Source organism: Setaria italica, chromosome III, assembly GCF_000263155.2.
Source record: "Setaria italica strain Yugu1 chromosome III, Setaria_italica_v2.0, whole genome shotgun sequence".
Classification (NCBI taxonomy): domain Eukaryota; kingdom Viridiplantae; phylum Streptophyta; class Magnoliopsida; order Poales; family Poaceae; genus Setaria; species Setaria italica.
In genome coordinates this window covers 18,825,549-18,894,825 of record NC_028452.1, presented here as the reverse complement: position 1 = coordinate 18,894,825, position 69,277 = coordinate 18,825,549, and the positions used below count along the sequence as shown (strand labels likewise).

The following is a 69,277-nucleotide window of genomic DNA, read 5'->3' as shown; positions in this document are numbered from 1 at the left end:
TGGGCCGTGCCACCCGTCAGACCTAGGCGACGGCCCACGCCCGGCACGAGGCATCGGGGCGGGCCAGCCCGAGCCCGAAGAGGTACGGGCTGGGCCGAGCTTGGGACGGATAAAAAAACCAGGCTTCATGCCGGGCTGTCAGGCTGCGGGCTGCATGTACATCTATTTCTAGGCCACCAAACAAGATTGCCTATATAAGAATGGAGCCTTCGTATAAAAAAAAAACTGCTGTATCCAGTACTAATACTGTCCCTCTCGTCTAAACAAATTACAGTAATTGTACCTTTCGGCGTCCCTCGTCCTAAATTCATGGCTCTGGTTCTTCTATCCTTAATGTACGTCACTCACATGTAACCTTTTTTCTCTATAATTTTACAAACTTTTATAAGAAAATAAATTAGGGGAGAGCTGATTCAATGCAACAGGTTTGCACATGTGTCCTGAAGATCCTACGTTCAATCAACCTCTTTACAAATTGCAATGAAATGCCATCCAAGGGCTGGTCTGGCAGCTCAGGCTAATTAGCCCCCGAAATAAATTACACCTGCGGGGTCTTCCTGGATTTTGGAATCCCCTCCACCACAGGGCAGAGCTACCCCCTCTCGCCGGTTGCTGTTTGGAAGGCTCCTGCCTGACGCAGGGGAGCCCAGCGGGAGGTAGCATGGCACATCATAATAAAAATAGCTCCTTACTTAGCAAACTAGGAACACATATAATCAAAATAGATCATCAGCCTTCGGACCAAAAAGATGATATGCACCAGATAATCAACTGTAGCAGCAACTGTACTTGCTTCGAATCAAATACCAGCTGGACATTGCAAGCTTCAGACGATACAGAACAATGCAGATGTTAATCTGGCACCTCAAAAAAAAATAAGTCATAGATAATAAGCCATGAGTGCAACATCACAAGTCACAAAGCAAGTACAATCTGTAACTTGTATCAACCACCAAATTACCATGAGTGCAACATCACAACTCACAAAGCAAGTACAATATGTAACTTAGTGTAAGAGATTTAGCTAGTAAAATATGCCAATAAACTGCTATTCAACATCCTATCTTTTCATGCTCCTCAACCCTCATTGATTCTGACAAAAAAGAACAGTAGCTAATATTGAAAAGTCCAATTGAAACAGAAGTTGTGTTCATCATGTGAAGTGGGCACAAGCTGCACTTGAGGCAGACAACTGCAGCAAAAAACATGTAACATTAGTGACATTAGACATGTAATAGACAGGAATGGATGCAAACACAGCCAAGTTACTATTCAGCCAATGTTGTTGTCATCTAAAGCTTGCTGTTTCCCTGAATGAATGCATGCTGACTTGGATAAATGTGTGTTGGTAGATGAGGCTTTATACTAAGAAAGGAAACGTACCATTACAATCTTTTTCTTCAACCAAATCAGTCGGACACTTGGATTTTTTGTACCCACCAATATTTTTCTGTTCGTTTCACTTTGGAAAACTTCATTTGCATCTACCTTTTGTTCATCCGATAGCTCTTCCATGGTATCCACAATATCAATACATTTCTCTATTGAGTAGTCTTCTTCACGTCTCTTCTTCTCTTCTAACTTTTCTAGAGTTTTTTCAATCTGATCCTTTCTAAAGTCAATGTAATCCCTAAGTTTTGCAGCCATCTGACTTTGTTTGCATTTCTTTCCACCGGTAACATTTTGATCCTCTAAATTACGACTAGCTGGAGCAGATTGAACTTCTATGCTTTCTACACCACCAAGATCAAAACTGAGTGGAATTATACCAATAGAAGCCATGCTATGATTACTTTGCTCTGAGATACTTGTTTGGGGATTGGGTTCAGCTGGCAACTCACTACTTTTGGGAGCGGGTTCAGGTCGCAACTCAGTTCTTCGTGGTGGTGGCTGAATTGATGTAAAATTTTAATCCCCCATGACCACACTTCCTATGAAATAAAAAATTAAGGTAACAATATCAACATCTTAGCATCTACAATAGCGAGAGTTCAAACTAGAAACATGATCTACAATGAAGTGACTCTCTAAAGCACCATCCACACCACAGCACTAGAACAAGAATAAGAATAGAGGTAATGAACAGCAAGATGAAAGCATTACCTTCATACAATAATTCCAAGTTGTTATATAAAGGAAATGGCTTCTTGCAGAACTTGACATTTGTGGTTATCCTATTGAAGTACAACAAAAACATATGATTAGATGGTTTGTATAAAGGTTAGCTGTTATATAAAGGGATGTTATATAAAGTTGATTCTCCATTTGGGAGACCTAATCTTAATCAACTTTTCCCAACCTTTTGGTTCTGCAATGATCATATCCAAAGTGTTGTTCCAGCCAACACCACTTTTTCTCGCTTCTTTTATTATCTTATAGTTTCCTTTTAGCTCTTTCTCCATTTCTTGCACTTGCTTCTTTGTGAAATGTATCGTTGGAAACATATCATTGAATATGTTTGTGATATTCCTCCAACCTTCAGTTGTCCACCCATTTTGTCCCTTAAACGTTGGGATGTTTGCAAGCTCTTTCAGAATATCCACAAGTCCCTTTTCATACATGTAGTTCCATGTAGCCCTTTCCGTTAACATGGCTGCAAGAAATAAATAAGATTAGAAAAAGGTTGTCATGAAAACAATATAGAAATAAGTAATGAAGGAAAAAAACAATACAGGCTGTCATAAAAACATTTATGCTTCACCTAATTATTACGGGCAGCCCACATCTGAAGAGCAATTTGGTCTCGTAGGGTGCTTCCTTCATTTGATTGCAGGGCAACTCAACATAACCAGATAGGTTGATATTATTTGGTCGGTGATCCAGCCACCTATCATCCCCATTTAGCCCTCTAATGAGATTATGAAATATGTAGCTACCGCTGGAATTTTAATTTGGTTCTCTATTGGATGAAATGTCCCAACTTTGAGGATTGGAAACCGCTTTTTTAGCACGCAGAAGGACCTTTCAATATGATTGCATAGCTGCGCATGCCGATGGTTGAACAATTCTTTATAATTTGCATATTGATTTCCATGTCTCCTAGACTCACTAAGGTGATACCTAACTCCTCGGTATGGAGCAATGATTGAGGAAGTATTTGCGTATCCACCATCTACAAGGTAGAACTTTCCCACAGGCACATGAAAACCCTTCGCACGTGCAGACCGTAGGACCCCTGCATCGGATGCAGATCCTTCCCAACCACATGAGATGAAAGTGAAATTTAAATCAAAGTCACATGCACACATGACGTTCTGTGACAAGGTTCCTTTTCTATTTCTGTAGGGAGCAGCTCTTTCTTGTGCAATGGTGATAGGAACATGAGTGCCATCAATAGCCCCAACGCAGTTCTGGAAGAAAGGCATAAAGTGAGGGTCTGATGCAATCTTCACATGTGTATGGTTCACATTTGGGAGCTTCAAGAATCTATGAGTCAATGCTGGAATTATATCGAAAAACTCTGTTATTTTCCTATGAATTGTCTCACCACTATGTTGGAATTCCTTTTTTAGCCTATCGATGCTTGCATTATGAGAGAGCATGAACATAAACATTCCCAGCTGCTCCTCAACTCTAACACCACGGGTGTCACATAATAAGTTCTCCACTCTAAGATAATTTGCTATAACTCTAAATATCTCAGGCTCCATCCTGAACTCCACTTTGCACCAATTCTCGTGGCCTTCCAAGATTTGTATGACCTTTTTAACACCAGGCAGAGTTGAGCTGTGCTCCGGCCTTTTCTCCTCATATAAACACTGCTGAAGAGCAGGGACCATAACTAGGAATAGCTCGTCATCCTCTTCTTCCTCCTCTAGCATGAATCTCCTAACTTCATTCTCCCAAGATTCCATTATCTATATGTATGTATATGGTAAGGCAAGTAAACTATGTTACTCAAATGCATATGGTCTAGAAAAAAAAAGAAAAAGCTCACATGTTCTTACAAATTTAGATGAAAAAGAAAAAGAAAAAGCTTCCAAACCCTGACTCATGAAGCACAAGAGATACATTAAGCATGCACTGTCGTGAAGTAATGTTCTTACATATTTAGATGAAAAAACATCATCTATATGCATTTGGAGAAGCAGCAGTATAATTTGATGATTGAAGCAGCAGTATAATTTGAAATATATATTATCAGTACTAATATTATGAATTTGTAATCTTGAGCAGCAATCAAAGCTTGATCTAGGTGCCTGCATCACCCATCATCCAACAATTTTCCTACAATACCAATTGTTACAAAACTAACCTACAAACAAACAATAAAGCATGAAGCTGTAAATAAATGTACCATCGAGACCGCTCAAAGTACTCAATTTCAAAGGGAAGAGGGGACATGAAGTCGTCATAGATAAAGGTGTTATAACTCATAATGCAAGGATAAACAGAAAAAAAAGAGAGAGACTCGTTCCAGTATTTTGCTAATGACTATAGATGCATGGTGGTTCCTAGTTGCATGACTTCTACATCATGACTCCTTTCGAAGTGACCAATGTGAAAACTGTCAAATCTTTGATTGCAACAGGAGTGTAGGCTGAAGCTTAGTAGGCAACAAATTCCAAGCAGGCAATCATAGCAAGCCATGGCCTTATTGGTCTATCCACAAGTAAAGATTGCTTACATAGCACCACAATAAGGCAGGCAACCAGCAGCATACAGGCAAAGCAATCTATGCCCGGAACCGCAACTGGATCTAGGGAGGAAAAGGAGGAGAAAGGAAGGGCTCACCTTTGGGACGAGGCAAGGCAGGGAAGTCACAGAGTAGTGGATGGAGAGGCGGCGGGGAAGTCACCGGATCATGGAGATCGAGCCAGCCGGGGATGGAGAGGCGGCAGCGGCGAGCCGCAGGGAGGCGAAGTGGCGCGCAAGGAGGAGGAGCGACGCGCAGGGAGGTGGAGGGAGGCGAAGGTGGCGCATCGTGAGAGAGAGGACGGGGAGGACACGCCCGACGTCCGCTGGTGGGAGAGCTCCGCCCCGTGAAAAACGGGTGGGTCGGGTGGGGGAGCCCGTTCGAGAGGGTTTCCAAAGACCGGATCAATTTGGTCCGTGGCTGATTCTCCATGGGGGCTTTCAGCCCAGGGAAATGCTGGGATCCCGAAGGGGATTTGCGCTCCCAGAGGGGCCCCAAAAGTTCCATACGAGACCCCACAGCATGTGAGTTTTCAGCATCTCGCCCTTTAATCCACAAAGGCCCGATGTGGAGAGAGTAGTGTATCTTCTCTAGAACTTGATTCGACAGAATGGCAAAGGTAATGTGCAGTGAACGTGAAGTAATCATGCTGTAGTATGAACAGCGCCCTAGATCGAGAGTCCCCTCCAATATTAGGCCCGTCACATTGCAGGCCATTTGACCTTAGACTTAGCCGTGTGTGTGCGAGTCTTCCTGGCATGCAAATCCAAGAAACAAAGCACTTTCAGGGATGGATGCACGCTCACTCAAGCATGGACTACCGTTGTCAAAAAAGGAATGTAAATGGAACATCCCCTCCACCCCCCCCCCTTTTTTTTTTAACTTGTCGGTGCTGAAAACCTGCCAGTTTGGACGAGTTTGAACTGCTGCATGCCACAAAGCTAAGCAATCCAATAAACAACGGCCAGAGACATCTGCCTGTCCCCCTCCTCACATCATCATGCCCTGTGATAAAAAGATTCTGACTTTGCCATTTGTTTGGCCACACCTTTAATTTGCCTTGTTTATGGAAGACATGCTTTGAATATGTCAACATTTTTTATGGTAAAATGTTCTGCTTAAACGTTACAGGCAAACATCGACGACCTGAAAAAACGAATTCATACGTATGAAACCAACTCCTAGCAACAACGGCTTCATCAGCTCCAAGGTCGTGTGTATTTCGTTCTAATCATGCTCCGAGATGAAATGTCTGTGGGCGTGGCCAAACCCTGCATGGCCTTTGTGGAGACAAATCCTTCGTTTTCTCCTGTCCTCAGGTTTTTCAAGTAGCTCCGTACAAAATCGGTGGATTTTGGGCAGATCGCGGATTTCAAACCGTTTGACGAAATGCGGCTACCCGAGCTACTTTTGCAGCGCATGCAGAGCCTCCTCGAGCTAAGAAACTTGACCTCCCCAAACTCGCCAATCCCCATGCACTTTGCATAGCCTTCTAGACGAGCTTCAGGTTAGGTACGTGGCGTTTGTGATGCTTTGGTAGCTACATTAGCATCTTTAGAAAAAGTTCTGAGTTGGGGCCAAAATGTTGCCGCCGGTTTTGTCCTAATTAAATCATTTTTTTCTAATTTCAATCAAGTTTATAGAAAAATATAAATAACATCAATAATGCCAAATAAATGTACCGCCGAGAGATATTTTATAGCGGACTAAATGAAACCAATTTGATACTGTATATGCCGATGTCTTTTTCATAATTTCATCAAAATAGATGAATTTGATTTAGAACAAATTTAAAGTGCACTATAATTTAAATTGCAACATTGTTTCAGTAGAAATTATAATATTCTTTAGTATTTCCAAACAGAACCACACAACATCTAAGTTCTGTTCGTAACGTGTGCTTGATATATGTTTTCTTTTCTCTGACGCAGTGTACGGCATGTCCGTTGTTGGGTTAGCCTGAACGTTAGAGCACGCACGAGCCCACGCAACTTTTGGTTTAGCACTATTGTTGTGAACTAGTTCATCAACCCGTGCTTCCGCACGTGCTAATATTTTTAGAAGCTATTGTATTTAAAAATTATTTAGAAATTAAACTTCTAGCTAATAATCAAAATTGTTTACCTACTACTCTCTTATTTTTCAATACTCAGTTGTGATTGGTTTTTAATTAATAATCACTCTATGCACTTTTTCATCCATATTCATACTTTTTCCATTTTGTATCACACCTCCAATCCTCCATACATTATGTTTAGCATACAAATCAATATTTTTCATCAATGCACGAAATAGCGGGCTATAGCGAGACTATAGCGGCACTATAGTGGTTGATGCTAAATGCTGCTACAATAGTGTTATACTAATTAGCGGGCTATAGCGGTGCTATAGCGGTTGAGCACAGCTCTACACTAAATCCCATAGCCTGCTATTTTGTACATTTTTTTTCATCGATTCCTCACATACATGTATAAATGGTCTAAATGGTAGCACTCATCATGTGTATATACTTTAACTTAGTATTTTTATATTAACAATGATATAAATAGGTAATATATTAACAATGATATAAATAGGTAATTTAGAATCATATATTAGTTTACTTTTTGACATTTCTGTATGATGCACATGAAGATAATTAGATTAAGATTTAGGTGTTTACTTTAGGTTATTTTTAATAACAACATACATGGGTAACATAGATAAAATTTTAGAATGACATTTTAAGTTATGCTTTATAATGATGTGTATTAGTAAATTGGATGAAGATTATAGGTTACTTTAGATTATTTTTTTTATAATAGCTAAGCTCGGTAATTTAAATATAGGTTTAGAGCTTATTTTTGAATATTTTCACAATAACAGTGGTGGGTAACTTTTTAGAAAATATAATAGATCAATGGCTGTGATTATTAGAGTTTACAGGATTGATGTTTGATGTTTTTACTTTTTATGAGAATTTGTCTCTTTTTTCTAGCTTGTCTCGTGGGAACTAATGCGGAGTCTCCAATGGAAAAAGAGAGACTACATTGCTATAAAACTATTACCATAAGCGACCTCTCGTTTGTTAAATATTAGAACACAATACTTATGTAGATATATACTTAATATCTTCATCCAATTATGATAGATTTTAGTTAGTAATTACTCTATAATATTTTCATCCACATTTATAATCTTTAACTTTTCACTTTGCATAGCAAGTATGCGCTTAAATTTGTTTAATGAACTCTAAGTTTGAGATAAAATTTTATCATAGAAATCTATATTCTCATCACTTTACATCCTTATAAATGGTGACACACATCATGTGTATAGACATTAATTATTATATCATATACCAATAGTGCAAGATATAGATGATTTAGAATCATATATTGTTGTATATTTTTAATTAAAGGTTATTTGATTCAAACGTAGGGTTACCTTATGTTATTTTTAATAATGGCATGTGTGGATAATATAGGCGCAAATTTAAGGGTTACTTTAAGTTTTTTAAGTAATAGTGGTAGGCAATTCAGTTGCAAATTAGGAGATTATTTTAAATATCGTTTATAATGGCATAAGTGGGTAATTTTGATGAAGATTAGCGAGTTACTTTAGTTTATTTTATATAATGGCAGAGGTGGGTAATTTATGTATAGATTTAGGGGGTTACTTTAGGCTATCTTCATAATAGCATAGGTGGATAATTTTTTAGAAAACATGATAGATCCAATGGCTACGATGATTTGAATCTATCAATTGATGGTCGGATGTTTTGCTCTTTTTTGAGAATTTCTAAGATCTCCTTAGTGTCCACTTATGAATCCTATGTGGCTTCACCTGGAGCGTTAAGGAGCCTCTAAATTGCTCTAAATTGTGATCTCATTTGGGCGTAGAGTAGCGCCACCTGTTGACTACTGTAGTACGGTCAACACCGACCTCTACTCTCGGACAACGGGATAAGCCACACTGTACAAGCAGAAAGCATAGTGATAGAGTGTTTTAGAAAAAAGCTAGCTACGGCCCGTCCTAGGATGCACAAGACTTGGTCAGAGTTCAGTGTAACGACAACCCGTGTCAACCTTGCCATCTGACACGGTTCCTTTATTGGAAAAACTAAATGTTTAGCACGCCACTACACTGGAAAGCTTTGGTCCCTCACGAAAAATGACTCATTTAACACGTCATTGTTGAGAAAAAGAAGAAGAATTCCGATCGTTTACCGCTACAGCAAAGTGCCACACCAGTTGAGCAATTCAGCAAAGCAATATGCGCGCATTTAAGTACATGTCCTCAAAAAAAAATTGTACACTTAAGTATATGTGAACTATCTTTTATTAGAATATGCTAGTAAAAGCTACTACAGAAATACGGTATGGTTTTATTTATTTTTTTTGCTGGATCTGACAGTACTCTCCTTCCACCACTTCGATCGGCCAGGTGCCTTCGCCCATGGCGCTAGTCAAAAGTTTGACTCCACGTCGTCGAGAGCGACAGTTGTATACGGCGAGAGAGTACAATTATGTTAACACAGTATGAGAGTACTATACCTATGCAGTCTATTTCTAAAAACTGGCATTAAAAAGGTAGTAGCGCTTTCGGTGCTTACTAGCACTCCCTTTTTTTTTTTATAAGAAGACGGGCTTTGGATGCTCAATCAATCAAACATCGTACGTGACGAATGCATGCTCGCCATCATATTCATGGCGACCTCCCGACCGGAACATTCCGCAGGGCGGTGCGCGCGCGTCCCTGATCGGCCTGGAAGAACGCCGTGTCCGCGCGCGGACGAGGTGGACGAATGGCGAGGAGACAAGTGCTCCGTGTGGACGAGACCCGGCCGGGCTCGCACGCCGCGGAGGGCGTCGTGTGGGCGGCGGGCGACGAGTGCCTGCTGCTGCGCACGTACCGAACGAATGTATAAGTTGGCTTGGCCGGCCGGCGGGCGCCCCCCGCGCGTGCAAACTATATGCTACCGGGCCGCGGCGGCGCATGTACGAAGCACACACCTCGGCCATTTCTGTCGCGGCCGTCTTATTAGCACATTGACAAGGGGCTTGCTCTTGATCCTTTCTAACTTTTAGAAATAGATCATATGTTACAAGCACCTATATATCAGTACGTGGTCATCATCCGTTTCATGCCTTTGACCGACCGCTAGCTAGTATAATGGTGTATACAATTCAATGTTTTCATGACAAATATTTTGTAACATATTCAATTCAACCATCCTAATTCCTAAATTAGAGTACTATGTGTGTACAGACAATCCCAATAAGACTTTATTTTCATTCAAACAAGAGTGGGTTAACAAAGAAAAAAAAAGACAAATCATCTAGACCCCTAGGTTTAGTAGTAAAGGCCTGAGCACGCCCTGCATTAGACGTCATCTCCGTAGGTTCGGATAGCGAAATTTGACCCCGGGTTGTCCCATATATGTCGGCAACACGCGCATCCCACAAACGTTGTTAGCAACCGGCCGCCATCACGCTTTGACTCTCCATAATAAACACAAGATAGTTAGGGGGTAAACAGCCAGGTTACACGATTTATTATAATTCTCTCACGCGACTACGGTACACAATTCGATAATCAATGCAGTTTCTTGGTAGTACGCATGCAGTCTAGATGGATTCAAGTATTCAACACATCGCCCTGACACACAGTTTTCTCGGCGCGCAAGCGGCTGTGCAGCGGTCAGAGCGGAGACCAGGTCCAAATCTGAACCGCGCCTTTTCCCCGGCGGCGAGAGAAAAGTTGAAATGACTGATTTGTTGTGAGAGAAAAATACTGTTTAGTGGCTGATAAACCGGCTGAATAAGCTGAAGCAAACAGGTCCGAAACGTATACCCATCCAACACACGCATCGATCTGTGTCATTACGTACGATTCATCGACACATCCATCCGGCCGGCCGTCTATATATAGTAGCCGGCAGCCCGGCACGTTAGTCCGCCTCGTGTTGAGAAATAAAAGGATCGACGTCGGCTTTGAATTAACCAACTGCCATTCGCCCGATCTTTCATCCATCTACTAGTTGAATTGCGTCCCCGGCCTCGAGTCTGTTCAAAGTCTCCGCGCGTCGTACTACTAGGCTGCTAGCCAGCCAGATCTTTTATTTGCATGCGAGCGGCGGCGGCATTGCAGCCACGCGTGGTGGGAGATACGATGGCCGACGACGGGCGCCGCCGATCACGGCTAGCAGGCTGGACGGCGGCGGAGGAGGACGGGGATGCGGCGGCGAGCGCGGTGCTGTCCGGGGAGTTCCAGGCGCTGGAGATGTCCACGATGGTGTCGGCGCTGGCCCACGTCGTTGCCGGCGGCGACGACGAAGGGTTGTACCCGCCGGCAGCAATGGCCGCGGGCGGGTCGTACGTGCAGCCGGCGCAGCAGTGGGGAGGAAGCTACTCGTCGGCTGCCGCACGCACGCCGGATCACTTCTTCCCAGCAGGTGAGCCTTCACTTTATTCTATACTAGTATATGGTAGTACATTTCATTCGAGCACATTATTATAGCAGAGCAGGTATCGGAAGGAGAGTCCTATAGCAATAACAAACCTAAAGAACAGCTTCGCGTGACGTGCGTTCCTTTCATAACAAACCGGTGCCCATTGGAACCTTTTTAGTTGTGGCCTTCCTTTCATAACGGTTATTGTTTAATTAGCGTTGCATGTGTTAGTCGTGCATAAGGAAGCTAAGCATGTTTCGATTATTGTTGCTATGGATATACTTTGCTTGCGCCAAGAGGAAATCCCACGTCGCGTCTAAGCATGGATTACACGTGGCAGACCGGCTCGGTTGCCAGGCGTGCACGAGCACGAGCATGCATGCAAAATGAGAGCCCTGCATGTGGATCTCGCCAAGAAAGATTAGGCAAGTTGCATATTGATCCCAACCTCGCCCAACTCCCACCAAACAATCCACTAGCTAGCGTACGTATACATCTCTAAGAGACATATATCTCAGGACACACGCATGCATTGTGCACAGCTGCTAGGATCTCGATCTCAGTCGTGTCACATCACTACGAGATATCGCTACAGTTAGATCGAAAAAAAGATGACAAGATTGTACATGTGCCGGAAGCTACGTAGTATGTACGTGCTCGCAACTGGCCGATACGGATAGATGCGTATTAAATACACTGCTACAAAAATACGACCCGTGTTTGGGTCAGAAGACTCAGAACGACGCCGGAGCAGTCAAATGCGACGCACTATATATCCGTGGCATCGCCGCCTACCCTACGCTATACGCATGCCCCGGCTGCGCTAGTGTGTGCGCGCGCTCGCCTCACCTCACCTATCGTGTCCGCGCGCGCGCAGGAGAAGAGCAGCAGGGCCACCACCACCACGACGTGCGGCAGGGCGCCATGGAGGAGCACTCGCCCACGGCCGCCGGCGAGGCCGGGGGCGGCGGCCGCCGGTACCGCGGCGTGCGGCAGCGGCCGTGGGGCAAGTGGGCTGCGGAGATCCGCGACCCGCACAAGGCGGCCCGCGTGTGGCTCGGCACGTTCGAGACCGCCGAGGCCGCGGCGCGCGCCTAGACGAGGCCGCGCTCCGCTTCCGCGGCAGCCGCGCCAAGCTCAACTTCCCCGAGGACGCGCGCCTCACCACCCCGTCCACCGCGGTCGCCGCCGCTCCGGCTGCCGCGGCGGCGGCGTCCGCGACGGCGGCGATGGCCGCCTCGAGTGCTGGCGCGTACCCGGCCAGCGCCGCCTCGGAGTACCTGCAGTACCAGATGCTCCTGCAGGGAGCCGCCGCCGGCCATGGCGGCGGCTTTCCTCAGTACTACGGCGGTGGCGCCATGAGCAGTTCTTCGGGCTCCTACTCCTTCCCCGCCTCCTCTGTCACCGTGGCTTCTGTGCCGCCGTCCTCTGCTCCGGGCTACGGCGAGGCGGCGCAGTGGGGCAGCACGAGCTGGCCGGAGAGTGCGTGGAGCTATCCGGCGACTACTGGTTCTTGGTCTGATTCCAGCCACTACCCACCGTCAACTCGTCCTCCTCAATAGTCCATGCAGTATCGTCTCCCCTTCTTTTTTTCCTCTCCGAAGTCCGAAAGAAGAAAGCTTGTTTGATCGAGAAGATAGCGAGAATTCGTTCAAGATGCATGCATCCGTGCAAAGATCCAGAAGAAGGTTGCAGTATTCTGTTTCTTCTTTGCTTGTTTGAGTTGATCCTGTATTAATCATGTGGCGATTATTCTCTTGCAACTGAATGGAAAAGCACGTGATAAATAACATTTTATTAAGAAAAATCTTTATCTGTCCATGAGACATGTGATGCGAGGTCCTACCATCTGATCTAACAAGTTCGCAGCCGCTGGCATGGGGTTGTTTGGTATGAAGCACGTGGGTGTCAAATTCTCTCTTACAAAAATTGTGACTTCAACCGAATTTTGGTCATATGTCATTCTGTTTGAAGTGGGCGAACTCTTGCACGGACAACAGAATAAAAGACTAATCCACATGAGTTTTTTTGTGAACTTTGTCCTTAACAGATTTCTAGATTTTCTGATGGCTTTCGAGATTCGAGTATGGATAAGATTTTTTTTTCTCCAGCATTGTGAGTTGCTCTCATGAGTTAGGGTTAGAATTAGAACTAGGGGTTTGGTTTGGGCAAAAATTCATAAAAGCGCATGGCAACAAGCCGGGTGGGGGCGTTGATATACGACGCCATTAATGTTTTTCATTCATTTGACATCTTATCCACAAATATTTATATAAATAAATAAATAAATTCAAAGTTCAATCTAAAATATTTTCTAAAATATTTTTATGATATAATTAATTAATTGAATTAATATGACTGGTCAAAGTTTGAGTAAAAAATCACCAGTGTCATATATTCTGTAGTACTATGCATGTAGGTGGAGGGTGGTGATGATGGACCATGAATGGGAAGCACCAAATGTGAGAAAAAGGTGAGAGATGAACGAGCAATGAGATGGTATGGTGTCACATATCGCTTTGACATATGATTGGTATTGATGAGAGGTTGGAGGTGCCATCAACAATGTGTAAGAGATGAGATGAAAAGAAGGCAATGTGAGCAGTTTGAGGTGAGCAATGGAAGTACTCAAGTAGTGGCGTTGACGGCACTAGAGGTGAAAGAGGGGAAGTGTTAGGATGATGGGGTCCGTCAGTTGTACTAAATGGACATCTGCAAAATGTGATAAGTTAAATGCAAGAAAGAAAATGGCAGATGGAAAATGCAAAGATAGTTTTTGTTTAGCATTGTATTGCTCTAATGACAATGCACTCAAGAACACGGTCTTGTCATTTCTCCAAGCCAATTCCCGGTGAGACGTAGCTCCAAGATCACAAAAAACAGAGCCCAGCCAATGGCGGCCGTTCTATTGATGTGCCGCTAGCCCGCTACGGTCAGTCGCCAAGAGCCCAAGACGAACACGGACGTCCTCCTACTCGAACCCGCCACTCACCGCTCGACGGACGAACCGAGCACGACTGCGACCGTGCGCCGGCTTCGAAACCGAGCCGCTCGCGGTCCGCAACCACCGCCGCCCGCCACGGCCTCTCTTCCGCGCAGGCACGTCAACGCCTCGGCCCCACGTGCCCCCGTCCCCATATCCCAGTGACGCGCGGGGCCGGCGCCGTCCCGGATCGAACGGGCCCCACGCGAGGGCAGTCCGGTCACTTCAGCCGGCGTGTCCCTTTCGAACTCAACTCCGCCACCAACTGCTCCCGCAGGTACTCTCTGTCTCTGGTTTAGCTGCTGCTGTCGCTGGTGGTGGTAGCCAGCGGAGCCCAACCACCTTGCCCTCCCGACCTCGAGGCCCTCGGCTCCTCCTCCTCCCCGCCCCGCGAGGAAGCTCCGGCGAGCGGTATCCGGCCCTCGATCGCAATGCCGGAGGACAAGGAGTACGCGCCCGTGCCGCTCGGCCAGGCGGCGGCGGAGGCGGCGGCGGCGCCTGACCCCGAGGACCCCGTCAAGTCGCCGCCCCGGCCCAGCTCGCCAGCCACGTCCACACGCAAGGTCCGGATCCGTCTCGCCCCAGACCCTACCCCCCTGCAGGCTTTTTACCGTATACCCTAGGCGCTCGGATCTGGTCGCGTCCGTGCGGCCGCGCTGTTCCGCTTCAACTTCCGTTTCGCCCTTTGATCTTCCGCCCCCCTGTTTCGGGTGGGCATTGGGCAGTAGGAGTTGTCCATGTGCGCGGACCTGACCCCTGACCGCGCGTTCTGCGGTCAAATTAACGCATTGATTTTTTTTCTTTTTTACCCCTTCTTATCGGTCCTCTTGTGGTGCTAATTTGTCTCTGCGCTGCTATTTTGTGCATGCGCTTGTTCATCCAATTCGACGTTTATTGTGAAAGGCTGAAAGCCATTGGTCGTGGCAATGTGGGGGCATTAGAGTGTAGATCATGTTGGAAATGAAGGTTTAAGGGGTATAACGTGATTTCTGCTGGCACCAAATGCAGGTTACATTGTGCTTGAAATAGGAACTGGAATTTTTTTTGGGCGTTCTCCTTAGGAAGATTTGTGCTGAACGCTGCATATGATTCTACTACACATTAATTTTGATTTCAAACAAGTCTTGTCATAACATGGATGCCAAGTTGACCTACAATATCTAGCACGATGTTGAAAGAATTTTTGAACTTGAGCATGCAGAGTTGTACAGAGGGAATGCATGAACTAGTTCTACAATTTTGTTAGAGAGAAAATATTGGACTCAACAGTAGAAGTATGATAAATTAACTACTTTTGGGTGTTAGTCTTTGATCTATCCAGGTGGGCAAATGTCAGTTCACATGTTTAGGCACTCTAACCATTTTTTCCATTTTATGAACCAGCTATTTTTGCATCATTTAGATTCAACAAGTCAACAGTAATGAATTTATTCCTGCAAATTAGAAAAAACGAGTACCCAATCTTGCCATTTTACTTTTTGTTTTCTCTGGTGTATCCAAGTTAATATATTTCTCTATAGAAGTCTACATGCATGTGACGGAATATTGACAGTTTTTCGTACCTAATAACCTTTTTTTATGTACCTAATAACCTTGTTCATTTCAATAGGCATGCTTTGCTGTTCTTCAAAGCTGGGTGTCAAGAAAATTTATGACCGGCTGGTATGTTTCACAAGGTCTAATTCAGATACTTTGCAAGAGCTATAATATGCCCATTCTAATATCCTGTTTTTGTCTGCCTACTTTTTCTTTGCAGTGTAGTTCTTTTCCCAATTGCCGTCACATTCTTCATCACTTGGTGGTTCATTCAATTTGTTGATGGTTTTTTCAGCCCACTCTATGCAAAGCTTGGGTTTGACATATTTGGTAACTGTTTATACTCAATTGGCGCTATACTTTCTTGTCATTATATATTGCTAAAATTGTAGAATTGTTTATGTGCTACCTATAACTAGATTCTTTAAAGTTCTTGAGTACATGATAAACTGTTATGATTTGTCGAGTGCATATACTATCTCTTTCTTGAATTCATTTTTTTTTGTGACAAGTGCTTTTGACAATATTTCAGGCCTTGGGTTCTTGACCTCCCTGGTGTTTATACTTCTTGTTGGAATATTTGTGTCTTCTTGGGTGGGTTCTACTGTCTTCTGGGTTGGAGAATGGTTTATAAAGAAAATGCCATTTGTAAGGCACATATACTCTGCATCAAAGCAAGTTAGCACTGCTGTTTCGCCAGGTAATGTACACGCACAGCTGCTATTCCACGTGCACCAGAATGATGACCATCTATATTATTTGTCTGTCTCAGAGAAAATTTATGTAGCTTTTCTGTAGAAGGGTAATTTATGCTTCCATTGCCAGCACATGACCACACTATATCTAAAAACTGATAACTCTTAAATCAGGTAAACATTATGCTCTGTAAAGAACATAGAACAGTTTGATGGTCATTTTTTTTTTCTTGCATAAATTTTTTATTACCATTCAACAACGCCAATTTCTATGCACTACATGTTGTGCGCAAGTAGCTATCAATAGTTAACATTTATTTCCAACTTTCTTATAGTTCCTTTCTTCAGCCAGAAATGTTCTTATAATATTTTTTTTCCTTTTGACAGATCAAAATACAACAGCATTTAAAGAAGTAGCTATTATTAGCCATCCCCGTGTTGGTGAATATGCATTTGGATTCATAACATCAACCATGGTTCTTCAGGTACTTGTTCGTGCATATATGCATGCTGTAGATGGCTTTGACCAGCAGATGTTGATCTTTTGACACTTCATTATGGATGTTTTCCTAGTTAATATGCCATCAAACACTTTTCATACATATTTTTTGGTGATTCAGAAGCATGCATGTGAAGATTCATTCCATTATATTTTGTGTTTCGTTTTCTTGTGTTTAAGACTTTAAGGTTAGCCACAATAATGGAAAATTAAGTCTTACATAGCATATAGCATAGTAAGGCAGACTTTTACAAAAGTGTCATTTTCTTTTTACACAACTAATTGTACAAGGCCTTAAAACTTTAGCCCTACAAGACAGCCTGGAGTTGACACCCACTTTCTTGGGGTATAGCAATGATCCATACTAATTTGGACATTTATTGTTCCATTCGGACTAATATTGCACTTAAGCACACTGTTTACTTCTGTACTTCTCCACCGCCAAAACACAATGACTTATGCAACTCACACCTGCTTCCGGTGACAGCTACCACTCTCATATGAATGGGAGGGTAGAGTACCAAGACATAGGGAGTAGCCAGCGAAGGCGGTTTATTTACTAATCAATATACTTATTTTGAATTCTTTTAAGTCAGGACAGTTCAAAGGCACGAGAGATAAGGAAAACAGAAAAGCTTCTCAAACCAGAGTAGGAATTCGATCAATCGCTATCAATGCCAGGAGGCAGATCAAGATTCATGGGAACGAGAACCTTTTTACCTAAGTAGGAAGAATCCATTAGTGCTGCGAACTCTTCCAATATGTGCGAGCAATGTGCATGATCGAGTTGGAAAAACCAGGGCATCATCTACCTATCTATCTATCAAACTTTTAATACGTCTCTTCGAGAAGCAAAGAAACTAGTATATACTAGACTCGGTGCCAAGGGAGAAAAGCTTAGAGATAGAATGCTCATCCGTCCATTTCTTATTTCCTGAGGTTCACCTATGTTCTTTTCTTGTGCTTTGTCAAATCAAATAGTTGCGTATGAAACACAAATCTAGAGGCGGATATCTATTGACGATATAGCATATGAAAGAGATTTTTATGCAATTCCATCGGTGCTAGCTCTGTTTTCAGCATTTGCCTGAACAGGCGCATTTGCTGCTTCAGTTAATTCCTTTTAAAGGTTATGATGTTTCTTGGAATCTTGGTGAACTCTGAGGTGACCATCTATTGTTTCGTTGCAGACAGACAAAGGTGATGAAGAACTCTGTAGTGTTTATGTGCCAACCAATCATTTATACATTGGTGACATCTTTTTGGTAAACTCTGCCGAAATTATAAGGCCCAATTTGTCCATTCGGGAAGGCATAGGTTGGTTCCTTGCTCTCTTTTTATGCTTCCCTCTACTTCTGGCCAGAGAAAAGAATGTATAACGTCTAATATAGTAGTTCCTCTGAATGGTTTTATTTGAGAAGTTGTTCCTGCTAGAAACTATTCTGATGTTCTGTTATATTTCAGGTGCTAGATCTAGTGCCTTTTTTTTTTGGTGTTTGTTTCCCAAGCTGATACAAACCATCAACTTATAATAAAACTTTTCCTACATTAGCTGGTTTTCTAACCTTATGATTTTGCTGTTGTGCTTTCTACAGAAATAATTGTTTCTGGAGGAATGACTATGCCACAGGTGATCACGTCACTTGAACCAACACCTCGCAAGAGCCAGAACATCCGTTTAGACAGAGTGATGACTGTATGAGGCATGAAACTAGGTAATATACATATAAGGCATAGTCTGCTACAAGCAGGGTTTGAGGGCTGCCTTTTCAAGAGCCCTTCATTACTAGCGTCTTTTGTTCCGTTCGCATCTGAAAATGCCAGCCAAAAATCCATTTATTGTAGAGAAGGGAATGTCCAATCGCCATTTGATGATGAAATACTGATCCATAACCCTAAATGTCTAGGTTCTTCAAATCCAATATACACTGATACATGATTGTTGGCAATACGTTGTATTGCAGGTTGAATTTGGAGGGGTGAGTGCCAACACATGATCGTTATGGATTAGAAGCTGGGGCACGGAGCATTCAGAACTCAAAAGCGTGGCGCTGGCAGATACATGGCAAACTTAAATCTGATCGTCCTGCACCGTCTTGTGTTGTGCAGTTGTTTGTCCGGTGACACGAAAATTGCAGCTTCGGTTGCAAAGCACCAGATGCTCGTTAAGTGATGCTCCAGCAGCGTGGCCTTTGCCTGTAATGATGAACACCACTCTGATTCAAGTTGTATCAACAAGTGTTCACTTTTGTATATACAAGTTTGCTACATTAAAAGCTGCTAAAATAAAAAAGTACACCAACTCTTGCACCCGGACTTCCAAAGATTTATGAGGTGATTCTTGGTTTCGCAAGGTGTCCCTCGAGGCATCGAAGTGGCGTGGCAGGAGGGTGGTGCGTGTTCGATTTTGGATTACTTATGTCAAAACGAATCAACCAACGTTCAACTATAAGGGCAAGCAGCAGCTAAGGTATAGATCATTCCTTATGCAGAATCCTGTCGTTCAGCTAAGGTATAGATCATTCCTTATGCAGAATCCTGTCGTTTTGGCTTTTCGAGGTGTATAATTTTGACTATACATCTAGGCTTTTCGAGGTGTATAATTTTAACTATGGTGTATAATTTTGACTATGCATCTAGACTTTTCGAGGTGTATAATTTTAACTATGCACCTAGATGTATACTTATACTAGCTTTTCGAGGTGTATAATTTTAACTGTGCACCTAGATATATATACTTATGTTTAGATAAGTAGTAAATACTATGAATGAAAAGATAAAACAACCTATAATTGAAACGGAGGGAGTATTTCCTATGTTCAGTCAGCAACACAGAACATTCACGTTTCAAGGTTATGTAAAAAAAAACATCACAGGCACATGCTTCCTAGACCCAACACAGATCGAAAACCAACACAGAACATCTATTTCGTGGGGCCTCAAGGCGATAAGAGATGATCCGCACACAATAAACAGGCCTTTCAACTCAGAATAGCACGACATGAAGGGGGTAAAATCCTTTGATAACCTAAACGACAGAACAGGAAAGAAACAGAAGAGAAACCCCTTGGTGCAAAGGCCAGTGTCACTAGAAATGTTGGTACAACTCAGACAGCATCAGTCTGGGAGAACAGCACATAGGATTCACATTTAGTTTCAAATGCTTCCTAAATAAAAGCTCGCAAGGGCCAAGAGAGCGGCTTAAGACCTTTCCCTGGAAGAGCGGCTTATATACTCTGCATCTGGGAGAACGAGATCCGGATCGTGTTCCCCTCCAGTGTGCTGGCGTGTTTCGACACGAGGGCCTCGGTCGCCTCCTCTTCCGTCTCAAACATGACAAGAGCCTGCCTCTTGCCGTTCACCTCGAACAGCTTTGTGTTGATGACAGAACCATGCTCAGACACGTGGTTCAGGATTGCTTCCTCAGTGATCTCTTGTGGGAGGGCAGAAATGTGGATCATCTTTGTTGGAGCACAGCAATGTCGGTAGTTCTTTACCACATTGCTGTTGAACCGGTTAAGGCTTGAATTTAAGTAGTCATGAGCGTCAGGGGCAGGAGTGATGTTGGGGTACTTTGAGTAGTTAACTTCGAGTTTCTTCCCAAAAAGAATTGCACCCTGCAAAACATAGGCATCCCAAATGGGTGTCACAGATGTGAACAGAATAGGAATGCAACTGAGAAGAGAAATGCCGGTGAGATTGAACCTTCAGATAGTGCACAGCTAGCTCAGCCTGCAAACCATCAGCCATCTCAACTAGGGCATGATCTGGTTTATTACGCAATATTTTGATTCGTACTATGTTTCCATACAAAGAAAACAGATTGAAAAGCTTATCCTCATCAATTTTCTGCACAGAGTAGGGAATGATTAAAGATAGTAGTTTGAAGGTCTAAACTTCGCGGTAGTACTTAAAACTTCTGCCTATTTCATAAAATAAGCTTTAAAGTACATGAACTCACCGACCACCAATATAAGCTATTTGAAAGAGTACTTAAACTAACACAAAGTAACAAAAAGGACTTGCACTAGCTTATATTTGATGATAGCAGATAGGAGAAAACTCGAAAAAAATCAAAACAGCTCAAGACTTACATCAGTGTTCAAATTACTAACTATGAGCGTGCACCGTTCATTGGTACCAGTCACTCCATGAGGTAAAGTTCCACCAAATGCAGCTGCAATCATTGCAGCCCTTCCCATCTGGTATGCACCAAATGCAAACGCGTTGTATGAGTATTCATGGGCATTAGACAAGACATAACATAAATCAGAACAAATGCATATTCAGTTAAATCAATTCTCTGCTAAATATACGGCATGGAAGAATCCATTCAGACGCCAACCTGTGCGTATGAAGCTGCAAACCCAAAAAAAAAAAAAGGTAAGATATTTTCGCAAACATCAGGCATGTACAGTTAATTCAAAAGTAAACAAACTTTTCAGTGCGCTACCTCCAGGTTGTTGGAAGGCATAGAGACCAGCTGGATCAGGATAACCTTGCTGCTCCAAAAACACACACACACACACACACTTTAGCTTTACAGCATCAAATGGTCCAGGTAAAAAGAGAACACAAGGAAGTATCGCCACCAACCTGAGAGGTCCTAGGACGTTGTTCTGTAGGCAATGATGGATTTGTAAAATCCCTGAAGAAAAAAAGGAATTAGAAGCAGGCAGTTTTTATGTCTTGAAGAAAATTAATTTCATCATAGAAGAAAGACTCAGAGCTGCCATCTGAAGTTACATTTTAACTTTGTAAGATCTATGATGGCACAATTATCTGAAGGTAACTGGAATTAACACACATTGCAACGTCGCTTGCAGGGATAAAAAGTCAACATTACCTAGACCGGTCATTGTTGTAGTGGACTTGCAGTTCGCTGAGGCTGGATATTCGAGAATGGAAAACAAGAAGAAATTAAGCTATAGAAAGTGAGGAAGACAAATTTCAAATATGATAGGATGCTCATACTTTGAATATTGAATGTCTAGCTGGCAGCAACCATCATATATGTTTCTTCCCTGGGATATTGTGTTTGTTAAGAACAGAGTAATATCAAATATAGATGCACAATTCAAGGACATTAGTATCATATAACATTACATGCAAAGAACCAAATGCTTCGACAGCTTCTTGGCGCGAGTGATACTGGATAAGAGCTTGAAAACCTGCATCAAGTAAGAAAAGTATGAAGAACCTTAAAGATGACAAATTTGCTTATATCTGGCAGGAAATGAATGTGTGACACAATGAGGAAAATATTAGAACTTAAATACTTAATCAACCCCAGGGGCAGACGGGTTAAGTCTGTGAAAATCATGTCTTTAGCAAGCAGGACAACAGGTTTAGATGTACCAAGCTGCACCAGTCATTTGCAGGCACATCTAGAACTTGTAATCAATTGCTATGACCACACATAATGTTGTTAGTTCTTAAAGCTGTTGTTTACACTTTACTTGATGCAACTCAGAGGACTCACATTAATACATATAAAGCTCATATGAATTGGTAAAGCAATCTTACCATTCACATGCAATCTATAAGTGAATCAGAAAATGTATATCAGGTGAACGTGTGCGTGGTGAAAGAGAGAGAGAGCAGGAAAATCTGACCAGCTGACTTTTGAAATGTGACTATCTTCTCCACAAATCCATAAGCTTTGAATACTTGATGTAGAACCTCCACCGTTATAGGATAGATCATGTGGTGGATAGTAACTAAGAGGATTCGGTTGGGTTCAGACTCCTGAGGCCAAGCAGCAACAAGCACCGAGACGGAAAAGAGGAGATAGAAAGAAAAGAATAAATAGGGAGGAATGTGTATAGAGTTGGAAAATAAGAGACCAGACATGACATGCCAATCTAACTCAACTATCTAAAAGAGGAGGTAGAAAGGTATAAAATACAGCTAAACATATACAATTTTGTAACATTTAGTTGCATATATGCCAATGATTTTTATAAAGAACTAGTTTTACCACTCTTGCAATTGAATGTCCAACTTTTAAGAACCTTTTACCATCTTACACAACTTGTAAAGATTGCTAAAACTAGGAAAAATTACAAAGCCTATTCCTATCGACATGCAGGCAACTAAACCAACATGGAGTCTACAGAAGTACAAATTGGTGTTTTAAAGAAACATACTAGCAAAAGGGCAACTGTTACATAACTTGAAAGTATGCTCTCATACAAATAGCTGTCCTACAACTGGGCATAATAAATCCAACTCTTTTCCTGTTAAGTCACTACATGTCTATGGAAGTATAAATTGATGTTGCAAAAGGGGCAACTGTTATATAACTTAAAAGTATGCCCTCACACAAATAGCTGTCCTACAACGTAGGCATAATAAATCTGTCTCTTTTTCCTGTTAAGTCACTACACGAAGTCTATGGAAGTACAAATTGATGTTTTACAGAAACATACTAGCAAAAGGGGCAACCAACACATAATTTGAAAGTATGTGAATCATGATCTTAATAAATCTTATTCTTCTCCTGTTAAGTCAATGGCCTATTGCTTCCAAGCTTACATGTTGGATGCAATAACTGAATATCATACAACTAAGTGCCAAAAAAGATCAATAAGAAAATAAAACAACATGTGACTCACTAACAGGCATTAGTTACATTCAGAGTCTATAGCATTATAATTTTGGGATATCTAATAAATTAATTCTTCAGTACAGAATTGTGTGGCGTACCTGATCAGAATTCCTTCCATGAGAACTCTGGTCTGTGGTAAGTTCTTGGTGGGATGAGAATTGCATGTATACATTCCTTCCCCTAAAACCGCAAACATGATGCACAAAAATGATATATCACATACCTAATGGAACGTGAAACTCAATTGAAAAAAAAAAGGTTGCTCTTAAGCTAAACAAGAATGTAATCACAATAGGAAGCCAAAAATATATATACCCAGAATTCATAAATTTGCACACATTATCTATCCAGTATAGTCATTTACTAAGCAGATTACATTGCAAAACATGTATGAAATATCTCTTTCTGGAGCCTTTAGCATCCATAAACCATTAGAGCAAATAGGCAAAAGCTATATTACCTTACACTAGGTTGAACAGAACTGTAATATTGCAGAGCTGTCACGGAGGCATGTATGTCTTCCATCTGCAGAAGAGCCTTCGCCATGAAACAACCAGAAGTCAGCAATAACAAGTCAACCTACTCTATATCTCAAGAGCATGAAAGAAGAAAGAGCTCACTTGGTTCTTGGCACGCAGCATGACGATCTTGGATACCAGCCCAAACGGCTGCAGCAGCTGGAGTAAATCAGACTGCAAACACAACAGCACGGTCAGTAGATAGAAAATAAAAATCAAATCTTTAGCCACAAAAGACGAACCCGACCTAAACCCTAAACCCAGAAAAACACAAAAATCGGAAAAGATTCAAAAGATTCCCCTTTTCTGCTCCCATTCTCACCTCGGCAATCTCGTGCCCGACGTTGCGGATGTGGATTACCTTGGACGGCTCAGCCATCCTCCCGCACTGTAACACATGCAGCAGTTACTAATCAACACCAGGGGGGCGACCCAGTATAGAACATGGGTGTACACATGCAGACCCGATAATTTTTGCCAAAAAAATCGAAGTTAGAAGGTATAATACATGTATATAATCGTAACAGCGTCAGATCCAAATACACATAGCTTACATTAGGGTTTGGGGTGCTCCGCTGCGCACAGCAAGAAGGGAAGGGGGGAGGGGGGGGCGACATACCTGGTGGGTGATCGTCGCCGGCGAAGGGCCCGGTACAGTCGAGGGAAGGGCGCCGCCGCTCGCCCAGTCGTCGCCGCCAGGAAAGGAAGGCCACGAGGGAGGGGGGAGAGGGAGAGGGGCACAAAGCGGTCGACGGGAGAAAGAAATAGATGAGGGGTGCACGTCCAGGGCCTCCAGGGTCCAGGCAGCAGGCAGCGATGCGCTCAAGCCGTCTCGATGGCAGCGTATTGCTTAGGTTTTCTTCACCGGCCAGGCCTGCTAATTGGGTTGTAATCCAACTCTAACCGTACCAATCAATTCAATGACTCGTTCCATACTCTAAACTGAAAACTAGTTGATAGAACCCATAAGACCCTAGACTTGTATAAAAACTGTGCAGATATTTGAAATAAAAGTTACCCTACTTCAAGAGGCGGACCCTAGAATTAAAATGTCGGGTTCACATCTTAAAATTTTAGCGAAATTGATCAAAATTTATTGGAGATGACTCAGTTTGACTACCTACTACAGTGCAAAATAGTACAGCCAAACATACATGTGGGTCCCGCGTCAAGAGCCGAACTCTAAAACTAAAACATCGCATTCACACCTTAAAATTTTAGCGAAATTTATTGAAGATGACTCAGTTTGGCTACCCGCTAATTTGTGTAAAATAGTATGGCTGGACATACATGTAGGCCCCAACCAGACTAGAATTAAAATATCGCGTTCGCACCTTCAAATTTTAGCAAAATTGATCGAAATTTGTTGAGAATGGCTCAGTTTGACAGTTTGCCACTTTGTGCAAAATAGTGTGGTTGCAGGGGCGGGCCCACATAGATTCAATGGTATTCAATTGAATACCCATTATTTTTGCAAAAAAATTTCATATATATAGTGTATTTTAGGTATATGTATGAAAAAAATAAAAATACACAAACCATCCGGATCCGCCCTGCGCATGCCCACTTATCCCTCGACTGGCCCAACTGGCCCATCCGGCCATCCGGCCCATCCGGCCTGCACATGCTCATTGCTCACTCGACTGCCCCCAGTCCCCCACCGGCCCACCCCACGGCCCACACGTGAGCACATCCACACGCACGGAGCCACGGATGCACCACGGTCCAGCCGTCCAGGTCTGCGCGCGGCGCGAACCCTAGGGCGCAGGTCCGGCGGCAGCAGCGTCCCGCGGCGGCGGCGGACCGGCGGGAGGCCGCGGCTGGCGGGCTAGGAGGCGGCGGGCGGGGGGCGGCCTGCACGCGCCGCGCGGCCGCGCGCACGGTTGGCGCCTGGCCGCCTGCGCCTGGAGCCGAGCGGCGGCGGCGGCGTCCGGCAGCGGCGCCGGACCGGCACTCGCAGTGGCGGCGCTCGGCGGACGGGCGGCGGAAGTCTGCGGCCAGGCTGGGCTACTGGGCTAGGAAGGCTGAGCCGCCGAGCGCGAGCGGCCGAGGGCGGCCGGCGGCCTGCGCAGTGCGCACACGGCCTGGAGCCGTCGAGCCGAGCGCCCGAGAGGCGGCCGACGGGCACGGGCCGGCGGCCGGCCGGCGGCGGGCGCGCAGGTGCAGCGCACTACAGTGGGCGGCCCGCGGCTGGGGATTTGAGGATTTTGTCCAATCGGTCGAGTCGAGCTCCTACTGTCTACTGATTTGAGGATTTTGTGAACTGCTATTCCTGATTGTTTGTGAAATTGAGGTGAGCATTTTCAATTGTTTGTCAAATTAGGATAGCACATCAACTTGCAAAATGTGGATGCTCATGAATTTAGTTCAATGTGAAATTGTGTAACTTTTAGGTTTGAACCATGAAGAGGAAGGGTAGTGCCGCTACTGATTTGAGGATTTTCATGGCAAGGGCTGCTGCAAAGAAGAGACAACCCGAACCGGAGAATGTTAATCAATCTTGCAATGAAAGCCAAATGCAACTAGTGTTATTCCAAGGGCAGAGTGGTAGTGAAACAAGCACGGTACCACATGAACCAATGAGATCCAACCAGCCTCCAGAGAACGGTACAACAGAAGATGGTGAATCCATACCTGTGGAAGAAAATGATTCTAGTGATGAAGACAAGAATGATTATGGCATTGAGCATGATCCTGGATTGATGGCTCCAATCTCAAGCTATGATGTCAATGACCAAGATTCAGTTAGAAGGGCATACATTGCATTAGGGCCATGTCAACCAAAGATGAAGAGGGATGCTTTTCCGCAACATGATTGTGGAGGTATGCGTCGCTTCCAACATAAGTGGTTTGCTGAATTTAAGTGGATTGAGTACAGTGTGGATAAAGATGCTGCATTTTGCTTTGTTTGCTATTTGTTCAAAGATAACTGCAAATTTCCTGGTGGAGATGCTTTTGTTGTTGAAGGGTTTAGAAATTGGAATATGAAAAAGAGAATTCATAGGCATGTTGGTGCTATTGATAGTGCTCATAGTGAAGCTGAAGAGAAATATAGATTGTTCACAAGACCTAAGGCATCAATCCTTGAATCTGTTGCATCAAACACTGCACAGTTCAAGGCTAAGTATCTAGCTCGCTTGACATGGTCACTTAAGTGCATAAGATTTCTGTTGCGTCAAGGGTTGGCTTTTAGAGGTCATGATGAAACAAAGAATTCACTCAACAAGGGGAATTTTCGGGAACTTTTAGCATGGCTAGCAGGAAACTTTGAAGAGGTTAATCTAGTGGTACTAGAGAATGCACCACAAAATTGTCAGATGATAGATCACAAGATCCAGAAACAACTCATTGATGCTTGTGCTCATGAAACAACTAAATTTATCATTGATGAACTTGGTGATGAGTGTTTTGCAATTCTTGCTGATGAGTCAAGTGATGCATACCTACTGGAACAATTGGCTCTTTGTTTGCGTTTTGTCAATAAAAAAGGAGAACCAGTTGAGCGGTTTCTAGGTCTTGTCCAAGTTGAAGATACTACATCATTGACCCTTAAAGAAGCAATTCAATCCTTACTTATCAAATATCAATTGCCCCTATCCAAGGTACGTGGTCAAGGGTATGATGGAGCTAGTAATATGAAGGGTCATGTTAATGGTTTGAAGAAACTAATTATGGATGAGTCCCCTTCTGCTTATTATGTTCATTGCTTCGCCCATCAACTTCAACTAACACTTGTAGCAGTTGCTAAGGAGAATACTGATTGTGATTGGTTCTTTGGGCAACTTGCTTATTTGTTGAATGTTCTAGGGATGTCTTGTAAAAAGATCCGCATGCTTCGCATTGCTCAAGCTGAATACATGATTGAAGCATTGAAATTGGATGAAATTGAAACCGGGCAAGGATTGAATCAAGAGATGGGCTTAGCAAGGCCAGGTGATACACGATGGGGATCTCACTACAGAACTGTAATGCATGTTATGTTCTTGTATCCTTCAATCAAGAAAGTTCTTTTTAGGATTGGGAATGAAAGTAAAGGGGATGAGGCTAATGGAGCTCAAACTATGCTCATAGTATTTAAGTCCTTTGAGTTTGTTTTTCTGCTACACTTGATGAATGAAATATTTGGATACACAAATGACTTGTGCAATGCTTTGCAAAAGAGGGAGCAAGATATCGTAAATGCAATGGATCTTCTGGAGTTCACAAAGGTAGAACTGGATGTTTTGAGACAAGATTCTGGATAGCAAGAATTCCTTACCAAGGTCACTTCTTTTTGTGAGAAGCACAATGTTAAAGTTGTTGACATGAATGGAAAGTATATTCCTATGCAAAGATCAAGGCAGTTCTACAGAGGTGCTATTAATTATCACCGGTTTCATACTGATATGTTTTTGGGTGTCATTGATAGACAAGTTCAAGAGCTCAATAATAGGTTTGATGAGGTAAACACAGAGCTACTTAGATGCATGGCATCATTCAGTCCAGCCAATTCCTTTTCTGCTTTTAATGTTGAGAACTTGGTTAAGCTTGCTGGGTTCTATCCACATGACTTTGAATTTCAAGAAATACACCAGCTTCATTTTCAGTTGCACCACTATATCAATGATGTCAAAAATGATGAAAACTTCAAAAATTTGAGAAGTCTAGCAGAGTTGTCTATGATGCTAGTTAAACAAGGAAAGGTTTCTCGGTATGAAATTGTTTATAAACTTCTCAAATTGGTGCTAGTTCTCCCTGTTGCAACGGCTGGTGTTGAGAGGGTCTTTTCTATAATGAATTTGATAAAGAACAAGAGAAGAAGTAAGATGGGGCAGAAATATTTGAATGGTTGCTTGGTCACATTGATTGAAAGGGAATTCTTCATGCAAGCTAAGGATAAGGACATCATCGCTCATTTTCAAAGCATGGCAGAACGGAAAGTTGTCCTATAGCTTGTAAGTTGTATGTTACCATTTTATTGTTTTAGCCTCTATTTATTTCACATGTTGCCACTTTGATATGTTGATCATTAGTAGCTGGATAATTTTAATTTGTGATCAATTTTATTAATCAATGATGCTACCACTTAATTCTGTGTTATGAAACTATAATTTATTCTATCAAATTTTTTTTTTGCCATCTCCAATTTTGAATACCCATAGTCCAGATCCTGCGCCCGCCTCTGTGTGGTTGGGCTTATATGTGGGTCACACGTCAAGAGCCGGACCCTGAAACTGAAAAATTTAGCAAAATTGATTGGAATTTGTTGGAGATAATTCAGTTTGACACTCTGCTACTTGTGCAAAAAAAAATATTGCTGGATTTACATGTGAACCCCGTAGTGAGTCGGACCTTTGGATTGTTTTTGATAATCGAACTAATCCAACCCGCTCCAAACCTTCCTCTTGGGAGGAATCCAAACTAAACCAAACTATTTGATGGATTAGTCTATTAGTAACCAATCTAAATAACTTTTAGTAAAAATTCATCCATTAAATCATTAAACTCAATCCTTCCTCTTCCTACCAATGCTGGTATTTTTTCCTTCTAAATAATTGGATAATGAAATTCCTTATTCACCTTTTGAATTTAAAAAAAACTAAACATTCTGATCTTTTCTCTTGTCTTATTTTCATTTTTTTATTTTGCTCTTAATTACTTTATAAACAGATAGCAACAGAGGGTTAATCTTTTTCTCTTTTCTACTCCCTCCTTCCATTTATCTGAGTCATCTGAGAAAAAAAAAGTTTTCCAAGAGTCGACCTCGTTTAAGCTCGGACCTCGTCCCTAGGCGCTCGCGGCTCCTCGTACAAAACGCAACAATTGATGTAGCGCCGTCCTCCTGTTGCTTCAAATACCGCCTCCATTCCCTCCCATTAGCCTTCATGAAAGTGTCCAGCACACCACGCCTCCGCGCCGCCGAGTCCACGCCGCTGCGACGCCGAGTGGCTCCACGCTACCACGCTGCTGCATGCCTGCATGCGATGGATCACCAGGACGATGATGACTGAGATCCATTACGTGTGAGGTGCAGTTCGTGATGGATACTTTTGCAGGTGAGACTGAGGTGCCGGACTCCCAGATGGACATTGCCGAAGTCGACGAACCTGACGCCGTGTATGCCCTAGTGAAGCTGGCTTCAATAGATGTTAACAAGTTTCAATCCAACAAGGTCAATCATGAAGCCTCTAGTTTGATGTCCCCTAAGTTTGATATTCCCTGTGTTATTGCCTCTCTTGTATGGACGTCATGAGGAGGACGTCAATGATGCTGCAGCAACTCTACTTTGGATTGGTCGTGGGTACTATAATGTTTCTAATGGATTGCCAAAAATTTCATATAAAGGTCTGGACACTGAGAAGCTTGAAGAAACTAAGATGTCCATGTTCAAGATTATTTTTCCTTCCTTGTACTAGTCCTAGTATTAGTTGGAGCAATTTTAGTGTTGAGTTTAGCAGTACTATAAGTTCTGTTAGCTAATGGATGAAAAATTTCATATTCAAGATGAATTGCATTTGAAAAACAAAGGATAATATTGCTTGCAGTTTCCATTACTTGAACCGAAGTGACAAAAAAAGCATCATACATAACTTCTAATTCTAACTAGCGACGAACTGCATGGCTTGATTGTGAAGTTGCAAAGGGCAACTCAGAGTAGTTGGAAGAAATCCTTGCAACTCTAGAGTTTTCTTCTTCATGTGAGGGATGTTGTAGTGCTAGCCTTCATTGTGCTTCATGATCTCCATCATGCAACCCTGCTGGGTTAGAAAAATACGGTTGGCCCTTTGCACAGGATAGTTCCGATACACCTTATCAACCTTTGACACAATGTCGTTAATGTTGTTTGGTGTTCCCTTTTCAAACAGCGCCTGAATTGTTGCAAAAAAACCGTCCAATACATTAAGGTCCGGAGAATTAGGAGGTTGGCATGTGAGCCTAATGTCCCAACCATCTGCTTGGGTGGCCTGAACAAATGTAAGGTCATTCACATCAATGTGAGTCTTAGCATTGTCTTGATGTATGTATTTGGGCAATCCTTTCTCTTCTGCGGGCCACTTTGCTTTGATTGCGGGTAGAACCTTGTTCACAAGGAAATCTCTGCTAACTTCTTTTGTTATCGACATCATGGCTTTTGTTACAAGGGTACCTACAGATGTAAACATTGTTAATAAGACTCATGATTCATGCAGGATATGCCAAAAAAAATTGCAATTTTTAGTATCCGCGTCCTGGTTTGGGCTCCATCTCTTTGTTGGCTCTACTTTCACAAAGGGAAAAATACCTAGTTTACCATAAAAAATGTATTGACCATTGTCATCAAATCTAGGCCTTATAACCATGGCTAGGAACATCACCTTCTCAATAAAAATTTTGCTTTTAACTGCTCATTGTGGTCTTTCTCCATCATTTGCAAGGTAATATTTTTGGTTCCTACAAGTCCTATAGAACCACTTTTCATTGATGTGCACGACATTGTACATTGGTTAAAAAGACAAAGATAGATAATTCAGCATGGATAAGCAATACTTGACGTGGGCCTTCTTGTTTTCATCGATCAAGCAAAACTTGAGGTCATTAGTGTGCCGACAAAAATAGCATTCCTTGAAACGGTTATGAAGTGTGCTCTTCTTGACACCCAATGCATTAGCAAGATCCTAAAACGTGGTGCGCTAACTAAGAGGAACGTCTTTTATGGATTCCAAGTCTATTTCTATTCTTTTCCTACCACAATTCTTAGACCATCTGTTCATACAATTTATTCCACCAGTTTGTCCATTTTTCCAAATGGACTGCACAACTCTTAGAGGCACATCAAATTTTTGTGCAACTCCCTTTGAAACCCCGCGGCGCAGAATAGGAGGATCAGTTTTTGCCAATAGCTCTAGGTATATGACGATCTTTAAGTTATCCGAGTAGAACCTTTGTTTGTTATTATTGGAACCTGTAAACCAGAAGCATGTACTGTGATTAGTAGAGATAGCTGAAACTGAACCTGAACCTGAACCTGACAAGTGACTGTATCTGAAAACTGAACCTGATCCAACCAACAAATCACTGAAAATTTTTAACTAAATGCCAAAAAAAATACAGGTAGTTGATCTAAAATGATTAAGACATGAAACTAAAAATCACCATTTGAAAGACCCTCTGCTTGCACGCCATCTGTTGCAGCATCATCTTGATCTCCATATGCTTCTTGGCCATCGTCAGCAGGTACTAGCACTCTTTCAGTTCGTCCATCTCTATCTTGGTCATCTATGACATGGAACAAAGGCAAAAAAAAAATTCAGATCATGCACAGAAGGAAGACACAGCACATCGTGGATCATGGTTAACTAATCCCCTTGATATTCATCATTCCAGACCATGTCGTAACTGAGTTCATTGGCAGGGACATCCCACTCCCCTATGTCATCCCAATCTACAGGATTATCTAAAGGCTGATTCTGGTGGATTTTGGTTCAAGTCGATCTTTAGCCCAGGCATTGTTGGTGTGCTACAACATGAATGAGAGATAGAGAGATGGAAGGGTTCAGTGATCTGAATACCGATAGTTACATCTATTGGGCGTCTTATATAGACCATGCAACGCTAGGTGGGATGTGTGTTGATGGGCACTTGGCGGCAAAAGAAATTTGCTTTTCAATTTTGGTTGCAACGACTAAAACTGAAGGCATCGCGCGGCAAAGAAGAAAAGGAAAGGAAGAGAATTGCGATGCCGGGCATGGTGAAAAGGAAAGGAAATCGCGCGGTAATCACGTTGCTGGGCAAAGAAGAAAAGGAAAGGAGCCATGCGCGCGAGGTAACGGTGTTTGGAGCGGGATTAGCAGAGTATTTACTCGGTAATTCAATAGTCGCCGGCGGAGTTAAAGGAAAGCCGTGATTTAATGGCAATCAAGGATCCACCGGCCCCCTCTTGTCACTGCGCACGACCCTAAAACGAGTCCAATAAATGGACAGAGGGAGTAGTTGGAGAAAGATTTAGATTGGCTTGTTGAGTTCCTCCAATTACGATGAATCAAAACTAACTTTTTCTCTAAACTTTTAAGGGCAAGTACATTGGTGTCGTCTAATAGGCGGTCTCATGCATTGATACGTAATCTTGAGACGATTCAACAGGCAACCCGTACAATAGGTTGTCCTATAAGTTGTCTGGTAGTGGTATATAATTCCTTAATTTGTGCATAAGAAAAATAAAATATTATGAGTTGCATGGCAACAATAACTCGTACAATGGTTGTTAAGTTGTCTCGTAGTCCTACAATTTAGCTCATGAGGTGGTTGTTTCGCGAAGCAACGACCTCTTTCTCTCTCCTCGCTCTCTCTCCTCCACATCATCAAAAATCCTATGTGGCACTGCATCAGACGACCTATGAGATCGCTGACGTGTAGTAATGTACTTGCCCTAATAGAAGAAAATTCTAGATCAGCTCTTGACTTTATCCAATTTAGCAATGGCAAGTGTTCGGACGTAGGTAGCCCTAGTTTCAATTTCTTACACTAATGAAAACACACTATATCGAATAGTAAGCTCACTCGCTTAACGGCTACCTCAATTTCTCACACCCAAAACGAACTTTGTTCATAAATATATACCATTTATGAATCAATGGAGAAATAGGTAAACTTGATGTTTTTTTATAACATCCAGTTTTGATTTGCGAGGTACTTCGGTCTTTCTCCCTTTTTCAAGAATAAATGAAAACCATCCAATTCCTCTTAATAGGCTCTGTTTGGTAGAGCTTTCAAAGAATAAATGAAAACCATCCAATTCCCTTAATAGGCTCTATTTGGTAGAGCTCTAGGTCTTGCCAAAACGGATCCGGCTCCGGCTCCTCTGGTGGAGTAGCTTCACTAGTGGAGCTGAAGCTATTTTGGAAAACGTTTGGTAAAACGGCTTCTTAATAGCAATATGGGTAATTTTATGGTCAATTAATACTTGGAGAGGGAGAAGGAGTAGATGAAGTCAATTTTTTTGGCTCCTCCTCTTTAGTGTAAGCCGTTTTATGATTTCTCCTCGGTTTTGGTGGTGGAGCCGTTTTGAAATTGGCCCTTTGGTAGGGCTTTACCAAAAGCCGGTAGAGAAGCTGTTTGAGAAGCCCTACCAAAGAGGGTGTCTGCGGGCTTGAGCAATTTTTTAATATGGGAGGATTGCTATCCTGATTTCTGAACCTAAGGTTTCGGTTTTTATTAATCTGCTACAAATTATTTTATGTAGGAGTGGCTATTCAACCCCTAGAAGATAAGAGGTCCGCTAAATATTCAACATTCTCTTCTCTTTTCTATGGTCGACATGAAATCTTCATTAGGAAAATATTTTTAATTGATAAAATCTAGTTTTGAAATAAGTCACCATCCTTTTTTTATCAAAATCGGTAAGGGAAACCACATCCTATTTTTATATATTTTTTTATTCCAAACCACTTAATTCACTCCCGGTCTAAACACTAGGCTCGAGACCCTTTCGCAAAACTGATCTACAAAGGAAATCTGGTTTCCAAATAAGTCACCATCCATGTTTCCCAAAATTGCTTAATTAAAAGTTGCATCATAAAAGTTGTATAGTTCCAAAAGACATTAGTTATTTGGAAACTTGGATTCTGGATCGTTGCTCTTTTCTCTCACTTTCATGTGGATCTTACTACTTTCTTCCTCACACTAATCTTTGTGCCCACGTACCGAGAAGGTAGCCATGGCCGCTCCTCTCCTTATTGCCTTAGAGCAACTCCAAGAGCATCCGTAAAATAACTCGAAAACCTAATTTAGGAAGAAAAATAAAAATTCCATGCTCCAACAGCTCCTGCATAGTTGCCAAAAAATACGGGAACCTGAATCCAACATCCGTTCTCCCGCATATTTGCGGGAGCCGGTGCTTCCCCCAATCGCCCCTCACACGCTCATTTCCCGCGCACCAGCCGTTTCCCATGCGCCGCCGCGTCGATATGGCCGGCGCGAAGGCCGCCCTGACCCTGCCACTGCACTCACGAGGAGCCTCGTCATGACCACTGCCGCTACCATTGGGCCCCGCCGCAGCCGCGCTCGTCACCGTCGAGGCCCCTCCGTGCCCCCGGGCGGAGCCTTGCGCATGGCTGCCGCCGCGGGAGCCCTTGCCGCTCGCTGGTGCTTCCAATCCCTACTGCTCCGCTGGGCCCTCGGTGCGCCGCCTCCTGGCGCTTCCCCTCGCGCCGCGCTGCTACGCTCCAGGCTGCCGTGAGCTCGCGACGCTCGGACGGACCATGTGGGGCGCGCTAGGCTCTAGCTCCCACGCTGCCTGGGGCGACCACGCTGCAGTGTCGCTCCTGGGGGCTCCGCCACCCATGCCCGGAGGAAAAGGGAAGAAGAAAGAAAAAGCAAATGAGATAAGGATGGGCAGATGAAAGAAGAGATGTGAGGAAGGGGGCATCTCATAGCGAATCTTGGACTGCCGGCACCAGACGCAGGGGCTGCCGGCGTTACTTGGACGGCGCAGTGCGCAGGGCTGGCGCGGCGTGACTGATGGTGACGCAGGGGCTAGCGCGGCGTGACGCAGGGGCTGGCGCAGTGCGCAGACCCGTTTCCAGTTTGCCAGCATTTGGAGGACGGTGCAGTGCGAGGGGCTAGCGCCTGGCGGCGTGACTGAGGAGAACATTGCGCAGGGGCTGCCAGTGTGAGGATGGCGCAGTGCGCAGGGGCTGGCGCCTAGCGGCGTGACTGAGGGGGGACCCACAGGCGACACGAGGGGGTTTTGGTCACGGTGGTGGAAAAAAATAACGGATCCTAATGGGACCCAATATGATGACGTGGCCTGTTTTGAATTATTAGGGGATAGTTTTTAGCAATATGTTGTGGGCTGATATATTTTTAGGGGAATTTTTTTTAGTATAACCTCCAATATCTTATTTTGAGGAAGAATTTTTTAGGAACTATTAGAGTTACTCTTAGTCTAATTCAAACAAGAAATAGATTCCTCGTTATCTCCTCTTCCCTTTTTCTCTCTGTTTCCCGTTCATTCCTTGTAGGCTCGATGATATTTCTCTTCCTCTCCTTCCCTCTTTCTATCTTCACATGCAAAGAAGGTAGCTATGGTTAGAGCATCTCCAAAAGTGCTCAAAATACTACCCCAAAACTTAATTTTGGGAGTAAATAGAAAAACACAGCTCCAACAGTTACCTAACCCATGCCCAACTTATTCGCACGCCCAATCCCGACGGCAAATGGAGCCATTTTTCCGCAGCGAACCCGCACTCCCAATCGGCGAAATAATAGCGAAGCCCACCGATTTTCTTCTCCTCCCGCGTTGAGTTCCTCCCGTAGGCGCCATTTTTCCTCCCTTCATCCGTTTTGCCGCAGGAGGTGACGCCACGTGCCTGCACTGCATCACCCTGCCGCCGGCCTCTCCGCTTTCCGCAAGCGTCGAGGACGGCGGCGGTGCGTGGCCTGACAGGGAGCCATGCGGCCGTCTCCATGAGTCCAGGTCGTCCCATCGAGTTGGGCTAATCTAAATTCAAGTTCCAGAGCAAGATTTTTTTTATTACTTCATTTGATGAATACTCGTGTGTCATGATTAATTTGTATCCATCTGATTTGCGATATCTTTGAGTCATGTGAGAAGAGATTGAGAATGTTTAACGGGGTTTGAACTTAGATAAATTCAGTTTGCCCTCGCTACCCCTTATCATCGCTTAGCTGTGCACAGGCCACCCTCGCCGTTGGCGCGTGCTGTGGAGGGCATGTCTTTGGTGGAGCAGCCTGGCGCCGCTGCGAGGAAAAGAAACAGGAGGATGTGAGTGGATGGCCTGGCGGCGCCGCGACGAAAGAACCGCGAGTGGCATCGTTCAGGAAAAGTCTAAGGCAAAAGATCACTGCTAATTTGAAAAATAAGAAAAAGGATGATGCGTGGGATATTTCATAATTTTTGGAAATGGAAATTCGGAACTGTTGGAGGAAGGGATGTTTTATCTGCCCACAATTTATTTTGGGCAACTCCCAATCCTAATTTATTGGGAGTAAAATTATTGAGCACTCTTGGAGTGATCTCGACCTAATCCATGTGCAAAAATGGAACTCTCCATGATCTTATATTCCCTTTTCTCTATTTTTTCCTTCCATCACCCAAGCTGCCAATGCAAGCAGCCTACTGCTTTCTACGGCATGGTTGCGGGCGTTTGCAATTGCAAGCGCTACGGCAGCAGCGCGAAAGCGCAAACAGATTCTGTCGACTTGTAGGACTAGATTGACGCCTGCGAGCGCGCCTACTGCTTTCTATGGGATTGGAACCACCTTGCTTTCTTGGATTGGTATTTGTACGGCAGTGCCTTCTGCTATACCAAGAGCTTGGTTTGGTAATGTTGAATGTGAGAAGCACCGTTCTATCTTAACCAACTGTGCCGACTTGGCGAGATGCAGTTACTTTACATAACCGTTCAACTGATTCAGAGCCAACCATCTACTGGAGTTGTGTTTGTGAATGAATTTCAGGTTTAAGCTATCCACAATCTTGGGACTAAAGATTTCACACGAGTATAGGATGATATCAAGCACCCGAAGAAACCAATGCAAATAATGGTGAAATTACAAATTATTGATACTCTGGAGTCTGAATCATATCAGGTACATGCATGTGTGTTCTTCACGAACACTATTGCGGCATGCCAATTTCTGAACGCAGTTTAATGCAAAGGTTTGCAGGAAAGAAAGAAAAAGAACGCCATTACTGCTAAAAGTTCTTCCGATAGTCAAAGGAAAACAATCAAACACAGCTATCCTGCAGTTAAAGATCGATTCATCTTTGCAACTTTCGACTCCATTGCATCAGACTTAATTAACTATCTATACTCTATGCTCTATGCATGATCGAGCAAATCTTAATACGAAAATCGAGCCTACTAGTTTACATGCATATCCATGAACCAATCTTGGGGGATCACCTCGGCCGCTCTTTTCTTCTTCTTCCTCCTCCTCTCGCCCTCCGAGGAATCCCGATACGCGTGGCCCTCTCCACCGCCGCCCGCGGGCGGCGCCATCCGCCTCGTCGTCTCGGTCTCCCTGTATATAGCTGCCAGCGACCGGAACTTGGGCCTCTTCCTCTCCTCCCCGTGCACGATGCCGCCGTCGCGATCCTTCCCCGCGGGGCACGGCCGATCGGCGCTCCTCCGAGGACTCTCCACCACCGCACCCTTCTTATCCTTCTCCTCCACGCGGGCCGCCGTGGAGCACGCGAAGCTCTCCGCGCCCTTGCCGTCCGGCTCGCCGCCGTCGCCGTCGCCATCATCCTTCCCGGGCGAAGCAACGGAGGACCTTCCGGCGTCGGCGCTCCTCCTGCGGCTCTCCACCGCCGCCTCCTTGTCCTTCTTCCCGCGGCAGCACTTGACGCTGTCCGCGCTCCTGCTCTCGGACCCGCCGTCGTCGTCACCGCCGTCGCCGCCGCTGAGCTGGATGAGCTGCTCCGCGGCTTCCAGGTCGAGCTGGTCCGTCCCCGCCGGCGCCACCGACGACGACCCGACCGCCACGGGCTCCTCCTCCTCCACCACCACCGCCTCCTGATGGATCATAGCCACCCGCCGGCCGAGACGCCGCACCGGAAGACGATCGAGGAGGTCGTCGACGGTCGATCTCGCGACGCGGCTAGCTAGCGATCGCGCAAAATAGCGCGAGGCCGCCGGCTGTGGACGGCGTGCGTGTGCTTAAATATAGGTGGGGGCGACGGCGTGCTGGCAGGGCAAGGGCAGGGAGGAGGTCCGGTGGTGGTGCCGAGGAAAGACTCGGAAGGTGGCAGGAAGCAGACGCGGCCTTCCCCGGTTTTAGAGGCTTTGCTTGCTTGGAGCCTTGGACTCGTGCGTTTGGCCCGGCTAGATTTAGAAGCCTTCGCGGCTGGAACACATCTTCGAGATCGATTTGGACCCCGTCCACAAATTACAGCTACTGCTGCCTGTTCGGATTCATATATGCGATCGAATCCCTTTTAATGTTCGGGTTCTCTGTGGATTTGTTTGTTTTGTTTTTTGAAATAAAATTTGTATATTCTACCAATGCCGAGAGCCCGAGAGGCAGCCATGAGAGCTCGGCAGCATTTTAATTTTGCAGGCTGCGTCGCCAAGCCTATTTTATTTGGATCCTATTCGTTTTCCACGGCGACTCTAGCGAACGCAGACGCTCCCGGAACGATGGCGACGCATGCTCTGGTCCTCAGACCATCACGCGCATTGGCTCTCGTCTTGACGGGGCCGTGTCGTTGTGGCATGCATTGACCTGGACCGGCGGCGAAGGAACAAGCCGCGTCACGTCATGATGATCGAAAGAACCTTGGTAGTAATAAGACTACTTCGACCAATATAGATAGGTCGTCGGCAATGACCAGGAAAGTTGTGCAGTAGCAAGAATCGTATCGAGTTTACCATGCTGACCCAACACGCAATGATCCGAAATGCATCAATGTGATTGTCAACTTCCATGAAACGAGAACTGAGCGCTGCTCGAGTGTTCCGCACACCCAAACAGATCTGATAAACAAAGTACATCCAGGCTTCAGCAGTCACTCCAAATTATCGACATGCATGGATGCAGAACAGAATACCTATATGGCTATACAGCACTTGTAACTTTTGCCTATTACATCCTAAGCTCCGCAACCTTCTCTTACAAAAATTTGATAACACATTGAAGCAGCCAGCAAAAACAAGAAGGAAGAAAGAAAACGTCAGTTAAGATCTGTATGCAAGAAAAAAGAAGGCGCATGCATTCAGATCATTCACCTAGAAAACAAAACTCAGTATCTCTGATGATACCATAGCAAATCGTCACCAGTTCCCCACCTTAATCTACCGCAATTATGAGGCACCCAACTGAGATATACATGAGGAACACAGGATACAGCGCCAGGGCCTTCCTCCGCGGGTTTACAGCAGCGCTCATGAACGGATATGCTGCCCAGGAGCTCCATGCCAGTGTTACCGTCACCACAACTATCTTTAGCATGACACTGTCTTTCAGCATGCATATCAGAGCACCGACATCCAGAGGGAACAGGCAGTATCCAAGAAGGCTCAGGCTTTGGAAGAAGATGATGTGCCCACCCTGTAGCAGAACATTACAGTCATCACCAAATATTTACATGTCAGGGATCCGCCAATTTTATACGTGTTTGCATTGTGGTACACTGCAAGCAGAGAGAAGTAAGGAGAGGAGGGGCATACCAGCAGTAGAACATTGAGCGTGAGGACTATAGCACCAGCAGCTAATACAGCAAAGGCAACTGCAAACACTTGAGACTACAAAAACAAAAACCAGGTAACTGAAATTAGCACGTGATACGTTATACATTACACAGCACATTGTATGAGAGAAGCAATATTGCAACCTAATGTAGTTTGAATTGTTAAGTCTACAAAGACTACTGTCATACTATTAGGTTAAAGTTCTAATAAAAGGAGAGTCTGAGAAATGACATATGAAACAAGTTATACATACAACAAAGAAATAGGATTCACATCCCGTCAGAAGGAAAGGGCCAGCAGCGGTATATTCTCAAATCTCAACACATAATCTAACAGTAAAACGTTTATCACTTTTAAACACTCGAGGGTGTTCTGCTCATGGAAACATTGGAAGGAAATCATTAAATAGCAGAAAATGGTTATTATTGCTGGATATTTATTTCCACCTTTCAATTTTGCAGCACGAGAAACATTATAAATTGCCACCAAATAGGAGACGGTTAGAATTTTAGCATTAATAAACATATGTTGAAAGGGTGGAAATGCTTATTAATGTTCAGTATTTGAAGACCGCATAAACACATAGCTTCAAATGTTGAAGAGTTCAGCACCAACTTTATTAGAACCTTCTTGTCAATATTCTCTTTTCGCAAGGCAAAAGCATACTGTCTCTTTCATAAGACATGCTGTTTTCTAATAGCATTATCCCCAACTTCGCAACCCCTGTCCAATAGACATGCCATGAGAATGGCTTTTTGACATCTTGAGCCCACCCAGAAAACTAAGTGGCTGAAATCACTGCAAGTCCAGTTTTCAGTGGTATAGGTGAGGTGGCTACAAACAACTGTAGATGACAGGCAGTGAAGGAATGCCTCCATTACTATGGCCATCTTGCGATAAGATTGAAGAGGCACATTTTAATACAACAAGGAGGGCCTAGAGATAGGGTGAAATACTGAAATATAGGACGGGAACTCAGCTATAAGAAAAGAGCTAAAAGAGAAGCAAACTATTACTGTTGTACAATTCCAGAAGATATTTTCAGGATCCTTTCCCTGTCCACTTAATCTGGCCACTAACAGCCCTCCTCTCAGACACATCAATGGATATGATACAGTTTTTTTTTTTTGAGGTTATGGATATGATACAGTTAATAGTCTTTCTGCTCTCCTTCACCAATTGTTTTCTTCTCGGCCATTCCAACATTCATGTAAGACCATGCAATGAAGATACCAATCAGATCGGTCAGACCAGATACTTTTGTTGTTTTTCTGGTGGTGTATCTAACCGTGGAAGTGTTCCGCTATTTTTTTTAAATGAAGTATTCCACTATTTGTTGCCACTTCAACAAGCAGCAGCATCTCAACAATGAACCAGTCTGGCAACTGCATTTTCCCCTCCACTGTGATTTGGTTGCCACACATACACTTCATTCTATGAGTTAAGGAGTAAGTTTCTATTTCTGCAGCCGATGGATATGAATGCAGAATTTATGATATTCAGCATTTTTCTTCAGACTATGTGCAGGTACTGGTGTATGATTGTGTGACAAACAAACAATTTGTCCATTCAACACCTATTTATTAGACTGTAAATTCGCATCATAGCCTAAGCAACCAAATATTCTATGTGGATATTAGAAAGTTAAAAAGTTTGGCTTTGGGTCCACTAAAAATAGCAAAATAATACTCCACCCGTCCTCAAATATATGTCGTTTAGGACAAGCAAATTATTTCATTTTTGAACTACATTGTTTATCCTAAACGTCATATATTTGTGGATGGAGGTAGTACTTCACATTATATTCAGTCATTTAGGAAGCTATTCGATAAGAAATAGCAATATAATATTTCACATTGCAATCACTCAGAAAATAAATATAGAATACGTAGTGAAGTTAGTCAAATTAGGGCATGATCACCATATCAATCCTCTCTAATAGCAAGGCCCGACATGTGGTGGCAAAAGTATCTGTTTGACCAAACCAACCTACACTTAAAATTTAAAAGGAAGACGAAGTCATGCCAGAGACAGAGCACCCACCGTGGTATGCTTATGATGTAGGAGTAGTGATCTAACGTTGGCGACAATTGTGAATTTGTGATGATCACAATGGGCAGTTTTCACCACTAGCTAGTGGTGCAGCGTAACATTGGCGATTGTTGCGGTGCTCATGATGGAAATTTCGCTACTAGCAACTCCGAAGAACGTGAAGTTTGATAGTTGTGTGTGCTTGTAGACTTCACATTTGGTCGTTTTTTCTTTGTTTTTAGATACAAGTACCCCATTTAGATGATTAACCTGCTAGCTAACTACATTCTTCTTTGATTTCATTCGATTTCACATGACAGAAGGAATGCAGGTAACGAACGTCCAGATCAGCTGGTACCTTCTCGGTGGTGGCCGACCAGGAGAGGATGAGTCCGAGAGAAACGATGAAGAAGAAGGGTCCCCAGAGGTCCCAGTCGCGCAGCGCCTTGCCCGAGTCCTCGCGGAACGGGTTGGGGAAGACGACGAGCTTGAGGTTGCTGACGACGCGGTTGAGGTCGCGCTTGACGGTGTCCCAGACGGGCTCGGTGAGCGTGTTGGCGCTGGCGGGCTCGGGGCCGCCGAACCCGTCGGAGGAGATAGGGACGGAGACAGCAATGGTGCCCGAGGCGGGGGCGGAGAACGGCGGCACCGTGGCGGAGAACGGGAGCTTGGCGGCGGCGGCGGGTGGCGCGGAGGAGGAGACGGGGATGGAGGCGCGGGGCGGGGAGGAGGGCCGCGCCGCGGGGACGATGGCGACCTGCTGGGAGGGCGAGGCGCGGGCCAGGGTCTCGATCTCGTCCATGTCGGACCGCGCCGACGAGGGGTGGAGGGGGTGCGACATGGCGGGCGGGCGGCGACGCGGCGGGAGGATCCGCGATCCCTCGCTCGAAGGGAAGGGAAAGGGTATTGCCTGCCGCCGGCCGGCTGCGTTGGGCCAAGGAGGGGAGAGGCGAGCGGAGGAGGGAACACGTGGAGCTCCGTGGGACCGGGCGACGGACGGGGCGGGCGGGGGGAATCGGTCGGAGAAATGCGCACGGTGCGTTCGATCGCATGAACACAGCAACGATAAGCCTAAGCTGCATGCATGCATGCTCCTTGAATCAAAGATCAGTGCAAATCCACACGCACGGGTTCGCATAACACTATAGCAGCACGATAAAGCGGAGTTTGCATGACCTTCTGCACAGTACCAAGTTGCGAATCGTGTAAACTACTTCTAACACTACTCGTAGTTGATGAGAACTCCACGCATCACAGCCAGAACCAGAACCGGACCATCTAATCTTATTGCTACTATTGCCATGCAATGTTCGTATCTGACAGCGAAATGCAGAACGCTTCTGCACCTCGTCACATGCCACGGAGCCCACACAGCAGCACTGCGGCGACGAGTCCACCGGCGAGCCAGCGAAGCAAGGCGCCGCCGCCGCTCGCGGTCGCGGGCGCCGACGCAGAGGAGCAGTCGCCCCACCTGCTACTCGCCTTCCCGTTGTCCGGCTGCACCGGGTTACCGCAGCGGTAGCTCACCTCGAACCGCATGTAACAACCGTAGCTGAGCACCCGCCCGCCGCGGAGCCACCCGGCGCCGGCGCCCCCGCACGACAGCGCCGCCTGATACGCCGACCCCTTCAGGCACCGGAGGCAGTCCGCGCGGTCGTCCCCCGTGCACTGCGCCAGGGCGCGCACCGTCATGCCGTGGTTGTAGTCGCTCCGGCCGCTGCTCCCCCGCGGCCAGTGTCCGCGTCGGCTCGTCGGCGGCGCGCTGCGCCAGGTCCGCGAGCAACCAGAAGAACGTCGGGTCGGGGTACGTCGAGTAGTAGTAGCTGCCGACGAACAGGCGGCCCCTGTCGCCGTCGTCCAGGTACGACCTGGGAATGTCGCCGTCGCACAGCACCTTGCGGCGGTCGTCGTCGCCGTCCCGCGCCGCGGCGGCGTCGGCGTAGTAGGCGAGGAAGCACCCGTCGGACCAGGCCCCGCCGCGGCGGCCGGTGGGGCCGCCGCAGCCGCCGGTGATGTTCCGCGCGGCGGCGGCGAGGCACGCGCGGCAGTCCTCCGGGGACGAGTCGTTGCCGATGCAGACCCCGCGGGCGAAGGCGCCGCCGCGGGACAGGACGGCGGAGCCCTCCGGCGCCGCGGCGGAGGGGAGCGCCGCGAGGAGATCGGCAACGTTGGCGCTGCTGTTCTTGGACGCCGTGCCTGAGCCGTCACCGCAGTCGAGCAGGAGGAAGCGGCCGTCTCCCTCGACGTGCTCATCGAACGCGCCGGCGCCTGGTGCTGCAGCTACTACGAGGAAAAGGAAGGGCGAGGAGGAGGGCGGGAAGGGTTGGCGACGCCATGGCGATGGCTACCGCCGGCCGGCGCCTTGGTTCTCACTTCTCAACGCGGGGCAGGATGGTGGGATCGGAGGAGGCGCTGATCTCTGATGCACCAGCTAGCTCAATGACGTTTGCCGGACTGCTCGCGGGGTGCAAGTGCACTGCCCGAAGAGGAAAGCTGAAGTGAGCAAGCAACGACGGGAAATTTCGTCGAACGCATATGTACTGCCGAGCCGCGTCGATCACATGCGACGAGGCTGAAGATGAACAGAACCGCAGGCTGAAGTGAGCAAGCAGCGACAGATGAAGCAGTGCCCCGAACTTGTGTGTGTGTGTGTGTGTGTGTGTGTGTGTGTGTGTGTGTGTGTGTGTGTGTGTGTGTGTGTGAACAGCTGACAAGGCGCTGCGTGTGTTTGCAGCGTGTTTACGAGAAGTTTTGGCAACCTGCGACCCGGCGCGGCAGGCCTAAACTGGGAGGTACGGCACGGGCATTGGCCGGTTGATATCTCCCACACGGCTTCAATGGGCTTCAGTACAGTAATGGAATGCGGTGTAACAGATCAAGGCTCCGTTTGGTAGAGCTTCGGCTTCTCATAAAATGGCTTCAGCTTCGGCTTCTTCGGTGGAGTGGCTTTTTTAGTGAAGCTGAAGCCGTTTTGCAAAACGTGTGGTAAAACAGCTTCTCAATGGCAATATATGTAATTTTATGATCACTTAACGCTTGGAGAGAGAGGAGAAGCCGGTGAAGCTACTTTTTTCGGCTTCTCCTCTCTAGTGTAAGCCGTTTTGCGGCTTCTCCCCGGCTTTGATGGTGAAGCCGTTTTGAAATTAGCCCTTTGGTAGGGCTTCACCAAAAGCCGGTGAAGAAACACTTTGAGAAGTCCTACCAAACGGGGCCCAAGATGGGACAATGCATGTGACTTGGCAGCATCTTTAGCGTGCCCTGCTCTAGTTGTTACTATATCCAGTGACAGAAACAATATAATAAGCGGTCAAGCGTGATCAGTGAGCTGCTTCCTTTTTTTTTTGAAATGTAAAGCGAGCTGCTTCCTAGATCGTCTTATCTTATCTTATTCCACTCCTGCAAATAGTATATGGGAATACTGCTAGCTACTAAGGAGAAGGAGAACAGTACAAAAGTTATCGAAAACGGCAGATGACAATTGAGTCTTCTGGAGGTTAACCACTTAAGTATGCTCTTGCAGTCTTGCTCCAGCCTCCACGATCGGTGATGTGACAACTGACAAGCTAAAGTATGCTCTCATTCTTCTCCGGCAAAGGGACGGGCCAAGGTGCTTCAGTTTGATGGGAGGCTCATCGACGTTATTAGATCGGTGATGCCGATGAGGTGTGCGCGGAGGAGCGCCAGGTGGTGGCGGCATCATCGAACTGAATCGGAGAGGAAGAACAAAGGTGATCACGTGGAATTGGAAAGTCAGGGAAGGCATATATATATGTAGATCATCGAATTTCCCAATACTACTTTGCAAGAAAATCGGTGTATAGAATAAATGCAACAAACTGATATCCAATACATATATTTTATTTTATTCATTTCTTATTTTTAAGAAGCAATGTTTGGAATGTATTATTTTAGCATCCTAAGCGTACAATTTTAATATCTTTATATGCTATTTCAATATTTCCACATAGAATGTTTTAACTTTCTAAACATATATTTTTATATGTATTTGAACATTTCCACATAGAATGTTGACCTCAATTATATGACAAGGTGGCCCGCGCAAAGAGCGCAAGTAGGTAGCATATTTTGTTATTATAATTTTTTTCTAATAGTCCAATCAATGTACCATCTATGTTTTTCATGATCATATTTTGTGATGTATTCCTTTTCAACTTGAGTTAAGGAGAAATAGGAATACCTTATGTATAATCATATTTTTTGTATTTATTAAATATAATATAAAGATTTTTTTTTCTTTTTTAACATAACTATAATTTTAATTTATTCACTTGCGATGTACATTTTTTAATAAGAGTTTTCATTATGGTGGTCAATGATCCTTATATTTTTTTTTGAAAGAAGATCTAGGTGAATGTTTACGATCAGATATAATAATCAGAATTGAGTTTGAACCAAAACATTATTGAGCATTAGTCAAATCCTCTTTAGTTCTTTCATAGTTTCATATCCGAATTACTCTTTTATACTTCTTATTGCTATTGCACATTTTCCCACCATGAATCATCCGACGGGGTTAATAAATTCATCATTGCACGGGCAATATACCACCCTTTTCTATCCAGTTTGAGACTGCTACACTCCGCAATTTTCAGGTCCTTAGTTCATTATGTTGGATTGACATAGCAGGTAAAGGGGGCTTCAGAAATTGTTCGAGTGATTTCACCATAGAATTTTAGAGTGGATCCTCTCTCTCTCTCACTCATACCCCGGGTCACATCTCTACTTTCCTCCACGGTGGGGCCTCAATGCGTGTTAGGCTAGTCCCAGTGCAAGGTTTCATTGCACTATTTCCAAGGATACCATATCATCCCATGAGGTGTATTCTCATGAATGAAACAGGGAGTCCCAGTGCACAGTTTCATTTCACGATTTCATAGGATGCCCATAACATTTAATTGTGAGGCATGTGATTGGCTATGGTTAGATGAAATGAAACTATAGCCCCCAATGCAAGTTTCAATAGGTTTCATAGTCTTGGAAACAGTGTATACACAGTTTCATCCTGATGAAACTCATTCCCTCTCTCACTTCATAACTACCATGCCATGTCATCACATATGCTGATGTGTCACCGTATTTAATGTGCATGAAACCTCTATGAAACTCTCACTGGGATTAGCCTTAGCACCATGGGTTATGACTTTCGAATCCTTTTAGGCCTTCGATACCCCCCTTAATGCACTAATATTCTTTTCGCATTTCTAGCCACGCATTTCAATCTTCCTTTTCTACTCACTCGTAGGGGTCCATACCCCAAGAAAGGGGGAGAGTCAACTGGGGACATTGATCCGAAGATCGAGTACACTTCTTGAGCAATCCCATATAATTACCCTACCCCTAGCATGAACTGAGCCTCCATACCTTCGTCAAGATAACGTACATAGGATACCATATTTTAAAATACAAAAAGGAGTAAGTAGTTGTGATATGAAAAAATGAATCCTTTTGTAGGCTGGTAGCTAGTCATTTATCGGTAAAAACGAAAAAGGTCAATGTGATGGAGGAGAAAGAAATAGTAGCAACATGGTCCCAGGCATTTAACATTCTACTTGCAGCAGGGGAAAGTAAAATGCAAGGGAGGAATCCAAGCCAAAGCTAAGTGTGCCGGTCACTAGATCCGTTCTACCCTGTGCCGGATCCACGCTATCAAGGTCTTGAGGTGGCCTTCCCTCATTGGCGATGGTGCTCTGTTGTTGTCATCAATGGAGTAGCTGTGCCCTATCCAACACCCTCTAACCGTTGTTCAATGTAGGGTTGAACCCTTTGTGACACCCAGTGTTAATGACAACTTAAGTATGACATTAAGAAGCTAATGGTGAAGTTTGGATTAAAGGAAGGTAATTTGAGCCAAAGTCGCATTTGAGCCGAAATCGACCAAATTTGCAATTTGGAGTTTCAAATTCGAATAAATTTGGCAAACATATGAAATGGAGACTTGAGAGTACTTAGAACTCAAGAGAGTGAAGTTGGTGGTCTAATTCAAGTCATAAACCTCTCAGAAATACAATTGAAAATGAAATTGATGAAGTTACTGTGCATCGTCCGAAAACGCGTGAAGCTGAAAATAATATTGAGTACACAACTTTGGAGCCAATTTCTGGAGAATTGTTCTCGTAAGTGAGTAGATGTTTTTGGATATTAGTGAAATATGGACTATGAAGAAGGTAAATGAATGTTTTTGGCCAGAGAAAGTGGAAGGTTCGAATTTAAATAAAGCCTAAAATCAGCAAGTAAGCAGATTTCAATCTTCTCGCCAAGAAAATCCTAAGTCTGAAAACAGCATTGACTAGCAATGTTTGGAGTGAATTTCAGAAAAATCCAGTGTAAAAGGTATATGAATTCATGTGCAAAATGGAATATTTGTTAGTTGTATAACAAGGATAGGCAAGGTTCAAGCTGTATGGAAGGAGTTTAAGCAATTTAAATTGAGCTCAAAGTAGGGAAGAAGTCTCTGTTTTGGAACCAGACGAGACTGAATGACCAAGGTTCAGTTACAGAAGGTTCCTGTCGAACTTAGAGCTTCAAAATCTCAGTGTTAGGGTGCTCATCTCGGTTGAGGGTCAATCTATCAAAGGAAGTACTTGGACTACTCTACAAGTTTGCTTAAGGAACATTTGGACCTTTGGATTTGAAATTGGTCGATGGGGAAGTCTGAATTTCGGAGAAGAAGAAGAAGAAAGAAGAGGAAACAGGCGGAATAGAGGACAGAGCCGTGCCGCCGCTGGCACCTCTGACCCCAACCGCGCCACGCACGCCTTCAAGTCGCTGAGGTGGCCTCCATGCACGCGGTGAACGCTTGAATAACTACCGCTCCCGCCTTCATCCATTTACCTACCGCCTTTTTCACCAGAGCAAGCAGAGCATGACAGTAGCGCCGCCGCCGACCGATTCCACCGCGCCGCCGCTCCTCTCCTCGATTCCTTCCGCACGAAGCTCCGCTAGCCCCTCGCCGACACCCTACACCACTCCGTCCACCAGTTTTCCCGTCGGCGAGCCACACCCACCGCATCTCCCGTTCGCCTACCGCCACCACTACTCCTTCGGTGAGCTCTATGCGCCGCCCCTTCTCCATTCTTGTGCTCAGGTTTAGAAGCTTATCTAGGTCACATAGGAGCCGTAGGGCGCCTTCGCCGGTCGCTTGCGCCGCCGTCGGACCTAGAAGCCAGCCGACCTTCGGCCATGGCCGCCGCCGCCCGTGGAGACTCTGGGTGGGGGGGGGGCACCTCCCGCAGGTGCGCCAGGGGCTGGGGGTGCTCCCCGGCCTGGCCTCGTCGCCGGCCTTGCCCGCCCCAGCGCCTTGCTTTGGCGTCAGGCAGGGGAGGTCTGGCCGGTTGGCCCCACGCGCCAGTGAGGAAGGGTAGGGTAGGGGCCGGTAGAAATAGATTCCAGGGGAGGGTTTCGGATAAGATAAGGAATTTTCGGTTTTAAAATAGATTTAAATAATCGGTGCACCTTTTAATTCACCAAAATTTGTAGAAGTACCCAAAAATAGTGAAATAAATTTTAATAGGTTTGTTTTTATTTCCTTTACACATTAAAATTGTTAAAACTTATTTGTTTATAGAAACATTTTGGGTATTTATTTAGTACCTTTAATTAAAGGTATTAAATAAATACTTAATAATTCCAAAATACATAAAATATGAACTAATGCTTTTCTAATAATCTATAGTAATTAGGAGTTTAAGATTAGAAAAGATTTATGGTGCTTTTCAAAAATAAAGGAAAAGGGCTTACGTTTTTAAATAAAAAGATAAAGATTAAGTATTTATTTAATGTTTTTACTTAAAATATTTAAGTAAATGCTTAAGCTTTATAAATAAATAAAATTCTGAATAATGTTTTGATTAATTCCAAAAAAATGTTAATCTATAGTTTTGCATTTTCTTTTACATTAGAAATTATCTCAAATGCTTTTCAAAAATAAAAAGAAAAGTCTGAAATGTGTTTAAGTAAGAGAGTTGAAATCGCGAGTTAGACGTTATGGGTCGAGTTTTGTTGGCTTGCAACTTTATCATGAAGGAAGTTGTATAGTCATGTGCTTAAAAAGTTGCATCTCTGACTCATGCATGTACTTTATCGTAGACACTGAAGCTCTGGAAGCAGGATTTCTGAAAATTTCTGAAGAACTTTAGGAGTTTGAAGAGATTGTTGAGTTGGTCCCTTTGAAGCCGGACCATCGGACAACGCTAACATTTTTACAGATCAAGGCAAGTCCCGGTGCATTTAACCCTATCTACTTTTGGAGTTATTATTTCATGTGTCCAACTATTGGTTACTTTCTTTATGAATGCATTAAGTTTAGGAGTTGATTGAAAACTTACTTTTATGCATAATTCAACCTTGTTATTAAGGACATCTTTGCCACTTGTTCAATAATTAGTAAGTATCCCATGTTTAGCAAAGCATAGTCGCGCTACCTTTATCATTTCTGAGTACCTATGGTACTCAACAACTTAAGGTAACATTGTCATACATATGTATATCAAAGAAATGACTGATTTTGGGGAAGATAGTGGACGGAGGCTTGGATGGAATCAAGAAAGGACTCTTGAGTTCCGTAGTTCCGTCTACTCGGTTAATTTGATTAAGGACCGATCGTTGTGTTAACCAGTGATCAAGTGATATTACCTGGTTGCTTACTGCCATATGGGAACCAGCAAGCCCGGTAGGTTAGTTGGCTCTCTGATCGGAAATATTTCGTACCCGTGCTTGGCGTGCAGTGGAAAGGCAGGGGCGTAGCCTGAAACTCACATTGGAGATTGGGCCAGACGTGGGGTCCCATGTGGGGGTGCGTCCCTGGGTTCGAGTAGTCATATTTCCGATCGTTGGGTACAGCTAATCGAAAGGTCGTTATGTGCAACCCGGACAGTTGTATATAGCCGGTGGTCGGGTATCTCCTGCAGGATGTAAAACGGTCCGGATCGCCGCAATTCTCGAATATGAATGCACTTGATCATTGCTTGAGCATCGTAGTGTAACAAAGAGAAGGGAACCGTTTGCTTTGAATAACTATGTTGTATGACTTAGTTCTATCTGGTTGCTAAAATATTTTTCGTCACCTAGACTGGTCAGGTAACGAACTCAACTGAGGTAAAATATAAAACTAAGGTTTCACTTCTAGTAAGCTCTTTCTACAAAATGTGAGTCAGCCAATACACCATAAAGCTATCATACAGTATACATGAAGTATTTATATTGGTTAGACGGGTCCGACAAGGCCGGCGGCGACTGGTACCCGAAAGAGCGCAGGGTGTCCCACAACACAGCTAGAAAACCCTCATAGTGAAGGCACCGTGAGTAGGTGGTGCCATCCGTACCGACTGCAACGTGCACGGGCTGCGCCATCTGTAACCAAGGGTCAAGTGAGAAACGGAGTTAACACTGGGAAATCAAAACAGATTTCTGGCAGTTAGAGAAAAGCTCATAACTCAGCAAGTATTCCTCCAAAATTTTTCAAATTTTACCAGCATGTTCTTTAGATAGTGTGGAACAAGTTTGGTATTAAAAGGTAGGGCCATAACAGAACCTAACAAGGTGATAATCTCAGATTCCCATTAAGTGTACATGCTGGAATTTTTCAGACCGAGTCAAGATAAACTGAACATAACTTCCAAACCAAAGACCTAACAAAGCTGAAACTCTACCAGTAAGTCCTTTACTAAGTTATGAAAAACTTTTCTTAAAGGACTACTAGCATAAAAGGTCCTTAAGGTGGTCGAAACAGCAGAAACTCCGCTGGTGTGCACTTAGGGCTAACAGCCAACAGGGTGTCACAAAACTGATCACAACTCTCAACCCAAATGGTAGTACCTTGTGAAAATTTTTCAGCAGTTTACTTGGGAGATTTAACACAACTTTCTTATATAAAGTTTCTAGAGTTATCATGCAGATCCACCTGAAAGATTCATTTTACCGTGCATGGCGGAAAAAGGACAGCTAGACAATCCTTAACGTGGTGCATTCTTTACGACGCACTAGAGTTTAGTTTTTATTTCCTTAGGTTGTGATTTTTATTTCTTAATGCATGCACGTCCTAGTCGTCCTCTCAACATAAAATAATTGCCAAAAATCTTTGGACTTACGTGGTTAGTGCCGGTGGCAAGGCAATAATACGGCTCTAACTATAATAACTAGTCGAGTTACTAGGCATCGTTTCGAACGCAACGTTGTTAGTGTACCTGCAGAAAAACACAACACAGCTTGAACCTTCCGTGCCAGCACTCACGAAAGCGTCCACAATCATTACCGTTCACTATAGAAATGGCACCCATGCGTTTAACACTGCATGGACAGCGCAACAACCGTGGAAATAGGTTCCTTCGAATGGAATCCTATAACCCTTCGCATTCTCGTGATGCGGAATCATGCACACGTATAATAAACGTGGCGAACAACCGTGACGATAGGCTCGCTAGAATCGAACCATACCATCCTTCGCATGCATTAACATACGGAACCTGCGCACGTATAATAGACATGGGTGAGACAACCGTGATGATAGGCTCGTTGGAATCGACTTCTTATCACCCTTCGCATACTTGCGATGCGGATTTCGGCACATGTATGATAGACATGGCAACAAGTGTTGGAAGTTAGAAGATAACCAATAACTATTAGCCACCTTAAAAACAACCCCAAAATCCCCTAGGGCTCCTCGAACTAAACTCATCCTTAGCGAACTTACGAATTTCTCGATTTACTTCTTGCAAATTTTAGTCAGAAAAAGAGTGTTAAGGTTTGTTGTTCTCCGTACCGTGCTTCGAGCTCTGGTACCAGCTGCGGCGGAACCGCCCAAATTAACCTGACTAAAATGCATTGAAGTCGCCTGACACACGATTATGCACTTTAAGCAAGTCAACTTGGTCGACCGTCGGATTTCATCCGATTAACCACATAAACAGGATCGACAAGCATCGCTCACGCGAAGGTGAGTAGCATAGAGGTTACAACATTCCATCACGACAACATAGTTCAACATTTTATTACATCAGAGTTTTCGAAATTCAGACCGAAATGCGAGGTTCGAAAGTCAAATAAAACCAGTGGAAGCTAAACGTCGATACATGACATCACGACGGAGCCGATCATGACATCAAAAATTCCTTCCTTCGCCGTCCAAGGAGGGATCCCACTCGACTGTCCAGCCTAGAGGAAGCTGGGTAGGCCAAGTGGTACCAACAACCACACTATTGACATAACCTAAAAAGATTAGCCACAACAAGACTGAGCAACTAGTACACAGCAAGACTGACCCATCGGGGGAAGTAACACGTACAAGACCTAGACATGCAAGGCTTTCTGGCTCTGGGGTTTTCCTTGCCAAAAGCATCTAAAGTCAGCCCTTACTTTCAACATTTTAGCTCATGTTCTACGTTCTTTATCCAGTCTATATTAGCAACTTATACTAAACAAGCATGATGTCCAAGCAATTAGAGAACAAGCATTAAGATTAATATCATCATCATGTTCCATTTTACTCAGTGCAGAATAGCGATCAAGTAGTCCCAAACTGTGAGAGGCAGACAAATCGATTCGAATTTATTAACCATGCATGGCGAACCTAATCTCACGACATCCGCGCACCATGAAGGGTCGCTTCATTTGTCAGCCGTCCCCATCGATCCCTTAGGCACGTGTCAGCGCCAACTGCCTTTGGCGTGCAATGCTCCACAGTCCCGGCCTATTGCTGCACTGTGACCGCACTTGCACCCACATGATGCACCATGGGAACGACGTTCCAAGGACAGCCAGAGGGTATGCCACGCCCCAGTTCAATCAAGTACTAGGCTTCCCCATCCCATACTAGGTATGAGATTAGTACTTTCAAACACTTGATCACGAACGCCGACACGTTTCAACCTTAGTCCATTTTCATTTAGACAGACGAGGCAATCCACCAAGTATCGAACATAAGCCTGACCCCGTCCGTCGTCCTTATAGTTGCGACATAACTGAAACATTCAACTCCTATAACTCGCGAGTGACAGGAAATCACTCGACTTTTACCGGGACCTATTAAGCGTTGTAACTACTCGACCTTAGCAACTAGTATTCAAATCAAGGTACTAAGTTCATGCATCTACGGTTCCAATCAACTCATACCAACGTAAATGCACAATCATAAGCATCAATAAGTGGCATAAAAGTAAAACAGGGAATTCATGCACCGGGGCTTGCCTTCAGGAAAAGCTTGTGGGTCCTCGGGGTCTTGCTCCGGTTCGGGCGCTCCTTCGAAGGGGTGAAGCTCCTCAACGGGGTCTTCTTCCGGTGCCGGGTGGAGCTCGTATGTTCCGTCGGCGAGATTTAACTCTACACGGAAATGCAATGCAGGGGTTAAACATTTTAGATGGTTATTTCAACACACTCGCATGTTTTAACTCAGACACTTGTAGCAAAGTTACAGGAAAGGTGGGGGAGTCCAACTTCAGTTGGTGGAGAACAGGATAAAAGGGTCGGATTGGGAGAAACTGATGGTCTAACCCTTGGATTTAAGGAAAAACCGTACCGAGGTCCTCAGACTTAACACAGAGAAATCCCTAAAAAAATTTCACCGATACCCTCGGGTCAAAGAAAAAGATACAGCCGAGTCCTCGGGTGAGGCGGATAAGGGTCGATGAAACTGACAGGGTCGGGCGAGACGAAAGGAAAAAGGGGTCGGGCGAGACTAACAGAAAGGGGTCGGGCGAACCGAAACAAAAGGGGTCGGGCGAACCGAACAGAAAGGGGTCGGGCGAACCGAACGAAAAAGGGGTCGGGCGAACCGAACAGAGACGGGTCGGACGAACCGAACGGAAAGGGGTCAGGCGAACCGAAACAAAAGGGGTCAGCGGCTTACCTCCAGGTCTACCGGTGAAGCCTTGGGGTCGAAAAGGAGTAGACTTGGGCGGAAGGTCGTACGCACTAAGGCTTGGGCGGCGGCGAGGGTTCGACGGTGCCCCGGCGGCGGCGGTGTTTCTTGTGGACACCAGCGAGCTCTAGTACCGCGCGGAGGAACAGGCAGCTGGTGGGTTGGGAGAAGCGGCTCGAGCGGAGAGTTTCTTCACCGAGCGTGGTGGCAAAGTCGCCGGAGTGTGGGGTAGCGCAAAGGGGTGAGCTCCACGGAAGCTCAGCGGCGGCGTAGAGGAGAAAGCGGTGGCACGGGTGTGGGCGGTGGCAAGGGGTGGCATTGCCGGTGAGAGGGTCCCTTTTATAGAGCCATGGTGGGGCGGAGGGTCGAGGCGGGGCTCCAGTGGGGAAAGGATAAGGCCGGGAGCGGCGAGTGCACGGGCAAGGCGGCCATTGGCCGGCGGCACCATTGGGCAGAGGAGGCGGAGCTCCGGGAGGTCTTCGGCGGCGATTGGCCTTGGGCGGCGTGCGTCTGGGGCTTCCAGTCTGTCGGGCGGGCGAGGCGGAGGGCTTCCGTGGGGGTTGGGCGAGCAGGCGGAGGCACGGGACGTCGTGGGCGTGCAGCTTTCCCAGCGGACGGGCGGGACGGGGTTGGCGGAGCAGAGCCGTGGCAGGCGGAAGGCGATACGCGCGCGACCGGCGGTTGGCTGGCCCAGCGTTCGCCCTGTCCTGTCGCGGGCGCGGGTTGGGCACCATGGCTCTCGTCCTATCGCTGTCGCGCTGGTAATAGGGCACCGGCGAGCTGCCGATGGCCGGTAGCCACGCGGCGCGCGATCGAACGTGCTCTGGCGCGCAGGCGTCGAGGCTCCCTTCGGGCAGCAAGCCCGACCAGCTTTGGGGAGATCTTTCTCCGGATTTTCCAACACAACTTTCAAAACTCTTTTAAACAAACTTGCTCAACTCTGGACGTCCTTCGAACTTTGTTTAAGGTGTCGGCTGAAGATTTTTCATGCCAAAGTTAGCTAAAAATCTGGAATTCCAGACTTAGGATTTTAAGGTATCAGGGGTGAGTTGACTGTTTTACCTCACTTTGACCGTTGTTTTGAACAGGTTCGGGCCCGATTTGGATCTGGGCCAGTGTAACAAAGTTGGAACACACTCTAGGTACTACAACTTTCATTCAGGCCTTGACTTGAGTTTAGATAGTAATTTGTGAGATAAAAGCTTGCAAAGATGAAGGAAAACTCGAATTCCAGGACTTAAGAGATTTTTAGGGTCCTTTAGTAAACCGGTTTTGATTGCTGTTTTTGACTCCCTTCCGCTCCGAATTAGTCAAAGTGTCTTTAACAAAAGTTGTTTGAATTAAAAAGTTTTACAACTCTTATTTGGGAAGAAACTTAAGTTTGCATATAAAATTTCAAGCTTTATTTCAAACTCCAAAAGAGCTTCTTAGGGTTATAAAGGTCATTTCACTTCTTTAATTAGGGATTTATCACTGGTTTATAGTTAAAAGCACCTAATTTAGGTAGATTTTTTACACTAACAAAAATGGTTTCACAATTTTTAGAGCACTATATGATTTATAAAGCATTTAATGACCTTTAGACCAATTAAATCATAGCACCAAATATAGAATAGTAACATGCACAACAATATTTTTGAAATAAACTAGACATCATTAGGAACCCAACAAAACAAGATTCACAATTTTAGCATTTCTCTAAACTTTTATATGCATTTTCCAAATTTGCAACAATTTAAATCGAGCAATTTAATTAAAACCAAAACCAACTTCACATTTAGGCCCCTGGGAAAAACTTTTTGTTCACAGATCTGCCCTTCCCTTCTCATTCGACCCCCTACAACTTGCGCTTATGCCCCTGGAACAAAACCCACCTCACACTTAAATCCGGAACTTTATGCAAGACCCCTTGCACTTTTTTCCCCCTTTGCAATCGGGTTCGTCCCCTTCTTCAACCTCCAGACGCTCCAGCACATGAACGGTGGCGGCGACGCGCAGCGGTGCTCCTTCCCTCTCCAACGACTACCCCAAATAGTTCCCCACATCCTTGCGCACTCCCCTCCCCCCTTATCTCGGCGCTTCCCAAACCCAGGCTTGCCCCGCGACGGCCGGCGGCTGCACACCGGCGCCGAGCACGGGAACACGCGTGGAAAGTTAACCAACACGGAAAAAACGCGAGAACAAGCACCAGGGCCTCACCTAGGGTCGATTTGAGCACTCGGTTGAGGACGAGGAAGGCTAGAGGGTGGCGCTCCACGACGAGGTAGGCTGCGGCGGGTGGAGTTTCAGGCGGATGGGGAAAAACTCGATTCCCAGCGGCTCAGTGGACGGCAGACAACGGGAAGTGGCGGAGGGCGTAGCTGAGGGAGTGGAGGAGCTTCGGGTGGAGGCTATTGGAGGGAGATGGCCGGGGCGTGGAGGATTTGTCCGGCGAACAGGTGCACCTCGAAGCTTGGTGTTTTGGGTAATGGCACTGGAAGTTTGGGAGGAGAAGCTGGTTTAAAGGCTGGGGTGCGTGGGTGTGGACAGCAAGGCGTCTAGCAGCGTGTGGTGGGCTGATCTTTGCAGGCATTGGCGACGCGGGCAGTTGCCAGTGGTCGTCGGTCGTGTGGCACCGGTGCTCTGGTCGAGGCAGTGAACAGACGGTTTTGGCCAGCGGTCGGGCTTGCAAGGGCGAGGAGGAGCGGGGCAGAGGTGGAATTTCGTGTAGGCGTCGTCCGGGCGGCCAATCGGTGGTGGGGCACTAGCAGGTGCTGCCCAACGGTGAGCCTCGTCATCTGTGCTGGCCAGCCAGGGAGGAAAACGTGGAACGGAGGAGGAAGAAAGGTGCTGATGTGTGGGCCTGCAAGTTTTTAAAACTAATTCAACTTTCTCCCCTCATTTGACCCAGCTATACTTATCCAAAAATTGCCCAAAAATACTCGTTTGAAAGATGAAATTATAAGGAATAAAATGCTACAATAATAATCTCAAGATCCATTCAAGTTTTCACACAATTAACAAAATAAAACAGCCAAAACTGAAATTCAAATGAATTTTTAACACAAGGGAAAATCACTGAAAAATTATGTCAAAAATATTTTAAATCATAAATTTGCATCTAGGCATAGTTGCATAGCAAAAATTTGAGTTGCTTCACAAATTTGAATTTCAACAATAAACAACAATTATGGGAACTTAAACAATGCATGGCCAAAATGCTCATTTATGCACAAGTGATGCTCATGATGCTCAATTATGTACAAATAGTGCTCATGATGCTCAATAGTGCACAATTGATGCTCATACTCATGATGCGTGGCGTGTGAAGGTGTCATGTTTAACGCGTGTTTTCTCACCAAATTTGACCTATACGTTTGCATTTCCAAAGATAAAAGTTGGAGTTCAAGGTACATGCTATAACTTTTATAAAGGCCAATAGGTGAAAAAATTGACGGATTTGGAGATGGGACCGTGGGAACTTTGGCGGAAAGCTGGTCAAAGCTATTTTTGAATTTGATTGAAATTTGATCAATCTTCAACTCAGTTTTTGAATACCTTCCACTCAAAATCAGAGAAAGTTCAAATAACAAAAGTTGCTTAGTTTGAAAAGTTCTACAACTTTTATATTGGCAAAAAGTTGAGTCCTTAAAAAAATTTTGTTTTTAAAACCTGCCCAAAGAAAGTGCCCTTTACTGATGTTTTCAACACTTAGATCAATTGAAATGCATTTGAAATTTTGACAAGTGACCAATTTGAGTATAGTGGTGATTTGTTTGCTTAATTACTTTGATTACTCTTGATTTGTCTAGCTAAAAACTAGGGATGTTACAGTTGGCAGACGGATGAAAACCTCCGGGGCAACGGTCGCAAAAAAAATGTCACCACTTTTGTTTTATTAGTTGTAGATATGTTCGTTCCAATGACTTGTCGTCAGTGGCGAGGTTGTTCTTGGCCGTGGCGAGGTTGTTTTGCATTTATATCACAGGGGTTGTGTTGGCAAGAATGTTTGGATGAACAATAAATTCAGCATCGGTGAGAAGAGTGGTTTGATCTTGTTCGGAAGATATAGTGATAAATACTTTATCCTTTCTTTTGAAAAGCAAGTGCCGGCATAGGGTACAACCCATTTTTATTCCTAATTTGCTTTCATTTAATTTGAAGCATCACATTAATTCATATCCCTCTTTAAAACGATCTACGGAGCATGGAATTCAAATAGAACCGTTAGATCTTCATAGAATTGAATGGTGACCCACGCTAATACCGCAGCTTAAGTCATCATTGATATATCTTTCTCTGGCTTTGTAATATCTCTATCGTGATGAATTTGTTCACAAGCGCATAATTGTTCGGTGCATTTTTCTTGAAATATGTGTTTCCTACACAAATGCAGTCAGACATAGTTCAATATTTGTATTCGGTTGTTCAGACAAAAACTCCAACCTTTGGGTTGCCCAAGCCAGCTGGACTCAACATTCTGCCATGCTGATGCTGTGACCTCGGGTTATTTCTTTGTCCAATGAAAGTGTGCCACGGCTATGCTATCATCTTAAGGTTGGTTTCTTATCCCAACAGCTAGTTTGATATAAATTCAATATCTATTGTGTGATTGGTAAATCTCCTTGATGAAAATCGATCAAACATGGCCTCGTAAGGCCTCATCATATAAAGGACTCAAATAGTTGCTCTACACCTTTTAGAAGTCAAGGGGGACGGTTTTAACACTGTTTCTACCAAGAATGGCATGCGCAACTCTGTTGCTAGCATCAAATTTTTAAGTTAGAACGCTGTGACGGATAGTTTGTATCACTCTTGTTTTAGGTTGTTGATGATATTTTGACCTTTCCTCCCTTCAAAACGCCTGATGACCATCTCTCGCATGCAAATAAAAAGAAGTGGGTATACGTCGTGATAAAATAACCACACACTTTAATCCAATTAAGTATGTAAAAGAATAAATTGAATAAAATGAGTAAATGACCAGCAAGTAACTAAATCTACCATAGAAACAGAAATAGCATGTGAAAACATATTCTACTTGTCATATCAAAAAACTATGGATTTAATGTGCTGTATCGCAGTACTCCATAGTTAATACTTTTGTTTACATATTTAATCAGCTACTAAATAGCTAGTTCAGTATTTATATTTGCTTTTTAATTTATGCTTTTTAAAATTAGTTCAATACTAAATAGCTAGAAGTGGTTGCATATTCCCCTCTAACGATGCTAGTTTCCGGAAGTTTCGAGGAGCCACTTGGTGCTAGGTGACAGCGCGTGCATGAGGCATGAGCAATCCAACCGATCTGGTTAGTTTAAAGATTTTGGCATTAACCGCCGTGTGCTGTCCATATGCCATTATGTTTTCGGAAAGTCACCAGAGTGGATCACAATGTTCATCGTCAAAAACTTGCGCCAGATCTGCGTGCGGAGACTGTTCACTTAGAGCAACTGCAGCAATAGTTTTCCTATCAAAATCTCAAAAGATCGAATATGGTTCTCTATTTATTAAAGGTTATAAAAATATCTTCAACTCCAGCAATAGTCTTATGGATAGAGGGCTTCAGATCTTTCAGGAATGGAAGATGGAGGGAGGAATTTGGAGGCCTGCTTAAAATGGGGAGCTAAATAGAAGGTCTGTTGAAGAGCTTTTTTCTAAACTTAATCCTCTAAATTTGAAGTAAGAATCTGCTTAGAGGGTCTCCTGAGTAACTCTAAAGTCTAAACATAAACATAGCCCTCGTCGTTGATGGGATACCCTAGACTACGTCGCAACCGACCACGTCTCCTATACCGCTGGCGCTGGGTGTTCCACACCGTTATTCGCATCCTCAATCGCACTTAACAGTCAGGACTTTAGAGCCTACTACATGAAGAGTCAATGGATCGGCGAAGCGCACCACCATGGTCCTCTTCACCATCGCCTGATATGTTGACGGTCGGTTATTCCCGTCGATTATGTAAAGTCATCATGACGCCAACTTTGGTTTATTTGAGAGAGAAACAAATTTTATTTCCATGCCATACGTATCAACAGAGTCGAGCAAGATTCAGCAAAGCAATTGATTTTGATTTCCTAACATTATTTTATTTCAGCTTAATAGTCGTTTTGGTCCTCAAACTTTGCTCAGAGGTTCAGCTATCAAAAGGGCAATTCAGTCCCCGAACTATTGTTTTTTTCCAATCCAGTCCCCAGTCTTATGTGGTGTGCCATGTTGGCATGCCACGTCAGCTGCACATGTGAGTGAGCTAATGCTAAGCTACTCCTAGTAGAAATAGAGAGGGAATCATCTATCATTGGGAGCTAACTTTGCTTTGGGTCACGAAAGAAGCAAGCGCTGAATGATGCACCTCTTCTTTGGTATACTTAATCTTTCGTTTAGGACATAGATGTGTGCAGATTAACAAGTGGTATTGGTGTGTACGGTATATTTCGGGCCATGCAAGAGCTGCCTTTTGATTGATCAATGTGGTGCAAGAGCAATCAATTGGGGGAAGGATCGGGCAAAGGTCGTGCAGACTTTCCTGGACCTTTTACAGCTACAACGAAGAGTGCCAATACATTCTATTTTAGAAAAAAAAATATCTATTAGACATCAACAGTTTCTTCAATGGTGAGTGTACTCTATATATACACATGGACCACGGAGTATATTGGACCAAATATAATAGTTCAAGGACAGATGTGGCCCTTTTGATAGTTTAGGGATCAAAACGAGCCTATGAGATAACTTTGAGGACCAAAATGGCTATTAAGCCTTTTATTTCCATCTCTTGCAATAATTTATCAGGTTGGATTTAGAGTCATGCAAACGTTGAACAAAGCAAATCAATTACTTTACATTTATTAAGTCAAATTTGACATGGACTCTTTGGGTTAGTCGAGACTGTTAGATCTTCGTAAAATCCAACGGTTTGTATTCTTCTTTTTTTCGATTAATGTGAAATTTCTATACCCTCTTGTTCGCGAACAAGGTGGATTCTTTTAACACTATTGTACTAAGATAATAGATGTTTAGTTAGATTTCATGGATTGTTGAATCAAGTTTTAAATAGAAAATGGTGAAGCATGTATAAATGTACAAATTATAATCCAATAAATATAATTAGACTGAAATAAAAAGGGGAATAAACGAAAAAATTAGCTTGCCTCTATGTGTTGTGGACCATTGTCGGTAGGTTGTAATAATCAGGCTAGGTATTGTTTGTTTTAGCTTTGGATTATACAAAGCTGATCGTTTGGCAACCTAGACCGTGCATTGCAACCTCTTTCTCTTCTTCTCTCACTTTACACGTGTCACTATTTTCTTTCGCACACATCTCTTTCTCCTCCCGTATAGATAGAAAATAGCTATACGGCTATGCATTCATTATCCCTCCTCCCCTTGCAAGTTTGTCCCCGTACAAACACAAAATGGATTTCCCACGATTCTTTCTCCTCCCTTGCTGTCTATTTCTCCTTCCGTTTCTTGCACGTGTGAGGAGATCAAGCCCGACAAATGATGTGGGTGACCAAAAAGCGGCAAGCTTGGGCAAGCGGCATGCGCAAGCAAACAACAGCAGGGGTGGAGGAGGAAAGCTAGTGTGGCAGCACGAGCGGTGAGGGAGCGATTTGTTAGGTGCTATATTTGCAGGGTCGTACCTAAGATTTAGAGGCCCTCGTGCGAAATATAAAATGAGGCTCTATATTTATAAAATATAGGTAATCGAAATGTATTTTGATTTGATTAAAGAACACATCTTGATTGGGCGCATGCTATCCTGATCAACGGAACAGTAATAGAAGAGAGTGCATGGAGAAAATTTGATAAGCTGCATCATAATTGGAAGGCGGATTACTTGAGGGGGAAAAAACAAGACTATTTTGAGAAGATGAAGCGACGACCGTCGGAGAACCCGATGAAGGAAAGAGAAAAGTCAGCAGCAAATTTAGAGTAGTTCGACCTTGTTTTGGTGGCTTAGTGATTAGTACTAATTATTGATAGCAAAATTGGCACCTCCAATTCCTTAAACCTGACCTGATCATGTAATTTATTTGGCTGGATTTTGAGTTTAATTCATCTTTTGCAGTAAAAAAATAGCTAGATCAAAGTCAAGGTAGAAAATAATAGAAGATTGCGGTTGGAATTTATGCGTGAAGAAAAAGAAGAGCAAGAGAGAAGCAAGCAAGCGTACCTTGAGATTTTATAGGCATGTTAAAAGAAAGGAAAGATTGAATCTGTGCTAACAAATTAAGATTCGTGAGGAGGCAGGACTCAGGAAAGGCAAGGAAGCGGATAGAGATTAACAGATAGAAAAAAAATCAACTCCATGCATGCATGCGTCAGATTGGCGGCCCTAACTTTGGGCGGCCCTGCGCAGTCGCTTGTGTTGCACCGCCAATATACGGGCCTGTATATTTGTAATAGCATGTTAGATAAATAATTGTAATATGATCTAGCAAAAGTCAGCCGGAGGTAAATTAGTGGGCTCTTTCAAACCGTGATGAAAGATAAAAAGACTGCTTGTTTCTTTACGCTTCACCTCGTGAAAATCACGATCCACCATCCAAATATGAAGCGAGCAAACCTTTGGTCCCTTCCTACGATGGAAGGCCGTGACGAGGTTACCAACTTAACATCCGCGCGAGACGCCGTGGTCTCACTCTCGCCTAGCCGGGCCCGTGAATCAGCAGCATCCCCCGCGTTGGCTTTCCCTGTCGCTATCAGTCTACCACACACACACAAGCGTACTGTCGCAGGCATCCAGCGCCAGCTGCTTCCTAGGCAGCGTGATTTTTTTTTTTTTTTTTGATAAAGGAGGCAGCGTGGTTGTGAGTAGAAAACGTGCGCGCACCCGTTCGGCCGTGCGGGGCTCAGGCCCTCTCCAACGATATAAGCCCAGCGGCTAGCTCTAACCCGGAAGTGAGAGGTGAAAAACATGAGCAGCAGGTAGCATTAGGAGACGTGTCGTGGGAGAGAAATGTATTGGGAGATACGCGAGGAAATTTCGTATTCTAGCGCTAGCTCTTCACTTTATATGAGCTGGAGGTACCCGAGTCGTGGTCGTGCGAAAAGATGAACCTGTCTTGTCACCTCCGGGATCTGCTTCGCGCCTCCGCCATCCATTTCGTGCGTCGCGTTGGTTCGCAGTTCGCTTACTTGGGGTCACGCCGACCGACGGGATCGCGGGCTAAAACGTGTGCTGACGATATCTCGTCACATGAGCCGGGAGCAAGCGGAGCCGTAGCCTTAGAAGCCACCCACGAACCCATGCAACCGGAGGAATCAATCCCTTGCCATCGTCATCGCCGAGCGTGTCACACACGTCACGAACGGGGAGCAGGAGCAGGACCCGCTCTATAATTTTAAGGTTGGGCAAGCAAATTTTTATTTTTAATAATAAGGACTTCTGATCTTGATTGACTTCAGCATTATTTGAAAGTGGAAAAAGTTTATGTAGAGCACCTCTACATGATTCTACGAAATGATCTTCTTCTTGTTTTCTTTTTTTCTCATTTCTGAGCACCCGACAAATAATTCTTAGGTAACATCTATCATATTCAAATAAATACATTGAATTAGAAATTTTAACCCTAGCACAATCAATATAGCACAATCAGTATAAGCATAGCGCATACAAAAAATAAATAAGAAAAAAAATTGAAAATACTAATCAATCGATGTGTTGCTTACTGTGACGAGCGAATCGGATCGGTGTCCTTACCGTTGCTGGTCACCGCCTCGTCGGGTGAGGAGCCAATCAGATCGGCGCAGGTGTCTCCTCTCCTCAAGCAGAGCGCATCGATGGGCAGGTAGAATCACGGCGGCAGGAAACGATCAAACAAAACGTCGCCTGCGGCCTGCCCTCCGCTCGATGGATCAGGTTACGTAGAATAGGACTGGAAAGGAGAGTTACCTACGCATGGGTTGTTTTATGATGGAGCTTCAAATAATTACTATATCAAATAAAAAATTATATGTAGTAATTATCTATGATCTTGAGCCCCAATTTCCTGTTTCACGAGCTCTCGACGGTGGCACTGCCTGCCCACCCCTATAGCCGGGCCTGAGGAGTAGGAGCACTCCACTGGGCGAGTAGACAGCGGCCAAGTACAGAGGACGGACACGCAGGAAGCCGGAAAGGCGCACCACAACAACGGCCGCGGTGCGCATGCGCAGGCCCGAAGCCGCAAATGAGCCCCTCTCTCTCTCTCTCCCTCCCCGAGCCGCCGGGGCGGACACAGACGGCTCTCCCGTCCAACCAACCACAATTTTTCCCCACGCTCCCCTCCCTCCTCCTCCCAGAGGCCCAGACCTCGTCCTGCGTGTGACACGAGGCAAAGGCAACGGAACACAGCACGGCAAGCCGAGGAGCGGAAAGCGAGAGCCGCGCCGGCCGCCTGGCGTGAGCGTCTTTCCTAATTTTTCCCCTTCTCTCCGTTGGGCCGTGGTTTGGCCGGCGGCCGGCGCATGGCGTCATCGCGAGTGATGGCGTCGTCATCCCCGCCTCAGCCCGCCGGCGCCGGCGCCGGATCATCCTCGGACCTCGCGCGCTTCAGGAGCGGCAGCGGCATCGGATCCATGAACATGGACGACATCATCCGCAACATCTACGGCCCCGAGGCCGTCAACGCCGCCGCGGCCGGCGGCGGTGGCGCGGCGGAGCCATCCCCGGCCACCCCACCGGCGCCCGCGGCCCGGCGGACGTCGGAGGAGGTGTGGAAGGAGATCTCCGCCGCCGGAGGGCTCTCCGTGCCCGCGCTCCCCCCACCCCCTCCCGCCGGCGGCGGAGGCTCCGGGGCCAGGGGCGGCGGCGGCGCGGCGGAGATGACGCTGGAGGATTTCCTGGCGCGGGATTCCGGCGCTAGGGCGGCGGCGGCGGTGGAGGGGTGCATGGCGCTGGGGTTCCCCGTCCCCGACGGGGATGCGCCCGGGGGAGTCGGCGGCGGGAGGGGAAGCCGGAAGCGGGCGATGGTGGATCCCGCCGACCGCGCGGTGATGCAGCGCCAGAAGCGCATGATCAAGAACCGCGAGTCCGCGGCGAGGTCCAGGGACAGGAAACAGGTAACGTTGAAATGCCTCACAGTCTCAGGCTCTCTGATTCGATGCGTTCTGCGTAATCCGGAGACGTTCCGAGTGCAGATTTTGTTGCGACAGCGGGTGATTTTGATGCTTTTGTTTGGTCCCATATGCAGGCGTATGTAGCAGAGCTGGAATCGCAGGTTACGCAGCTCGAGGAGGAGCAAGCAGAACTGTTAAGGGAGCAGGTATTTATCCTTAGTTCTGCACTCAGCAAATGCTGCTGTGACATGTGGGGTGGGCCTTCCAAGCATGCCCTGGGCCACGTCTTGTTTCCACAGTTTTATGCAATAACATTACCTTGTCTACCAGTACTGTATAACTCGTCAGCTGGTGATGCCATGAATCATCTTGTTAGAGCACAGTGTCCAGCTGTAGTAGTTGGGCAGACAAGGAAAAAAAGGAAAGTGCAGAATTGTGTGACCATAATGTACTGCTCTGCTCGAAATTTGAAATTGTAAGGCATCTGGCGAGTCATGGTATAATGCTATGCCCTTTACAATGGTCACAGTATTCCTAAGATACCATCAGGCACATGATCACCCCAAAACGAATGGGAACTGGACACTTAATGAACTGAATCCCCCTCCCTCTTATTTTAGTTTCTTTATTTGGAAGTGTGATGTATCTTAACAGCACTGAATCTTTTAGCATTGCATTCAGAGGCTTTATCAAGAATTTAAAAAGTTCTTGGGGGAAAAAACATGTTTCCACTAGAGAAGGAGAAATGAGTCTTGCATACATTTGCTGGGTGAAATGTCAAATATCTGAAAATTGATCTTCATTTGAATTGTCATGGTATCAGATGTCCTTGTCCATCAATTCATTCGTGTATCCTAGTTTCAGGTTTTCTGTTACTTGTATCGATTACTTATAGAAGTTTCGTGCAGAAGTGTGTCGCTGAACAAATTAGATTAAGGGCAGAGTGTAGGATAGGGAAAAAAATATGAAGAGTTTTACATGAGAAACACTGCTAACTATATCAGTATATGTACTTGTCTCTTAACTTTAGGCTATTTGGTCTTCCCTTCAATTGATCTTATTTTGCCATTATTATTTTGCAGGAGGAGCGACGCCAAAAGAGACTTACGGAGGTAAGCTTCATTATCAACATAATTACTTCAACATATGTTTAGCATAGATAAATTGCTCTGTGTGTATTTAGCACTCAAATTATGTGCACAAAGATTCCATCTGCCTCAGAGATTTACATTTTTTTTCTGAACCTGAACTCATAATGTGCTTCCGCATGATTTTAGTGAGACATTTTTTTGCAGTAAGTAGCTCTTTGTCCATCTCTAAAAACATGTCAGAACTGTTTCTTTTGGGCAATACTAGCTCAAATTTGCTTGCTGTGCCTGGAAGGAATATCTTTTGACATCTTCAGTTGCAATCTGAATTCTGAAGAGCATGTGCCAACTGTTGTTTTTTCACCTTCTGTTGATGCATTCTCCATAGCCGTAAAATACAAACATGTAGTCTTGCCACTGGCCTAATCTGTGACCCTGCTAATCTCACAGTACAGCACTGTTTATCAAGTTGAAGCATCATAATCGTGTAACTTACATCTTATGGTCTTACCTTGTCACTAATGATGGGGGTGGAGGGTGTTTTTCTACACGGTTCATATATATAAAGGAAAAGTAGCTTCCATTTGTTACAGCATAGCAATTAGAGGTCCAACATTGATTGGACATGGTGTAGTCTTCAATCTTCATCTTTATTCTCCATGTTCATACCATTCTAACGCCATGGTTACTTGAGTAAAAGTGGCTGTTCTTTCTTCACTTATTTAAAGAAGTTTACCTGTTCGTGCAGCTGATGGAAAGGGCAGTTCCAGTCATAAGGAAAAAACTGCCACAAGATCTTAGAAGAACCAACTCCATGGAATGGTAGAAAAATGACCCTGAGCCCTGATGCTCTTCATCTCTTAGAAGTTACAGAGTTTCTTGTTTTCTTTAGATTTCTGTTTTTCCCTAGTTTTCATTGGCAGTTAGGAATAGCAGAAAACATTTTAGGTGACATGAAAACTGTTGTAGGGTTGGGATTGTGCGTGATCAAGAAGTCACGCCATTCAGAATTGATTTGTTGTCTGCTTGACTGGTTTCCTTGTGAATGTGGCTGTGTTGTACAAACAAGAACAATAAGGTTCGCTTGAAGGGTGGATCAAAGTTTCCTCATTGCAAAGGCAGCTATTTTTACATTCTAAATATTTGATCCAAACTGTTTTTTAATACTGTTCCATTGACAACGTCATGCAGTTTCTATGACACATCCATAATTGTTCAGAGGAAGTCAATTTGTTGAGCTCATTGGATGGAAACAGATCATGTTGGTTGATTTTCTTGTGGGCCGTCTAATCGGCATTCAGGTATTTTACCCTAGCTCAACGTATGCAGTTTCTATGACGCATTCATAATTGTACAGAGGCAGAACAATTTTTTGAGTTGATGGAACGGATACAGATCGTGTTGGTTGGGTTTTCTTTTGGGCCGTCTGCTCGGCACTTCCACAGTTCCACTTGGTTATTTTACACCCGACTCACCCCTGAATTTTACCGTGGAGCACAGTTCTCTTCCGCTTCCCCTCCGGCAACCACCGGTACTCCCTCCGTCGAGCTTCTTTCGCCTATCTGCCGGATTCCCTACTGCCTTCTACCACTTCACTAACATGACACAATGTGACATTCCCGCCCTGCCACCCGCACAATGCGAGCAATTAGGACTAGGAGGTCCACACAAATCTGAGCAATGAGGAGAATCCTCTTGGGACTTTCTTCCCAGACACCAGAGCACATTATTGGTCCATCAGGAAAAAACTTCTTAGAACCGTTGCTTAATAGAATTATCAAGTCAATAACCATCATTTCAAATTGTTAATGACATTGAAATGAGCTGCACGCTCATGCAACCTACACGCTTGCAACCACTTAAGATTACAAATCAAACACTCAAGAATACATGTTAGACGGTTACGGTCTTACGGATGTGTTGCTACATTGCAAAAGGTGAAAACACGTCTACGACCGCCCGGTCACCCTGCCGAGGCTCAGAACGGCGCATCGAGTCACACCTGAGACTCCTAAGCACCGGCAAGTTATGTTGGTGCTCCCACGAGGCCACGAGCTACGCGATGCACCTCAGCAGCACAATCAGCACACGGTGGTAATGGATCATAGGCCTCAGGAAACAAATTCTCTGCAGCGGTGCCACACGGAGCCGCGCGTGCGTGCGACACCGCCCAGAGTTGTTC

The 69,277-nt window shown here is 44.8% G+C and overlaps 7 protein-coding genes across 7 annotated transcripts; 4 read left to right on the top strand and 3 right to left on the bottom strand.

The window, feature by feature from the left end:
- Nucleotides 1-1,153: 1,153 nt before the first annotated feature.
- Nucleotides 1,154-3,882, bottom strand: LOC101753237. The gene is made up of 4 exons (XM_012844507.2): nt 3,247-3,882; nt 2,104-2,174; nt 1,489-1,733; nt 1,154-1,192 (listed from the first exon to the last, which is right to left on the bottom strand). The coding sequence occupies exons 1-4, from the start codon at nt 3,852-3,854 to the stop codon at nt 1,154-1,156; spliced, it is 963 nt and encodes a 320-aa protein (XP_012699961.1). The 5' UTR covers nt 3,855-3,882.
- Nucleotides 3,883-11,896: 8,014 nt separating this feature from the next.
- LOC101760515 (ethylene-responsive transcription factor ABR1-like) lies at nt 11,897-12,873 on the top strand. The gene is given in 2 exon segments (XM_012844735.2): nt 11,897-12,162; nt 12,165-12,873. Coding segments are annotated over 2 exon segments (636 nt in total). The 5' UTR covers nt 11,897-11,993; the 3' UTR covers nt 12,632-12,873.
- A 1,274-nt stretch (nt 12,874-14,147) lies between these two features.
- LOC101760105 (protein LIKE COV 2) lies at nt 14,148-19,098 on the top strand. Its single transcript, XM_004961901.4, has 8 exons — nt 14,148-14,615; nt 15,662-15,714; nt 15,809-15,918; nt 16,121-16,288; nt 16,671-16,768; nt 17,973-18,099; nt 18,378-18,497; nt 18,747-19,098. Exons 1-7 carry the CDS (start codon nt 14,484-14,486, stop codon nt 18,482-18,484), a joined length of 795 nt encoding a protein of 264 aa, XP_004961958.1. The 5' UTR covers nt 14,148-14,483; the 3' UTR covers nt 18,485-18,497; nt 18,747-19,098.
- Nucleotides 19,099-19,683: 585 nt separating this feature from the next.
- On the bottom strand, nt 19,684-24,690 carry LOC101759441 (polypyrimidine tract-binding protein homolog 3). Its single transcript, XM_004961899.4, has 15 exons — nt 24,530-24,690; nt 24,233-24,298; nt 24,013-24,084; nt 23,853-23,929; nt 23,491-23,572; nt 22,398-22,530; nt 21,889-21,953; nt 21,757-21,806; nt 21,629-21,670; nt 21,379-21,430; nt 21,236-21,284; nt 21,128-21,141; nt 20,877-20,984; nt 20,488-20,631; nt 19,684-20,399 (listed from the first exon to the last, which is right to left on the bottom strand). Exons 2-15 carry the CDS (start codon nt 24,287-24,289, stop codon nt 20,010-20,012), a joined length of 1,335 nt encoding a protein of 444 aa, XP_004961956.1. The 5' UTR covers nt 24,290-24,298; nt 24,530-24,690; the 3' UTR covers nt 19,684-20,009.
- Nucleotides 24,691-26,489: 1,799 nt separating this feature from the next.
- On the top strand, nt 26,490-30,305 carry LOC101786961 (zinc finger MYM-type protein 1-like). The gene is made up of 5 exons (XM_012844506.1): nt 26,490-26,733; nt 26,836-27,564; nt 27,718-27,843; nt 29,946-30,061; nt 30,147-30,305. The coding sequence occupies exons 1-5, from the start codon at nt 26,490-26,492 to the stop codon at nt 30,303-30,305; spliced, it is 1,374 nt and encodes a 457-aa protein (XP_012699960.1).
- A 9,364-nt stretch (nt 30,306-39,669) lies between these two features.
- On the bottom strand, nt 39,670-42,954 carry LOC101758630 (protein YIPF6 homolog). The gene is made up of 3 exons (XM_004961897.1): nt 42,472-42,954; nt 40,062-40,136; nt 39,670-39,942 (listed from the first exon to the last, which is right to left on the bottom strand). Exons 1-3 carry the CDS (start codon nt 42,952-42,954, stop codon nt 39,682-39,684), a joined length of 819 nt encoding a protein of 272 aa, XP_004961954.1. The 3' UTR covers nt 39,670-39,681.
- Nucleotides 42,955-65,100: 22,146 nt separating this feature from the next.
- Nucleotides 65,101-68,235, top strand: LOC101758063 (G-box-binding factor 4). Its single transcript, XM_004961896.3, has 4 exons — nt 65,101-66,010; nt 66,142-66,213; nt 67,090-67,119; nt 67,844-68,235. The coding sequence occupies exons 1-4, from the start codon at nt 65,417-65,419 to the stop codon at nt 67,919-67,921; spliced, it is 774 nt and encodes a 257-aa protein (XP_004961953.1). The 5' UTR covers nt 65,101-65,416; the 3' UTR covers nt 67,922-68,235.
- The last annotated feature ends 1,042 nt before the right edge of the window (nt 68,236-69,277 follow it).

Bases quoted from the DNA above. Each gene is read 5' to 3' on its own strand.
- LOC101753237 (XM_012844507.2), bottom strand. From the start codon at position 3,854: ATGGAATCTTGGGAGAATGAAGTTAGGAGATTCATGCTAGAGGAGGAA. The intron at 2,175-3,246 runs GTGTGCATGTGA...GTACTTCAATAG, and splicing joins ACCTTGTCACAGAACGTCAT to GATAACCACAAATGTCAAGT. The intron at 1,734-2,103 runs GTAATGCTTTCA...TTGGTGGTGTAG, and splicing joins CTTGGAATTATTGTATGAAG to AAAGCATAGAAGTTCAATCT.
- LOC101760105 (XM_004961901.4), top strand. From the start codon at position 14,484: ATGCCGGAGGACAAGGAGTACGCGCCCGTGCCGCTCGGCCAGGCGGCG. The intron at 14,616-15,661 runs GTCCGGATCCGT...TCATTTCAATAG, and splicing joins CAGCCACGTCCACACGCAAG to GCATGCTTTGCTGTTCTTCA. The intron at 15,919-16,120 runs GTAACTGTTTAT...ACAATATTTCAG, and splicing joins GCTTGGGTTTGACATATTTG to GCCTTGGGTTCTTGACCTCC.
- LOC101759441 (XM_004961899.4), bottom strand. From the start codon at position 24,289: ATGGCTGAGCCGTCCAAGGTAATCCACATCCGCAACGTCGGGCACGAG. The intron at 23,573-23,852 runs GTAATATAGCTT...TTGCGGTTTTAG, and splicing joins TCTGTTCAACCTAGTGTAAG to GGGAAGGAATGTATACATGC. The intron at 21,671-21,756 runs GTATGAGCATCC...TCGAATATCCAG, and splicing joins CTAGACATTCAATATTCAAA to CCTCAGCGAACTGCAAGTCC.
- LOC101786961 (XM_012844506.1), top strand. From the start codon at position 26,490: ATGAGATCCAACCAGCCTCCAGAGAACGGTACAACAGAAGATGGTGAA. The intron at 26,734-26,835 runs GTATGCGTCGCT...ATTTGTTCAAAG, and splicing joins TCCGCAACATGATTGTGGAG to ATAACTGCAAATTTCCTGGT. The intron at 27,844-29,945 runs GTGATACACGAT...ATACTTTTGCAG, and splicing joins GATGGGCTTAGCAAGGCCAG to GTGAGACTGAGGTGCCGGAC.
- LOC101758630 (XM_004961897.1), bottom strand. From the start codon at position 42,954: ATGTCGCACCCCCTCCACCCCTCGTCGGCGCGGTCCGACATGGACGAG. The intron at 40,137-42,471 runs GTACCAGCTGAT...TTGTTTTTGTAG, and splicing joins GGTCGGCCACCACCGAGAAG to TCTCAAGTGTTTGCAGTTGC. The intron at 39,943-40,061 runs GTATGCCCCTCC...GTTCTGCTACAG, and splicing joins CGCTCAATGTTCTACTGCTG to GGTGGGCACATCATCTTCTT.
- LOC101758063 (XM_004961896.3), top strand. From the start codon at position 65,417: ATGGCGTCATCGCGAGTGATGGCGTCGTCATCCCCGCCTCAGCCCGCC. The intron at 66,011-66,141 runs GTAACGTTGAAA...TCCCATATGCAG, and splicing joins GGTCCAGGGACAGGAAACAG to GCGTATGTAGCAGAGCTGGA. The intron at 66,214-67,089 runs GTATTTATCCTT...ATTATTTTGCAG, and splicing joins CAGAACTGTTAAGGGAGCAG to GAGGAGCGACGCCAAAAGAG.